This window comes from Salvia hispanica, chromosome 2 (assembly GCF_023119035.1).
Source record: "Salvia hispanica cultivar TCC Black 2014 chromosome 2, UniMelb_Shisp_WGS_1.0, whole genome shotgun sequence".
Taxonomy (NCBI): domain Eukaryota; kingdom Viridiplantae; phylum Streptophyta; class Magnoliopsida; order Lamiales; family Lamiaceae; genus Salvia; species Salvia hispanica.
This window is the reverse complement of record NC_062966.1, coordinates 4,859,225-4,923,186: the sequence shown is the minus strand read 5'-3', so window position 1 is coordinate 4,923,186 and position 63,962 is coordinate 4,859,225. Positions and strand designations below refer to the sequence as shown.

Here is a 63,962-nt window from a genome sequence, read left to right as displayed (position 1 = left end):
ATTTTGGGTTTTTAGGGTTTTTCTAAAAGCATTTAAGTAGAGATATCCTTGTTTTGACAACACTTTTTGGAAGACAAATTTTTTGCACTTCACATTCTTTAGGGGCGAAAAAGATACTTCACTATTTTTGGGCTTTTTTTTTAAATTTCAACTGTTCATTTTTTTCCTTTTGATTTTTTTATGATTTTCTCAGCGCATATAAGTAGAGTTATCTTCGTCTGACAACATTTTGCTGACGACGAATTTTGGCCATTTCACATCGTTTAGGAGTGAAAAACATAATTTACTCTTTTTTTAGCTTATTTTTAATTTATGCTGTTTGTTTTTTTTTTCTTTTGAGTTTTTAGTGTTTTTAAAACGTTTATAAGTAGAGTGATCTTTATTTTGACAACATTTTTTGGACGACGAATTTTGGTCACTTCACATCGTCTAGGGATGAAAAAGACAATTTACTCTTTTTTGGGCTTATTTTTAATTTCTACTGTTTATTTTATCTTTTGAATCGTTAGGGTTTTCTAAACGCATTTATGTAGAGGTATCCTTGTTTTGACAACATTTTTTGGAAGACGAATTTTTACCACTTCAAAACGTGCATGGGCAAAAAAGATGCTTTACTATTTTCAGGCTTTTTTTATTTATAATGTTGGTTTTTTTTTTTTTTTTTTTTTTTTTTTTTTGAGTTTTAGGGATTTCTAAACGCATATATGTAGAGTTACCCATGTTTTGACAATATTTTTTGGACGACGAATTTGGGCCACTTCTCATCATTTAGGTGTGAAAAAGATAATTCCTACTGTTCTTTGTTTTTTCACTTTTGAGTTTGTAGAGTTTTCTAATGTATTTAAAGAGAGTTATCCTGATTTTGATAACATTTTTCAGACGACGAATTTGAGCTACTTCACATAATGTAGGGGCAAAAAAGATAATTTACTCTTTTTTGAGCTTATTTTCAATTTCTACTGTTTTTTTTTTGTTTGAGTTTTTAGACTTTTCCAAATGCATTTAAATAGAGGTATCCTGGTTTTGAAAACATTTTTCGGACGACGAATTTTGGGTGTTTCACATCGTTTAGGGACGAAAAAGATAATTTACAATATTTTTTTTAATTTCTATTGTTCATTTTTTTCCTTCTGAGTTTTTAGAGTTTTCTAAATGTTTATAAGTAGAGTTATCCTCGTTTTGACAACATTTTTCGGACGGCGAATTTCGGCCACATCACATCATTCAGGGCAGAAAAAGATAATATACTCTTTTTTAGTTTTTTTTTTTAATTTCTATTGTTCATTTTTTCCTTTTGAGTTGTTTTTAGGGTTTTCGATATGCATTTAAGTAGATTTATGCTTGTTTTAACAACATTTTTTGGACGATGAATTTTGGCCACGTCACATCATTTAGAGGCGAAAAAGGTAATTTACTATTTTTATGCTATTTTTAATTTATACAGTTCATTTTTTTTTATCATTTTTTGAATTTTAAGGGTTTTCTAAACATTTATAAGTAGAGTTATCCTTTTTTTGACGACATTTTCGGACGACGAATTTTGGCCACTTCAATCTTTCAGGGGCGAAGAAGATAATTTACTCTTTTTTTGGCTTATTTTTAATTTCTACATTTTTTTTCATTTTGGGTTTTTAGGGTTTTTCTAAAAGCATTTAAGTAGAGATATCCTTGTTTTGACAACACTTTTTGGAAGACAAATTTTTTGCACTTCACATTCTTCAGGGGCGAAAAAGATACTTCACTATTTTTGGGCTTTTTTTTTAAATTTCAACTGTTCATTTTTTTCCTTTTGATTTTTTTATGATTTTCTCAGCGCATATAAGTAGAGTTATCTTCGTCTGACAACATTTTGCTGACGACGAATTTTGGCCATTTCACATCGTTTAGGAGTGAAAAACATAATTTACTCTTTTTTTAGCTTATTTTTAATTTCTGCTGTTTGTTTTTTTTTTCTTTTGAGTTTTTAGTGTTTTTAAAACGTTTATAAGTAGAGTGATCTTTATTTTGACAACATTTTTTGGACGACGAATTTTGGTCACTTCACATCGTCTAGGGATGAAAAAGACAATTTACTCTTTTTTGGGCTTATTTTTAATTTCTACTGTTTATTTTATCTTTTGAATCGTTAGGGTTTTCTAAACGCATTTATGTAGAGGTATCCTTGTTTTGACAACATTTTTTGGAAGACGAATTTTTACCACTTCAAAACGTGCATGGGCAAAAAAGATGCTTTACTATTTTCAGGCTTTTTTTATTTATAATGTTGGTTTTTTTTTTTTTTTGAGTTTTAGGGATTTCTAAACGCATATATGTAGAGTTACCCATGTTTTGACAATATTTTTTGGACGACGAATTTGGGCCACTTCTCATCATTTAGGTGTGAAAAAGATAATTTACTTTTTTGGCTTATTTTTAATTCCTACTGTTCTTTGTTTTTTCACTTTTGAGTTTGTAGAGTTTTCTAATGTATTTAAAGAGAGTTATCCTGATTTTGATAACATTTTTCAGACGACGAATTTGAGCTACTTCACATAATGTAGGGGCAAAAAAGATAATTTACTCTTTTTTGAGCTTATTTTCAATTTCTACTGTTTTTTTTTTTTTTTTGTTTGAGTTTTTAGACTTTTCTAAATGCATTTAAATAGAGGTATCCTGGTTTTGAAAACATTTTTCGGACGACGAATTTTGGGTGTTTCACATCGGTTAGGGACGAAAAAGATAATTTACAATTTTTTTTTTAATTTCTATTGTTCATTTTTTTCCTTCTGAGTTTTTAGAGTTTTCTAAATGTTTATAAGTAGAGTTATCCTCGTTTTGACAACATTTTTCGGACGGCGAATTTCGGCCACATCACATCGTTCAGGGCAGAAAAAGATAATATACTCTTTTTTAGTTTTTTTTTTAATTTCTATTGTTCATTTTTTCCTTTTGAGTTGTTTTTAGGGTTTTCGATATGCATTTAAGTAGATTTATGCTTGTTTTAACAACATTTTTTGGACGATGAATTTTGGCCACGTCACATCATTTAGAGGCGAAAAAGGTAATTTACTATTTTTATGCTATTTTTAATTTATACAGTTCATTTTTTTTTATCATTTTTTGAATTTTAAGGGTTTTCTAAACATTTATAAGTAGAGTTATCCTTTTTTTGACGACATTTTCGGACGACGAATTTTGGCCACTTCAATCTTTCAGGGGCGAAGAAGATAATTTACTCTTTTTTTGGCTTATTTTTAATTTCTACATTTTTTTTTCATTTTGGGTTTTTAGGGTTTTTCTAAAAGCATTTAAGTAGAGATATCCTTGTTTTGACAACACTTTTTGGAAGACAAATTTTTTGCACTTCACATTCTTTAGGGGCGAAAAAGATACTTCACTATTTTTGGGCTTTTTTTTTAAATTTCAACTGTTCATTTTTTTCCTTTTGATTTTTTTATGATTTTCTCAGCGCATATAAGTAGAGTTATCATCGTCTGACAGTGTTAGAACAATGGATAAAAGAGTTGGTCGTCAAATTTTTGGGAGAGGAATGGTGGCTATTATGGTACAAATTATCTTGTGTGTTGTCCCTACTTTCACTTTGATTTGCTTTAATGAAATGACTAACACATAGTCTATTCTTGTAGATTCTGAGAGAATAGGGTGGTCGAGAGTGGTTCAGGATGAACATGGGCGTGAACGGGGTGTGAGGGCGAGTGTGGGACTGCCTAGCTCGGCAGTGGTAAGCCCCCGCCGCGAGTGCATGTGACTACATCTAAATATTTTTCCCGCTTTGTCTTAGCATAGGACTCAGATAATTACGAGCATTACTTATTATTCGCATTTCATTCCAATTATAAAAATTTAAATACGTTAGAAAAAAATATGATCCTCCTTTTTATATTTCCATCACTCACGTTTAGATCTACTTAAATCAGAAAGTGAGGCAAACTTATAAGATGCTCAAAGATACTAACAAGTTCTTTAACGATCGACTGAGTATTAAATGGGTGCACGTTACATTATATTTTTGTTACTTTAAAGTTTAATTATTGCTATGCGTAACCACCAAATTACCATTTCTATAAATAAATAATTTAGTCAACCTTTCAAACAATTAATTCATAATTATAAAAAATGTCATAAGGACAATAAAATTGATCAACATGTGTGTATGCTTTAGTTAATTTCTTCTTCTTCTTCTTCTTCTCCTCCACGAGCCGCGCCTCTCCATATTTTTTGATTTTTTTTTTTTTAAATTCTATAAGTATACACATTTTTTTACCTCATTCCTACACAAATTCTATAAATATACCCGTTTTTAATTAAAATATACACAAAATGAAAAAAATAAATTATTTGGTGACTTGGGCATGTCCACTATAGTGTAAAACATGGGCGTTGGTGGCCCGGCCACGATTTTATGGCTTGGCCACATTTTGTGGCTTGGCCCGGCCAACTATAGTGGACACCCTTAGAGGGTTGTATTATTTAATGTTTTTAGTTGTGTATTCACAATTATAAAAACTGCCAGACAGTAAAATGGATCAACATGTGTACGCTCTAGTTGATTTCAAAACTTCTTTATTTTATGTTTTTATTTGTATAATCAATTGTTATAAAGGTGTGACTAATTTCTCAAGGCAACACGCTTCCATAACACAACTCAACTCAATCAAGAACTCATATAATGATTATGTCACACTCTTGTCCATCCAAATGCATGATAAAAAGTACTTCCTCCGCCTATTCTAGAAAAATATACACTATTTCCTTTCTAGTCCGTCGCACAATACTCCAATTACTTTTTCTTTCTATTTCTCTCTTTATCAATTGTGTATTAAAACCCGTGTCTAACCAAAAGTTCATGCTCTTATGGTACGGAGGGAAGGAGTAGGTCCAAAACGAGTAATCTCATTCCTGACTCTGAATACTCAAATTGTCACACCCTTTAAAGGAATGACAATATCCTGTTGGAGAGAGAGAGATAAAAGGTTCTGATTTAACTGTTAAGATAACATACAGAATCTACAACCCAAGTCAAGAACTTCAGATGCATAAAACAATATAGTATATCAAAACAATGCTCCCAACACCAACTACAGAGTCATAAATATAAATTGCCAGTTTTCACAACTATGCTTCATAACTTAATTAGAACGCTTTCTCTTCTTTGCAAGATTCTCAAAAAGCTGCTGGACATCTGCAGTCGTGACAGGCTTCGAGGGGTCTGACGATTCCTGTTATGGAAAATACAAAACCAAATTATTGGCACCAAAAAGCAATGCCTTTAGCTTTCAAAACATATCGACATACCAGGAAAGAAAATATCTCATTCTTCATGTCAGCAATTCCGCTTAGTATTTCCATCTTCTCAACATGGCCCAGATTGTTCATAAAGTTCAACTCAGCACCCTCTAGTTTCTGAATATTCTCATTCCTTTTCTGCTCTCCCATTTTCTCATACTCAGCGATCGAGTCCTCTTTGTCGAGCAAGAAGCTAATTCGCCTCTGGGCATACAAGTCCGAACATTTTCCACACCTACACAGAAACTCTCTCCAACCTTTTGAAAGAAACAAGGGTTTGCTATTCCCAGTATCTGGGAGATTCTCGATTGTGCCTCCAATAATACAGTTGGTGCTCGGCCCAGCAACTTCACTGCATCCTTTAATTACAGCTTCTGCATCACCTTCTCCAGGAACAGTAAGAGATTTTGTATTGCTTAAACAAGAGACAGTGGAGCTACTGTCATCATCAAGTGTGTCTGAAGATATCAAAACAGTGTTTTCAACGGCCTTTTCCTTCCCAGTATCCGAAGGATCCGGTGCTGAAATGATTTGAGGATAGCAAGTAAGAAAAGAACAGATGACTGAACACCCTTGGCAGATGAAATCCTCATAAAGTGGCTCGCCTTCCTCGTCTCTAGGGATCTATTTGACAATAGAAAGATGGCCAAACTCAAATACATACTACGCAATAGCGAAAGGAGAAAATAACAGTAACAATATTATAATAATTAGAAAAGACAAAGAAAACCAATATTTCTAGAGTTCAACAAATTTATTGTTAGCGCTTAATAACTACTCCCTCCGTCCCGGATAATTCGAGTCACTTTGACCGGGAACGAGTTTTAAGAATTGTAATGAAAAGTGGGTTGAAAACGTTAGTGGAATGTGGGTCCTACCTTTATATATTAGTTTTATAATAAAATGTGAGTAGGAATGAGTTAGTGGAATATGGGGTCCAATACCAAAAATGGTAAAAGGAAATGGGACAAATTATTTGGGACGGACCGAAATGGAAAACTGGGTCGAATTATCCGGGACGGAGGGAGTACATAAGTATCTCATGTAGACAATAAGATAATACTATAAGTACATATTTTCAACAAAAGACAATAGTTGTACCATACCACAAAGCACTAACACAAGACAGTTCAATGTCTACCATACCATGCCAGTGGTAAAGGGGATAGAGATTTAATATTACAGACCAAACTACTAGTCTACTAGCGTCCGTAATTTGTGAGGAACCAATCAGATTCATATATTAGAATCTACATTTGAATTCATATATTAGAATCTACATTTGAACGTGAATGAATGTGTCGTCCCATTAAATATGAAACGTTTACTTTTCGGTACGGGATTTTATGTAGTGTTGTTTTGTGAGTTAATGAAAAGAGAATAAAGTATGCGAGATGGAAAAAGTAGAGATGGTGGTATCACAATTTTAGGAAACATTTAATTTTTAATGAGAAAACCCAAAAAGGGAAATGTTTCATTTTCAATGGGACAGAGGGAGCATGACTCAATGCTGTAATAAAAAGGGTTAACCAGCAACAAAACAAGCATAAGTACAGATGTGTTTGTTCCATTATTAACCATTTCAGTTCTCACTTTCCAGACTAAAGATTATTATTATTAACCAATAAATACATATACAGCCTTCCACAAAAATATGCAAACACCATAAAGAATGTTTTAGCAGTCATTATGCGAGCTTTTTGTCTTTTCAAGGACATGTGAAGTATAAGAGAAGCCAAAAGGTAACAATATAGATGCTAACCTTGTCACCAGACTGAAGACCGATATGCTCCTCATGAAACCAGTCCTCACAAATACAACACTGAATCATCTCAACTTGTTCTTCAACATTAGGATCGGGGTAAGGCAGATCACATGTGCAGTAAGTACCTTTGAAATTGTGGTTGTACATGTTCTCTGTATTCTCCACATCTTTGCTGGCTAAAAGCTTGCAGTAAACCTCACCGAATTTTGAATTTCCACAATCACATCTGAAATTTCTTTTGGTCCATAGTTCCAGTATCTAGTTAGAGCAGCACATAGTATCAGTTAGAAACCGTAGTGCAAGTTATTCATTCCTCCCCATATTAAAACCATTTCTTTTAACACATATCTTAAAATGTATGGGAGCTAAGAAGGTAAAGTACACATCCAAATATAACAAACTTGTCACTACATGCCAAATAAACATACACATCATTATCATAAGTATATATACCGTGAATGAGCAAAGAAATTAATAATGAAAACCCAAAACTTATTACAGAACTCAAATATACCTCATGGCCATCATGGCAAACCAAAGAACATGCTGTGCAGACCCCAGCATTCCCATCAGGTGTGCAGGTCAAACATGAGAAAATTGCCTGTCTTTTAACATACCCTTTTCCGTAGGTACACTCCTTGCCCTCATCACCTCCCAGAATTAAATCTGCTTCCTTTAAAGTGTATGAAAGAAAGAAAAGATTCAGCCAGTAAAAGGTACCATATCTGTAAAATGGCATGGGATGAAAATACTAACATATCAACAGCATGACTGATACATCATAATACACAAATAGTAATGCATATTCTGTGTCTCACTTTCTCCTATCTATTTCCACTTTAATAAATGGTTGGTTATCTCTCATGTCAAAGTTATTAGCATGGGCAAGTAACATAAAGGATCTTGTTTTTAAAGATTAATTTCAATAGGGATATCAAAATTGGAAAGGAAAGTAAGATCGATGCTCAAAGAAAGAGAGATAGAAAAACAACATTTTTGCCAACAAGAGTTGCTGCCTCCATAGTACTAGATGTTTGGGTATTGCGCAAAACAATATCTTAGCAACAAGAGTTAGTTCCTCCACTATTTAATAAGCAGATTGATTACCAGTAACTCCAATCACGGCCAAAATGCATACATTCACATCATCAAACTCAGTGTCTCGAATGATTTTGAAAATAAAATCTTTACCACATATTTTGTCTAATAGAAAGACCAACTGTAAGAATCAGATTTTAAACATGTTCTTAATCTACAGAAAGAAAAACAAATTAGGCTTTCTACCAACTGCAATCATAAGAAATGAGATTCTATTTAATGAATCAGTAAAAAATACGGTGTTGGATTACTGGGGATAACCGTCATATCCTAGAGCTGCACTTTAATTGCAGCATTTAAAACCTCTTTTCCACAAAATTCCCACCCTGAATTTCGAGTTGGTAACTTTTCTAGTTTATCCAAAAACATCAATAATTAGATAAGCTCGTAGTAATACATAATAAATCACTCACCAACTCCTCTTCTTCGACAGATTTCAGGTAATCCCCAATTGAAATCGTGGGCTCAGCATCAACTTCATCGTCAAAAACGTCAGACATATTTCCCTAGTCCCTTCAAGCAAAGTTACGCAAAAAGATTATAAAAGGAGAGAATAGCGAAACCCTATCAATTGTGCAATCGAAAATCTCACGATACTTGAGCCAAAAAAAAATTTGGGAAATAATACATGAACACAAAAAAAGCACATTTTGTTATAGAGTGAGATGGAATCCGAGGATGCGAATAGAATGAAAGAGAAAAAAAGAAACGTGACTAGAACAATAAAAATGATCGATTCTAGGGGTTTAATCAGAAGATTAAGCAGCCACGATTGAGGAAAGGAATTTTAACAGAGAAAGAGAATTGGGCTCCGAAATTTTCTTAGGGTTCTTTCTACTTTTGTCAATTGAGTATCCTAGGGATGTAAACATATTTCCCACCAAATCGATCCCCAATTTTATTTCTATCCGGTTTATAAGTACTCCCTTCGTCTGCAAAAAAATGTCATATTTTGCAATTTTAAGATGTCCGTGATTTAAAGTCTCATTTATCTTCTTTTTTTTTTTTAGGAAAAATTGACCATATCATTCAGCTAACACATCAACCCCACATTTCATACAAAGTTATCAAAGCTTCCTTCATCACAAGCAAGAGAGAAATGAGAGAAACGGAGGGAGTACACAGCTATCTCATTTTTTTTCATTCCAAACTCAAAGGTAATTGCAATTCACAATTTCACATACCAAACCCTCAACTGTGAAATTAAGTTCAAAAAATTCCTTTTGGCAGTGACTGAGAATTCCAACTTATTCCCCTCCTCCATCAACCAATTCGAGCACGGTAACGTTTTCTCCATTCCCTTTCACTCCAAACATCAAGCATGTCCTTTTGCATCAATCGAAAGTCGAAATTAAATCAACAACGAACCCAATCGAACATCACAAATAGAACACCCTCACGGCACACACGAGAAACATATCTTGTATAAGAAACTTACCTTGTGGGTTGTTTCGGAGCTGTTTCAAATGTTTCGGGTGAATCGAGCTTCTGCCGGACAGCAACTTGGCACGACGGGGTACGGGTGTTGGCTACGACGGCGGGTCTGGACCCCGAACAGCGTTGGTGGTGAGCTGCGAACGGCTGGGTGTAGACTGCGGCGACTCCGGAAAGATGGAGGCGGCTAACTGCGACGTGAATCCAGCGAAGCGGCGAAGAGGCAGCAGCGCTCTCCCTCCCTGAGACCGGTGGCTGTTCGAACCCGAGCACAGCAGTAAGACAGTGTCGCGATTAGAGCCGCGGTGGTGCGTCGGCGTGCTTGAATGGAAGGGAGTGAGAGGGAGGCGAAGGCAGCGGTGCTGCGTCACTCGCAAGGGATTTAATTTGGGGATTTCTCCTGTGTGAAATTTCAAACTGAGGAGATGGGGGAGACCGATTAAATGCAGGTCTGAGAATAGGGGGGGAGAACGGAGACGGTGGTGGTGCGTCGGCGGAAGAAAGAAAAGAGAGTTAGGGATTTCCTCTCATTTTGGGGATTTTGGGGAGATGGTGTGAGAGAGATGAGGCAGATGGAATGAGGAGGGGCCGATCCCTCTACTTATTTGGACTAGCTCAATTTGTCGTTGGGCTAATTTAATTGGAGTCTTGGTTCAAAGTAAATAATTTTGTTGGGCTTGTTTTTAAATGTAGGGAAAGTATTTAATTAATTTGCCGGATGAATAATTATTTTAAGCCCGGAATAAAGTAATTCGAGGAAAAATAATTGCGAGATTTTGAATTACGCGCTTAACTAAATCTTGGGATTTATTCTACATCGCCGAGGAAAATACGAGGAGTCAAGGAAGGAGTTTGTGGGCGCAAGCAACCGACTAGTGTCGTGATACGCTCGGATTTTGCACTATTTCAAGGTCATTTTGTGGTCCGTTTTGAGTGTTAAAGTTGCATTTTTTTTTTTGAACGCCTTCCTGGCGGAGGGTTAGGCGGACCCTCAACCCGTTCATTTAACGCGAGAAAATTACAAGGTGCCCAAAAGTGGCAGGAAATTACATGGTTCAAGAGACATAAAAGAGAGGGACCCTAAGAGTACAAAGGGGACCACCTCTAAGATGCGGCAGACAACCGTGTACTCTCTAGTTGGTTTAAATTGACATCAAGGAGGTTGAAACCAGAATGATGGAAATCCCAGCTGATTCATATGTACCAGAGCTTTGATCATAGGAGGGGCGGATTGTTTGTCATAATTGTTACTGTACTGCTCTTGATATCCAAGAGAAGCTAATTTGTCCGCCACCTTATTTCCTTCCCTATGGATATGGGAAATCTTCCAATTCTGGTCTCGGATGGAATTTATGATTCTTGCCATAACGTGACTATGTGTTGAAGCTCCGAGGCACCCTTCGCGGATGTTATCTACCACGATCTCAGCGTCCATTTCAATCCAGATATTACCTCTCACTTCTTTCGCCATTTCCAAGCCTTGGGCTAGAGCAAGTAGTTCGGCTTCGATGCTCGAGTCTGCGATCAGCGGCTGGTAGAAGCCCACGATGATATCGCCATGTTCATCTCTGATAATTCCTCCTCCTCCTGATCTCTCGGCAGAGGGAGTGAAGGTACCATCCGTGTTGAGCTTGCACCAGGAAGGTTGCGGACGTTTCCAAAGCACCGGTCTTGGTCTCTTTACCGGGTGAGGGCCGGGCATATTCAGCAGGGGCGAAGGAGACGGAGAACAACCCACCCACTGTTTCGTCATCAAGATCCCTGCTTTAGTGGCATTCTGGAGATGTAGCACCACCCTGTGTTCAACCTGAGCAATACGCGAAGAGGGGAAATAAGGGAGTTGGTGCACACAATCACAACAAAACACAGAAACAATATAATCAAACAAGAAAACTTCTCACACTTAGACCGGACAACGGGCTAAGTGGGAGAAGACAAAGATACAAAACAGGAAATAACATGTTGAGTATACACATAAACTTCTCACACTTAGACTAAGAATTGGGCTAAGTGGGAGAAAACAGAATTATAACCGAAAAACAACATGCTCAACTTAACAAAAACTTCTCACACTTAGACCAAGGATTGGGCTAAGTGGGAGAATGCACATAACAACAATTACACATGCTCAGCACAAATAAAACATAAACATATAAAAGAAAAATAAAACAATTGAAAAATAAAATTTACTTGGTCAATGGGGGGTTTCAATTCTGAGTCTGGCCCCCTCGGGAGCCAGACTTGGATGGTACGTTGGGGCGGTTCAATTTCAACTTCTTCTTAGCCGGCGACGCCAGCGCTTCCTCTTCAGTTATCACAGGGGTCTTAGGCAGGGGCTTCTTCATAGAGACGGACGCAAGAGCTTGAGATGCACGAGGGGCTACCAACGGCTTGGACGGGGGAGGGAGTTTCTGGAGTGACGAGCTTCCCTGACCGGGCTGCCTGACCACTTTACTGGGTCCAGGGGGCAGCTTCTGCTGGGTCTGGGAGAACTTCCTCCACTCTGTCATTTTCTTCATAATTCGACCGCATCGGCCATCATATCATTTTGGGCAGATGACCTTGTTGGGACTACCGCAGCGGAAGACACGGAAACCAAACAGGTCCTAGAACGGATCTATTTAGGTGATTATGCATTCGACTCCAATTTCATGCAATAAACATAGATCTATAGATATAACATCAAATAAACACATAATCATGCATATTCGATGTAGATTCGATTGTTACCTCATAATCCATCATTGGATTGACGTTGCTAGCTGCACCACCCGGAGATCCTTGGTTTATCGACCACGAATCTTCCAACCTATTCCCTTGTCCTTGATTCTCCATCCGTGTGGGCGGATCTCGAAGAACCAAATAAAAGTGATATGAGATCTAGGGAAAACCAACACAAACACGAAATTGTCTTGATCTAATCCTATGAATTAGGATAGAACAAGAACAAAAACCAAAACCCTAATCTCCCTCGTGCAAAGGCACGAAAACCGAGGCAAGAGGGGAGAGAGAGAGCGCCGGTTATGGCGGCTAGGGTTAGGGTTTGTGATGTGTGGAGTGCTTACTAGGGTTTCCCATCTCTACACTATTTATAAGCATGGACTTGTTGGGCTAGGATGGGGATCCATGGAATGACTTAAGTGTTGGGCTCACCCATTAGATAAATTACTAATTAAATCAAATGACCCATGATTTAATATATTATCAATGGAATATTATTTTGTTCCACTAAAGAATAATATTGCACTCCCACTTAAATCACCAAATTACAAATAACTTGGGTCCATTTTATTTTATAATATTTCCCGCGTTTAAGATTATCTTGATCCATCAATTTAATTCTTTTGTCTGCTATGTGACTAGAATTAAATTAATTCTCCAAAGAGTTTTTCTAGTTTGAAACTTTATTTATTATTCGTGGAATAAATTCCAACTGCGCAGATTTCTGAATAATAAATTCTTCTTTCAAACACCTCATTGGGGATCACCCTTTTAGGGATTTAATCATACCACACTGGGCACGCGAATTCTATGAAATAATATTCCAATACCTTCATGTTATTCAATTACTACCACCCAAGATATCATGAACTTGAGTTACGTACAAACTCTCACATATTGATAAGTCAAAGTGGCGTTTGATTGAATAAACAATATTGATATTAATATCATAGACTAGAAAATACTAAACTTTCTGAAATATATTCTTTCAGTAGATAGCAATAAAGAATACATTTCGGATTAGATCCTTTCAGTGCTTTACCACACCGGTGTTACTAATCTCTTCTTAGGTAAGAGAGAATTATCACAAACACCGCAACCGTACCAATAGGTAGCCAAAGCCTATCTAGGTTGTGAATACGTTTTTCTTCTTACTAGATCTGGCCAAGTCCCCTACTGGAAAACTCATGAGGAGATTCATCGAATTTCCCTACTTGACCTTCTTAGTAAAAAGCCTTAGACTTGTTTATCATATTTCAATAATAAACCATTATATTATATTATTTATTCTCATAATTAGGTAAACAAGTGGACGTGGCGTTTCTCGTATACATGCACAAGCTGACTGTACAAAGGCATGTACGCTCGAAGCATCTTTTAGTATACAAACACCAACAGACCTTTCGGCCAGAACATCCAGACTCCCTTTGATTTCCTGCAGCCCCATTTTTACTCCCCCGAGCTCCTCTTTCATCACAGCCATCTCTTTCCGCAGCTCTTCCACGTCCGTAGTCATCACATCCTCCACCAGGTCCGGTTCGCGTTTCACCTTGTCCACACTTGCACCCATATCGTAGAAGCAGACCTTTTCTCCCTCCATGTACAGCAGCCCCTTGTTGAAAAAATAATCCAGACTAAACACTTCCGGTGGCTCACACATCGTCACATCCGGTTCTGTCTTCCCGAACTTCATTATATAGTTAAGTTTGATGTAGGCACCCAGTAAATGACAAGTGAACATGTGGCGAGAGGGATTTGCGGCCATCTGATGGCAGGCTTGTGCTAACCAATACCCCAGGTGGACTTTAATTCGTTTAGACATACACCATGTGAAGTATAACTCAGTAGTGGTAAGGGCAGAGCTCGCGGTTCCCATCAGATTGTATCCGATAAACTCCTGCGCGAATCTTAAGAGATGGTTTGTGATGTGCAGGCCCTTCAAGACACTCGTCTTGAACTTTCCACTCCTTCCATGCGTGATAGACTCCCATGCGGTCTGCGGCGTAAATCCTGGGGTGTGCTTTGGTGGTCCGAACATCCGCTCATCCTAGATTCCTTCGTCATCCTCAGCATTTGTAAAAAGCCCCATCCGCAGAGACCATTCTCTAATGCTCATCTCGTGCTCTATGTTGAAGAGGCGGAAGGAAATCGAATCTGCATCTTGATCAGTGGTTGCCTTGAGCTTGAAAGTCGAGAAGAATTCCCTCGCTGCTACGAGCGGTACCACCTGGTCACTATGGTTCAGCAACCATTCGAAGCCAATGTCCTTAATAAAGGACAAGAATTCTTCTTCTGACTCAATGAATTCCAGAGCCTTCAGATCAAAGCGTTTCCCGAATTTAGCAACTTGCCCACTGCACTCCTGTCTTTGTATGTTTGGGCTCGCTTGGGGTCATCAAATTTCGCCATGGACGTTAGCAGTTTCTTCGTGACCCAGATCTCTGTCCGCTCATAATTTGGCACCCATTCTTCCTCAGATTCTTCCTCTGACTCGTGTTCCACTGCCGGACTGCCAGGTCCAGGGAATTTAGATGGTGCACGGGGCGGCGTCAGTGCTTCCTCCCTGACTGAAGAGATTCGATACGACTTCCTGGGCTTAGGAGTGGCCACCTTCTTGCCCTTTCTTTTGCGTTCCATAGCCACGTGGTGCTCTTCCGCAGTGTCCACCTCTTCTTCTAACCCAGGCATCTCTTCTTCCTGCACACTCTTTGCCCCTGGGGCAAAGGATCCTGATCCCCTGGACTGGTTGCATCATCTACTTCATCCAGCATGCTCCTTCGCGCCATCCTTCTTGACTCCCTCAGATTCACTGGCGAGTCGTCTCCCTCTGGCACATCGTCCAGATCCACAACGGGGACCTCATCCCCAACAAATTTCTTAGGGATCTCTCCCTCAGCAAACATAGATGGGGTTTCCCCCTTAGATGGTTTCAGAGTCTCCTCCTCAGTGTGTTTCGGGGTTTCCCCCTCAGATTCAAACAGGGTCCCCCCTCAACATACAGATTTAGGGTTTCCCTCTCCACAGGCTTTAAAATAGGGGTTGCCCCCTCAACAGACTCTTCAATAGGGTTTTCCCCTTCAACAGACTTTATAACAGAAGTATTACCTTTCCTCGCGGCCTCATTCCCAGAATCGTCCACCTCCATTCTGTCAAGCTCGTCCGCAAAACCGCTAACGCCCTCCTGTTCCTCCTCAAGTCCGCCAACCCCTTCTTGTCCTCCGATGTTTGGGCTCGGCCCAGTTTCTGCATGTGGTCGATCTTGGGTTTGGGCTATCGATTCGTCAGGTCTTTTTGGTGGTTGCGGCGCTATGGCTGTGGTTCCGGCAGATCTCCCTTGATGCATCGCCGAAAACAGGCCAAAGATTCTCTGGGCTTCTTCCCTGCTGCCAAACTTTTCCTCCAACTCCTTCAAGAATGCAGCTTCTTCAGAGTTTTCGGCGGCAGTGGGCTCTGGAATTGCGAAAGCACGCCACTCAGAGCGTATCTCAAGAACTGGAAAAGTCGCCAGAACCGGCGGTTGTTTGGACGAATCGCCGGACGGTGGCTTGGTGGTGGGGTTTTCCTTCCTTGCAGCAACATCTTGTGCCTTCTCCATGGTTTTTTTCTGCAAAGACTCACAAAAGCTAGGGTAAAATTCGGGGTTAGGGTTTGAGAGAAATTTGGGGGAGATTAGAGAGAGAATCGCGAGATTAGAGAGAGAAAGGTTGGTTGAAATTTTTGATTTGAAAGGGAAGGAATAAAGTTATTTTGCTTTTTAGGATAGGTTGGCGAATGGTTGCAAGGTGATGTAAGCAACCGTACGCCTCCTAGAAAGGTGGATTTTGAATTTCAAAAAAAACAATCGACTTCCCTCCAAAATCTTGTTCTGAAAATCCTTCCTCCCCTAGCAATTCACGATTCCATACAAAACTAAAGGTGAAACACCAAGTTCCTAGGTTGAGGAGTATGAGTGACAAAACAATTTCCCTGAAGAGTTTGGTGTTTCGAAAATATTTTTGAAGATTAACTTTTTCTTTGTTTGGACTTTTTTTGTATTTGAAAGCAATTAAACTATTTACACTTGCAAACAAGTGTTCAAGATTCCGTTTAATTTGGCTTCCAAAGAAAAGGCTTAAAGGCTCAAAATTGGCTCCACATGGAATTTTGAAAATTTTGAGAGGGTCGAAAATTTTGGGTATAAAAGTAGGCTAGAAAAGATGGCCTAACATCCTCCTAAATCAACTTAAACACTATGTAAATTTAGGCAAGACTAGGAGCAAGTTCTAGAAACATATACATGAATGCACATAAATCACACAAGAAAGAAATTTAAAGCTCAAATCTCACAAGGTATAAAGCATGATTCAAGGCGAACAAGCAATTCACTAATTTTGCACCTTTTCACCAAACCATCAAATCAAAACGTTAAGCCATACTTAAACATAGATGGAATGTAATATCATCGTCAACTCGATCTAAAGTGTGTCCCTAAGCATGCGTGTTTCTAAGTTCTTCATGTTATGCTCACGACATGTTTCAAGGTTTTCACAAGGATTCATCTTCAGGTTTTATTTCAAAACAAAGCAAAAAAAAAAAAAAGCAAAAACAGAAACCCTAAACTCACGGTCCACCACTTCATCCCCCCAAACTTATTTACAACAAAGTGTAAAATAAGTTTGTAGAGTTGGTAGGGACGTGAGTAAACTAGAAAGCAATAAAAATACCTTGAAATTTTCTCGTGGGGTCCGGACGGGGCGAAAATTCGAAAAAGATCAAAAAATCGTGCTGGAACTGTCATTGGGCAGCGGTCGCTGCAGATGAGTCAGACCTATCAAGTGCATGGCCAGCGGGCCGCTGCAACACATGCAGCGGTCGCTGGCGGGAGTCCAGAACCTGCGAAAAAATTTCAAGGCTTTAAAACGAAAATTCAAAATAAAAATAACCAAAAACTTAATAAAAAATTGTCAAAACATCAAAAACAAATTGTCTTATGACAAAGTAATGATACAAATGCTCATTTAAAGTCATGATCTTGACTTCATCATTCTTGAGGAGGAGGGAAACGAGCACTATGGTCCTCGAAGGCTCCGATGAGATTGGTGATGTCCTCCCTCATGGTTTGACGCTCCTCTTGAGCCTCCGTGGCCATTTGGCGAAGCTCGGCAAGTTGTTGTCGTTGATGAACGTCTTCGAGCCTTTGAGCCTCCCAAAAGTTCGTCTCGGGCGCCCGCCAATCGCCTTGAGCATTCCAACCTTGTTGGTTGAAAGCGTTGACTTGTTGTTGCTCCACCCAACGGTTGGCCCAAGTGTTGGACATGTTTTGCAAGTAGGAGAACATCTCTCCTATTTCGGCGGAGGAACCGGCTTGGAATTCCTCTTGAGGATCCGGTCGACCTCGGCGGCGGTTCCTCCTGTTGCGGCGGCGGTGGCCTTCTACTTCTTCCTCCTCTTCCTCTTCATGCCGAGGCGGCGGCGGCGGTGGCGGTGCCCCACTTCCTTGAGCATACGAATGCTCTCCACCCTCCACATTCATCAATGGTGGCGTAGGTGGAATCAACTTCCGGTTCGAAGTTGGGGAAGTGCAGCGGCATGTTCCGCCTCCTAAACTCCCCATCAATGGGGTTAGCTTCGATTACACTCCGGTGGGCAGCGGTGTCGAGCCTCCAATTTGCCTTATTGTCCCACGTATCAACCTTGGTCAATTGTGGGAGTGGAACGGGAAAGTAATCCTGCGCCGACTGTAGGAAGAAGGCTTGGCCACTCAAGTCGGTCTTCAAAAGACCTACTGCAAAAAGGACCTCATAGCTGATGAACATCTCACCCATATCCGGAGTGAAGTCCACCGTTGGGATGCCAACATATTCGGCAATCGCCGTGATCAACTCACGTCCTTCTTGGAGATGCGGTCGACGTAGATGGTGGAGAGGATTCCAAAGTTGATCCCCTTCTTGTTGAGCAAGCTCCAATCACGTCCATCTCGGTTTGGGAGACACTCCCACCGTCAATCCGGGCAAACATTAGCTGCGTCATCGCCCGGTGGAGGTATCGAAGGACGGGGTTGCGGATGGAAGAATACTTGGCGTAGGCCGTCAAAAAGTCCTCCCCTTCGATGGTCATAGCTCTCCACATGTCGAAGTAGTTACACTCCACTTCCTCGTCGGGGTTGGGGTTGGGGTTGTGGTACTGGAACACCTCGCACAAATCCGCCATGGTGAATGTGTGGTTGTGGTTGCCGAAGCGGAAGTCAATGGACTCGGGGATGCGGGTGCGGCGGTCCTTGTTGACCTTAAGTTTACTTAGAAACTCAAGAGTGAGTCTGCAGTAGGATGGCCACCTCCCACGAAACATATGGCCAAGGCCATTACCCTCACTGATGTCATACAACGCCAAAAAGTCCTCTATAATCCCCAAAGTGGCGAGGGGAAGATCATGTGGGTATCTTGAAGGCATGGTGTCTCTCACCGAGACTTTCTTCCACATTGCCTTGTGTGCTTCCAACGGAAGGCTAATGCCATAGCTCTTCGCGTTTTCGGGCTTTCCTCTTGTTGTCATGGTCCTACAAAGAAACACAAAACTCATAAAAAGAGCATCATCAAGTGACAAACAAGGGCTTCCCCCTAAACTTGCAATCAACCAAGCAATGATCAACAAAAATAGACCATGTTGTGCAAGCTTGTACTTAGCATGTATTCTAGAGTGACTCATGAAGACATAAAACAACATCAGCACAAAAGAACACCAATAATCCATCCCCCAACGTGAATTAATCCCCATGCAGAGACGCATCATCATAAACAACAAAACCAACAATCTCTATTATCTACTCGTGCATTGCAATTCATGGGAATAATAATAGCCTCACAATGCTATGAACATGATTGCAATGTATAACAACAAAGAGCAAGGAGGGATTTCACTATCAAAACTCACAATTCATCACCCAATTCTCAAATATAACCAAAAAAATCATGAAATAACAACATCAAACTCATCCCCCATGTTGAAACAAACTTCTCAACCGAACAATTCATCAAATAAAGCAAAATCCATGGAAAAATTCAAGCAAAAGCTCAGAAATTGAAGTGGGGATTCCATACCTTGATTTGGAGTGATTTGAAAAGAGAGAATGGAGAGAAAAGATGAAGAAAAGAGAAAGAAAAACTAACTCTAAAGCAGTTTTCGCGTCACTGCCTCTCGCGCAGCAACCGCTGCAGGTCTCTCCTGACGGCGGTCTCCTACGGGCCGCTGCGGCACACACAGCGACCGCTACGGCCCGACCCTATTCCTACGCACGTGTCAAAATGGCAGCGACCGTTGTGGGTTACGTAGCGGTTGCCGTTAAATTTTTATTTTTATTTTTAATTTTATTTTTATTTTTATTTTTATTTTATTTTTTTGGAAAACGGAGATACGATAATCAAGAGAAAATAAAAGAAAATAAAATATTGGGTTGCCTCCCAACAAGCGCCTTTGTTTTGAAGTCGTTGGCTCGACTTAAAGTTACCCAACTAGCTAGGCGGGTTGATGACCCTTGTGCTAAAACCGTGAATTGGATCAAGTCCAGTGGCTACGGGATTCTCTTGAGCGGTCGCTGCACATGTCCCAGCGACTGCGTCTTCAGACTTTTCAGCACAACTTTTCCGGAGCGGACCGCTTCAAGCATAGCGGTCGCTGTGGGCCAACGATCGCTGCGGCACACCCTCAGCGAGCCACTGGGCGTCTTGAACGCGTCGGAATTCCATCTTCAACTTTTTCCTATCTTTTTGGCTCAAATATGCACAATTCTCACAAAACATGTCAAAATACCAAAATAGATAAAATACGTGAAATATGGACATGAATTGTGATTTAGACACTAAAAACAAACAAATTAAGGGCCCTAAAGTAGTGCAAAATCCGAGCGTATCAGTGCATCACAAGAAGAAGACATATTGAATTTGAAGTATGAGAATGAGAATAGAAAATAGAGATTGAGAAGAGAAATCCTTGTCACACGAGAATGGGGTGAGTAGAAATGATAGGGAAGGGAGTATTTATAGGAGAAAAATTGGAAAAACCCAATTTTTTTAAAAAAAATAACTGAAATTTGAAATTTCAGTCGGTTTATCGCCGGAACCGGCGGTTTAGGGCTGAACCGGTGGTTCAGTCCACGGTTTCTGACGGAAAACTGATGGTTTTTGCCCACTTTTTTGCAACACTGCACCTGAAAAGCCTAGGACCTAGCCGGAAAACCTACTTGAACCGTTGAACCGCCGGTTTGACGGCGAACCAACAGTTCCGATTTCTCAAATTCTTGAACCTGAACCGAACTGTCCGGTGGTTCGAACCGGCGGTTAACAGCTGATTTGGATCAGTTTGTGCATGTCTAATTCTATATTATTAAAGATTTTCATTTATATCTGAACTTACATTTATTCTATTTGCAATTAATATTCCACATATATTTTTTTAAATGTACTACCATTTAAATTTGATTTTACCAACTCACATTCAGAGACTAAATAAAAGAAGAAAACACATAAATATATATTTTAGTAGAGCTCCCCAAATCTCGCACTTAGCATTGCGGTATGTGCCAAAACCCAGGAACGACGTCAAGAATTTATAACCGGGGGATGGGGTTGGAGGGGGCATAATAAAACATATGCAAAATTAAGGGTTTTTAAAAGGGGCAATTAATGAGAAATTAAAATAAATAAATTTTATAGTACATAAATTATATATAAGTGATGAAAATGGAGGAGGGCAATTTGCCCCTTCTTGATACTAGATTCTTGATACGAGCCAGCTCTGTTCCTGCCAAAACCAGCAGTGCTGGCAAGAAACGGAGAGCTCAAACGAGGAGAAGGAGTATTGCTCTTTGATATATTAGACTTGCTACCAACACTATGGCCGGTGTTTATCCTCGCCATTCTATCTTTATATTTTTATACTCCCTCCGTCCCATGTTACTTGCACTTTTACTTTTCGGCACATCACAAACTCCTTACACTATTTATAGTTTAAGTTAGAATTAATGCATTTAATTAATATGTTAGATTAAGTTAAGAGGTCCTTTATTAAGTGATGTCTTATTACACTTAAAATTTTAATTTAATTACATTAAAAAATCAATCTCAAATTTACGGCCTAAAATAAAAAGTGCGAGTAGCTTGAGACGGAGGGAGTATTATACTTATGTGCTCCTTTATAAATTAACACATACTACTACATCACAATTTTTTTTTTAAATTACGATGCATCACTAATTTTTTCTATCCATTACATTTCTTAAAACTTGAACGGAAACTATAAACATTGGAAAGCGGAAGAATTTTACAATTGGGTCCAATGTTGTCAATCTGGAATTTGAACTCTAGTCGGTCGCCAAACGCTTCTAAAATCCGACAAATTTCTCGCATTCTCTATTTTTGGATCCTCGTTTCAAACCCAGAGCTTTTACTCTTTGCCATATTGCATTCTCATGAGTAAATATTTTACTACTACAGGAAGGCACAGAGAGAAAAGGGGAAAGTGATTTTCTCGCATCTAAATTTGCGTAAATGCGACGATTAATTCAAAAACTCACTGTGAAGAGGATGAGAAACTGATTTTTCTCTTGTTTCCGATTGAATTTCGCTCCGGACCTTGGCCTGTAAAGGAGCCCCGACTATCTTTTCTGGGTCCGGAGATTTAGGGTTTTTTCATTGCATGTTACAATTCAAAGCTCGGATACATTCGATATGCATAATTTCTTTAGGGTTTAGATTTCTCTGTAAAAAGTGCCATGGACGGGCGGAGAATAACGGCAAGCCCCAGGCCGTGCTGTGGCCGGCGAGTGGTCGCGAAGAAGCGGCCGCGCGGTGGTTTAGATGGTTTTGTTAATAGCGTGAAGAAGCTGCAGAGAAGGGAGATTTCCTCGAAGCGTGATCGTGCTTTTAGCATGAGCGATGCTCAGGAGCGATTCCGCAACATTAGCTTGCAGGTTTAGTTGATTTTCACCATCTTTTCGACTTCTTCAACCTTTTCAGGTTTTGGCCCATTTCAAGGGTTTGTAGGTAGTTGCCTCTAAAGATTTGAACTTTGATGAACTATATTTGCCTATAACGAAGATTTTGACGCACAGAAAAATTAGGGCTTTTGGGTGCTTGCTTGATGAAGTGTTTGCCGAGATTTGGAGGGCATTTTTTCACCTCAATTTCCCCTTTTTTTGCTTCTCACTTGAATTAGCATGTTTGTAGATCTGTATACCAGAAGGTGTATTATTTATCTTTTTGTGTGGAGAATGTGCTACAATATTTTTAGTTGTTATAACAGTGTTTTACATGGATAGGTGTTTCAGTCTATACCTAAAGCCGATATTATAATTCGCCTTTTATGCTAACATGCCACGACTTATAAAGGAAGCTGAGAGACATATTAGATAGTAGTAGTGGGTTATGACCTTCTCCATGATTCTTTCGTCAACTCAACTGACACATATAGATGTTATAGATGTTATGAAATGGTTCTTTAGAGTGCGATATCCATGAATCTACTTACATGGTCAACAAATTATGCACCTAAGTCTTCTCTAGTACAGTGATTTACTCTTCTTTAACACTTTTAGGTCAAATAATAGGGTTTTCTAATGAACAAGATTTTGTACAAATAAGGTGTTATAGGTTTGTTAGCCATTAAATCTTTTGGCTTTGTCTGGTTTCACATTATATTAAACCCTTCTATTTTTTGAAAAATGTCGATTGCTACTTTTCTGAATTGCTCTTCTCGTCATCCATATTGGTTGCTACATTGTCTAGTTTTTGTTAGTGTTCTAGAATGTCCTCAAGGTAGCTTCCTAGAGACTCATCAACTCAGGCAGCCCTTGTGCATCCCTATCTTTGTCCCCAGTCTGCCCCTCCCAGGCGCGGGCCGAGTAATGACTTGCTATGATACATGGAGTGAAGATGATGGCCCGATTAAACAAGTTTTGGAGGGGTCGTCCATGCTTATGCTTAGTAATGTAAAAAAGATTATAATTCCAAGCCGTTTGTGAAAAATGTATTATACTTTTGCACCCCACTATTGAAGAAGCTGGTATAGGAATTTAATGTTCTGTAGCACTAGTATGAGTTTGAAGATACAATTTGTAATTGTTTATTGAATGAGCAAGTTTCTTTCTTTTATTTGTTTTAAGTACATAAACTTTCTTCTCATATACTTTAGTATATTGATAAATTTGATTTTAATTGAGTTCAAATAGTTTCTTCACTTATCATGTATGATAGTGATATGCGGCATGAAAATTCTTGCTCATGAAAATTCTCTAGTTTTGGTGTAGAGGATGAGCAAGTTCTTGTCATTTTTTCTGTTCATTATCAGCTAAATTTTAATTCCTAAAATCTGATGGAGGTGTTATAACATTTATGTCAAACTGATCACATTATAAGCATCAACTCATTTGAAAGAAGTCTTTTTCTCTAGAACTCATTATTTTTGGCTGTTTATATTGTATTCAACTGTCATGAGGAGAATGGATATAATGTTGCCTATGTGCATGATGGACTAATACCGACCTTGATCTTTTGGTTCAGGAGGAGTATGATACTCATGATCCCAAGGGATATTGTTCTTTGTCATTACCGTTTCTTAAGAAGAGGTCAAAAATTATTGAGATAGTTGCTGCCCGTGATATTGTCTTTGCACTTGCCCAATCTGGTGTGTGTGCAGCATTTAGTCGAGGTACAAAACTACTGAAATTTAAGCTCCTTGTGCATTTTCTCTTGGCTATTTAAAGGGCTTATATATGTCACCTATTTGATGCAGAGACTAACGAGAGGATATGCTTCTTGAATGTTTGTCCTGATGAAGTCATTCGGAGCTTATTCTACAACAAAAATAATGATTCACTAATTACTGTTTCTGTCTATGCTTCGGATAATTTTAGTTCCTTAAAATGCAGAACAACACGGATAGAGTAATTTCATCTTACCATTTGCTTGCTGTTTCTTTTTGTTCTCATTTTGTTTTATTACTCCTCATTACATCTGTGGCCCATCTTTTAGATACATACGAAGGGGCAAACCTGATGCTGGTTTCCCTCTTTTTGAGTCCGAGTCATTGAAGTGGCCTGGTTTTGTCGAGTTTGATGATGTGAATGGAAAGGTTCTTACCTACTCTGCACAAGACAGGTAATCTTAGCTGATAAGTGGATCATCTATTATATTTGACACGTATATTTTTCTGATATCTACAACTGTCTTCTTTCAGCATATACAAGGTTTTTGACTTGAAAAACTACACGATGTTGTACTCGATTTCAGATAAAAATGTTCAGGAGATCAAGATCAGGTAATGTTACAGGGGGGATGCTTCTTTTAATCTTGAAACTATAGTTTTACCTTTGGGATTATATTGAAAACTGTGGTTTGGGTATGCCAGTTGTGCTATTATGATTTTATGCATGCTTGAGTAATCGACTATTAGCTGAATTACTTGCAATGATAATTGGAGGTTGTAAATTTGTTTCCCTCCCTCTGATTGTGTTCTGCTGGCATTTTGTTTAATATTTTTTGCATATGTTTTGTACAATAGTCCAGGAATCATGCTTTTGATATTCACAAAAACCCAAGGCGCCGTCCCCTTGAAGATTCTCTCAATTGAAGATGGGACTGTTTTGAAATCGTTTAACCATCTTCTTCATAGAAACAAGAAGGTTGATTTCATCGAGCAGTTCAATGAGAAGCTTCTAGTCAAGCAAGAGAATGAGAATCTCCAGATTGTTGATGTAAGTTTCTATATATTGCAATTGTGATGTTCTTGTCCTTCCGAAATCTGACGTCCTGTCTATTTAGGTTCGCAATGTTGAGATAACAGAAGTTAGCCGGACCGAGTTCATGACCCCTTCTGCATTCATATTTCTGTATGAGAACCAATTATTCCTGACTTTCAGAAACCGAACAGTTGCTGTCTGGAACTTCAGAGGGGAACTTGTGACCTCATTTGAGGATCACCTTTTATGGCATCCTGATTGCAACACTAACAACATATATATCACAAGTGATCAGGATCTCATCATTTCGTATTGCAAAGCAGATTCTGATGAACCATTGTCTGATGGCATAGGTATGTTCCGGAAGCACATAGTCATTCCTTAAGTTCTCTATATCTATTACATGGTGTATATTTCATTAGGGAAAACAGATACTCCCTCCGTCCCGTAGAAACAGGCCCTTTAGGGTTGGCACGGGTTTTAATGTATAATTGGTAAAATAAGAGAGGAGGAGAAAAAGTAGTTGAAAGTACAAGTGGGTGGTGGGACCATAAATGATAAAGTAAAAGAGAAGAAGAACAAAGGTTACTATATATGGATATTATGGGACGGACGAAAAAAGAAATATGGCCTATTTCTATGAGACGGAGGGAGTATGTTGTTTCTATACTTTTAAAGCAGGTGGTGGGTCCATTGAGACCCTTCACTTTTATTTGTATTAATATTAGTATTAATGTTCATCTGTGCACTTTTGTCCATGTCAAAATTTTAACCTTTCACTTTTACTTGTAAAGATTGGGTTCTTTATATGAATTTTTCTTTTACACTAGGCACTACATTTTCGTTTAACCTCTGTGGAATACAATAGGAACTATGTTAACATGACAATCTCTATTAATGGGCCTAATGTTTGTCTTGTTCCTCATGTATTTCTTGTTGATGCAGCGGGTTCTATCAACATCAGCAATATCTTAACTGGTAAGTGCTTGGCAAAAATAAAAGCAAGCAACAGTCTTCCGATGAACGAATGCAACTGCAGTGCAGGTTGTGGGGGGAAGAAGTGCAACTCAAGGAAGCGCATCCAAGCTTCTAGAATCAGCACCGTTGCTGAGGCCTTGGAAGATATCACTGCCCTCTTCTATGATGAGGACCGCAACGAAATATACACTGGAAATAGGCATGGTCTTGTTCATGTGTGGTCCAACTAAAGGGGTGGCAAGTTGGCCCCCATTTCTTATGGAATGCTAAATGATTAGTCTTCCCAATAACTTGTTTTGAGTTTGTGCTTTTCTGACCTCCATGAAGGGGGGTTGTCCATGTGAACTATCATGATCATGATGCTCTTTTAATATGTGGACGCATGTATTTGTCAATTTACTCAATGGCGTTTTGGACCTAACTAAAGTTTGAGTAGCATTTTGTGTGTAGATGTAAGAGTCAGGGTAAGAACAGTGCTTGTTCTGCAAGATAATCTGGTTTCTCGGTAAATTGCCTGTCTTTGTTTCTGAATTAATGATTCTTCTTTTGTTCTTCTTGGTTACTGTTTTTATTTAAGGCGCTTTGGGTTTTACTCAAGAACCAGAACTGTGTATGAATGATGAAGGCAATCGTAGTGTGAATTGTAGTAGTACTAATTTACTCCAATTGTCAAGCTGCATATATTATTACTTCCTCCGGTCCACAAGAATATGCACTCTAGATTAAGCACGTGTTTTAATGCATAATTGGTAAAGTAAGATAGAGATAGAAAAGAAAAGTAATTCAAATATTGATAGCGGAAAATGGGTTTTATCTCATTAGAAAAAAGACTTTTTAAAATTAGAAAATGCATATTGTGAGACGAATAGAAAAGGAGAGAGTACATATTCTTATAAGACGGAGGGTGGAATACATTCTTGATTAATCTGCAAGTTACAAAATTATTGGAAAATCATGTGCTGATATATTCACAAGGAATCAAAATAAAGTTGGCAGCATTAAATTGAATTATGATAAGCAACAAATAAAGAAAAGGTGAACATTAAAATTGGTACCTGATCTTTCAGTTTACGAAAATAATTCTTGATCTTTTTCTATAGCATTTCTAGTACTTGAAAATCTCATTTTTGGTATCTGAAGCTAATTTTCGCTTCAAAATGTTCTTCGAATATACATTTTCACATTTTAGCCATAGAGGACATTTTTGGGCTTCTACGAAAAATGACCTAATATGATAGTATTATAAAAATCTTCTCTCGTTCTCCTTTTCTTCCATTATTCATTTCTCTTTCTCTCTTCTAATTAAAACATACTACTATGTGTTATCCTACATCGAACTACATTTGGCCACTTGCCATGTGTTTTAGGATCTGCTAAGGCTTCAAATTTGTGACAATTAAAAATTCGTCAAATGGGATGTGGTTATTGAGGGTCTAAAAGTTGATATATGAATAATATATTGATTTTTACAAATCAATTCAATCACTTGTGCTTTGCACTATCCTAACCTTGTGAAAGAGCAGGTTAATGCAGGGTCGTACGTCAACTAGTCAGGAGGTGACCTGGACTTAGCAGTGTACTTGACACGAGACCTAAAACATGTTATCAAAATCTCAACCCACTTATACTGGCTAGTATAGTGGTGTAAGGGTCAAATCCCACAGAGACGGATAGTTGCGTGATATGATTGTGACAACACTTTGGAAGGGTTGGTTCGCTACTACACTTCGGGTTGAGTTTACCTAGACGTAAATTAAAAAGAGGAACTTATACTATCCTAACCAGTAAGTAACTGTTACTTCGGCATGTGACTGAGTGTGTGAATATGTAAGACTATACTACTCTGTTGCATGTAAAAAGCAAAAAAATTACTATAAATGACTAGACAAAGTAACAGAGGATTCCAAGGGTACTGGGCGACTAACTGCCAGATCTACAGAAAAGCTGGAAAAGGTGAAAGGACAAAACGCAAAAGGTGGCTAAAAGCAATAAGTGGTCCCCAAATTAGATAGAGATGTCTTGATCACCAAGAAATGCGAAGATGTGAATCGAAAACTCCATTGACAAACTCAAGTTAATCATGCAACAAACTCAGATATGAAACTTAAACTTGAAAATTGGAGATGACTAACATACAACCCTACGAATTACGTAAACAAACTAGCATGCAAGGTGGCAGAAATTTAACAACTACGAGATCTTGACATTTTCTTAGAATTGAACAGATCAGAATACTTGAAATATTGCACAAAAACCAAATCTAATCTAACAAGGGAAATCCATGCAGGTAAATATCGAAATCGACGCTAAACTACTAGATCTAACTAATCTAGGCAGAAAGAGAATATTCATAACCGAAATGAGAAAAGGAAACAAACTTCGGTTTCATTATCACTATATCCAAGCAAGTGATACACTCGGATTCTGCACTATTTTAAGGCCATTATTTGGTCTGTTTTTAATGTCAAAATCACATTTCATGTCTATTATTTGAATTTCATAGATTTTGGTTTTTTGACGTGTTTTGTGAGATATGTGCATATTTGAGCCGAAAAAGGGAGTCAAAACGCAAAGTCTGAAAATTTGGAGTTCAGACGGCGACCGGCGGCCGACGCAACATGTACTGCGGCGGTTAGTTGCTTGCAGCGGCCCGCCTCAAAAATCTATGCTAGAAAAGGAGTCTCATCCGGCGACCGCCAGAGGACGTGTGGCTGCCCGCCACCAAGGAGACAGAGACTCTGGAATACAAGGCGGCGACCCGCCGTAAAAAGCGGTGAATCCGAATTGACCTAGATTTCTCTCCAAGATTTACAATATTTTGAAGATCTTTTCCTTCTAAGATGAGGAATGACTTTCCCCTGTAAATAGGCCCTCAAGCTTCATCAAATTAGAGCTTCTTTTTGCAACATAATTCCCAGAGATTAAAAGTTAGAGTACGTCATTGTGCAAGGAGTTGAAGAAGGATTCAAGAACATCAAGAACGACAACGACTCAACCTACGGGTTTTATTAGCTTTAGTTTTATGTTCCAATTGTTTTTCCTTCAATCTATGTGTTTAAATTATTACATCATATGTAACTAAATTCATAGGATTCTAGGGATGTGTTAATAACGACTTTGGTTATACAATTCTTATTTTCTATTTAATATCCGTTTTGTTTTTACTTTGTTTCTTCCCTAAGTTAATCTTGACGCTTCACGTCTGAGTGAAACATTCTGTGTTGATCCAACATAATTTGCTTCATAACTGTGAGAGAGTTCTAGCGAATTAGGTTCACTTAGTAGACACTACAATTAGCTTCCTTTAAAACCACACTGTTAATTGAGAGAGGGGACTTTTTAAGGGTCTTAGGAGCTTTTCAGAGTTACGTGTTAGGATTGACAACCTTAATGTTAGTAATCAACGTTTGCATTGCATGAGCATAAGTTAGGTGACTCGTTCTATCAAAGTAATAACTGTGCTAGGGTATTGTAGTTTGGAATTTGTATAACCATAACTGTGAACGCACATCCCTGGAATTCCCTTATCTCTATACTTTTATATATGTGTTTTATCTGCATCAAGTTGTTTATTGCTTTCTATTGCTTTCAATTTTCAAAAGTTTTCAAAATCTTTCGGTTCTTCATATAGTAATTGAGTTTTAGTAAAGGATAGACATTCACCTATAGCTATACTGTTGCTACTCTGTATACTTGCAGGTATTAATAGTGCTAAAAAATAGTGCATCAAGTTTTTGGCGCCGTTGCCGGGGAAGACAATTCACTTTGGAGTGATATCTTCAAGCGGAAAATTTTACTACTTTGTATTTTAATTGCTTTCTGTTTTTGTTTTTAGTTTTAATTTGTTAATATTTTTTATTCTTTCAGGTTTTGTATGCGAACGCGTTCTGGGAAGGACAACCTAAAACCGCTCGATCTAGAACTCGAAAAAACTCGTAGGAAAATAAGAAGTGAAAATGGATCAGGTTCAATGGGTGACAAAACAAACCTCGAGAAGTTGCAAGAGATGGTGCAGCTATTGTTGGATGAGAGAGACGCGGAAAGGGCAGCCCGCGAAGCACTGGAGAAGAAGAACAGAGAGATAGTACCTATGATGAACATGTTCAATCACGGGAATATGGTTGCTTTTCCCGAAGGGCCTCGTATAAATGCTAACAATTTTGAGTTACGCATGACCCTTATCCAAAGGGTCGAGCAGACTCCCTTTGTAGGTAGGGCCGCAAAAGATGCCAACCGCCATCTCTCCAAATTTGTGGAGATCGCCAACTCTCCGAAATTGAATGGTGTCGACGACGATGCCATAAGGGTAAAAATCTTTCCCTTTTCTTTAATTGATTCTGATAAAGAGTGGTTTGAGTGAATGCCCACAGAGAAGGTCTCCACATGGAAGGACATAATAGCTGCCTTCCTTGAAAAGTACTACCCGCCGGGCACTATCTTGAAGCATAAAAGCGAGATCTTCCAATTTATTCAGGGCCCTGATGAGCCCCTCTATGAGGCGTTTGCTCGTTTCAAAGCTCTTCTCCGCAAGTGCCCAACCACGGTTTTACCGTGGACCATCAGGTAGGAATCCTTTATAATGGATTTAAAGAAAGAATTTGTGCTATGTTGGATTCGGGGGCAAACGGTGGTTTCTTGAGGAAGACAGGCACGGATGCCATGGCGGTGATCGAGGAATTCGCCACCAACAGTAGAGGGTGGTTGAAAGAAAGGCACAACTCAAGGAGAGTAGCTGCTATAGAAGAGGCCGAAGAAAGCTCCTGTGCTAAGGAATTGGCCGAGCTCAGAGTTAGGGTGGACCAAATGAACACATCGAGGAAGGAGGATCCGATTCCACCAACCTCCATCATTGCGGTCTCTAAACCGGAAAGTCTTGCCCCGATAGTGGAAGAGACCAACTACATGCAAGAAGGCGGTCCCAACAGAAATTACAACAACAATTATCGCCCTAACCAAGGGGGCGGTAATTTCAATAATTATAATAGGAACCGTCCACATCCTAATCTGTCGTATTCTAACAATAATTTCTTGCAACCCCCTGCAGGATTTAATGTTAGCAAAGGAGGAGTAGTTGAACCCGTCAAGAAGGAGGAGAAGTATGACCAAGGAATCACGAAAATCCTGGAGGTAATTGCACAAGATAGAAAAATCAATGATACCAAGATCGGAGTTGTGGAGGCTAGAATTAACAATCTCGAGCAAGGGATAAACACAATCTCGACTGCCATCTCGAACATCAATTCTCAAACGGAGCAGGTCCAAAAGAAACTTGATAAGGACAAGGCAAAGGCAGCAACACGAGTGAACAATATAAACAAGAAGTGGGTGGCAAAGCAAAAATCTGGGGACCGCCCCGCGCCTGGCGGAGCCGCTGCAACCACCGCAGCGGGCCGCCGCTGACCCACCGACTGCAGTCTGCCCAACCGCCGGCGGACCGCCGCGCACCCCGCGGCGGACCGCCATTGAGTCGGCAAAATCGTCCACAAAGCAGGAGCTCGTGCGGCACAACGGGATTGTATTCCATTTTCAGCCAAAGAGGAAGTTCAAGCTTGAAGAGACTGTCCAAGCAATTCCTTAATATGTTTTGTAAGGTCCATAATAACATCCCTCTTGTTGAATCATTGCAGGAGATACCAAAGTATGCAAAGCTATTAAGGGAGACGGTGATGAGGAAGAAGAAGCCGACTAAAGCCAACCTTAAGCTACCAAATCATTGCAGTGAGATCATCCAAAAGGTTAGGGCAGTGAAGCAGGGAGATCCGGGCCAATTCATCATTTACAGTCCGGGAACCAGACAGAAGATCCGTGGTTTTGTACTAAAGATCTTCACGTGGAGAAGGCGCTAGCTATCTTCGATTCTTTGGAGAATCATCAAGGTATAATGGCTAAACCGTAGAAATGCATGTTTTAGGTTTCAATTAATTTAAATCATGTTTTATTTGAGTTATGAGAATGATACATGTGATAATTACGCGAATAGAATTTGTCTAAATAATCTGCTAAATAGATCAGAATTATTATGTAATTGATTTATGTGACAGTTCCTTCACCTTCTTTCAGCTACGCCATTCTGCTGGGGTGCCCCCGGCGCAGTCAGTTGGGATTAAATTCCCTCTAGTGATAAGTAGTCCAAAAAACTCGGCACTAAGGTACTCGCGTCCGCGATCAGATCGCATGCTTTTGATACGTTTTCCATGATGTGTCTCCGCATAAGCCTTAAACTCTTTGAACTTGTCAAAAGATTCAGACCTGAAACGCATCAAATAAACATATCCAACTTTCGAGTAATCATCAATACAAGTGATGAAATAGCCAAAGCCGCCTCTTGCCTCGGTTGACATTGGTCCACACACATCATTATGAATGAGTTCTAGTACTTCATTGGCCCTATTGCCTTTCACCCTAAAAGGTCTCTTAGTCATCTTGCCTTCTAAGCAGGATTCACACGTGGAGAACGACTCAGTATCTAGACCTTTAAGAAGGTCTTGGTCCACGAGAGTTTGAATCCTTCTTCGGTTGGCATGACCAAGTCTAAGGTTCCATAAGTACGTTCCATTCATTGAACTTGAAGGTTCCTTTCTTTTCCTAGAAATTTTCGATGCATTATTGAGTTCTAATTTGCGATTATTAAATTGTGTAGATATGATTGCGTACAAATTGTTTTCCATGATACCACGAAAGATATAAGAACCATCTTTCTTAATAACACTTCATTAAAAGATATCGAATATCCATCAAAAATCAATTTAGAAACTGAAATTAAATTTCTTCTAAAAGAAGGTACCAACAAAACATTCTTCAAAACCAAAAATCTATCACTACTAAAACGCAAATAAACGTCTCTCACTACTACGGCCGCCACTTTAGTAGCATCACCCAGCTGGACCTCGATCTCACTATAATATAGCTGTCTTCTCACCTTCATTAAGTCAGGATCAAAACAAATATGATCAGTGGCTCCAATGTCAATAACCTAAGTATGAGATGAAGTCGAAGCCAAACATGACTCGACAACTAGAGCTTGGTGCATACGTGTAGCCTTACCCTTTTTGGGGCAGTCTGGCTTCCAATGCATCTTCTCATTTTCCTGTTTGCTTCTTGCCTAACCTCGTCTTCCTCTTTCCCTTAGCTTCCTTAGCTACGACCTGGTTCACAATTTCTTCCTTCCTGCGCCAGGCCTAGGGCCAGAGGAACGATGTGTCGAACTAACCATCGCAGCCTTAGCTTGGTTCATGAGATCTTCTGCCAATCGAAGTTCAGTCAACAACTCAGCCAAGGTGTAGTTTCTTTTGTTCATCTCAAAGTTGAGCTTGAACTGCTGAAAGCTAGGGGGCAGACTCTGAAGGATGATAGTAACTTGGGACTCGACATCAATGACGCCTCCCAAAACCTCAATTTGATTGAGGTGGCTCATCATCTCGAGGACATGGTCCCGCACAGAAAAGCCTTCCTTCATAGTCTTTGCCATGATACTCCGAAAGGCTTAAGAATTAGCCGTTCGATTCTGAGTACCAAAGAGGTTTGTGAGATTTTGCATAATATAGGCGGCAGTGGCCATGGCAGCATGCTGATGTCTAAGAACTGTTGACATGGAGGCCAACATATAACACTTAGCCATCTCATTCACCTTATGCCACCGTTTATGTGCATCTATAACTATCTGTGCGGCATTAGCCGCCGGCACGGTGGAGTAGTGAGCACAAACTTGTACTCTTCAGCCGTGAGAACGATGTCCAAATTTTGTTTCCATTCAATGTAATTTTGGCCCTCGAGTTTGTTTTCTTTAAGAATTGCAGATAGAGGATTGAGTGACATTCTGACGATTTTGTTTGCAATGCAAAACATAATATTTACTATTTGTCATAAACTTATGTAATGAAGTTGAAGAGATTAACCATAAAACTTTTCAAATTCTTATAACTGTAAAATTAAAATTTTTAACTCTCAAGTAGAGGTCAATACGCATTAAAATTTTAACATTTTTACTGGTCACAACACCGACGAATAGTCCAGAGACCGCAGCACGGCATGGCCGCCAAATGTTTCCTAAGTAAGACCATCAGATTTAGCATTACAGTATCTTGTTTCTACAACACACTCCCATAACAATGCTCATGAGTTGATAACAAGACCAAGCTATCTCGTGGATTCTCTTTGGACTTCTGAAACTCGGAATTTCTTAGGATTATTGTCCTCACAGCATGAGTGGCGATAATATTGGAAACTACTTTCTAGTCCATACTATTCACATGTGAGACGTCGACCTATACGAACTCGCTATTTCTTAGGATTATTGTCCCCACAGCATGGGTGGCGATAAGATTCAGAAAGTAGCTTCGTAAGTTGTGGACCAATTGATGGAGACCATATACAAACATAGTTCGTAATTATCGCTTAGATATTTGAGTTATGGTTTTTCATTAATTATCCTTAGCCTTAGTGCAGATTAAAGGCTAAATTAAATTATGTTGGCATTTAATTGACTGGATAATTAAAACTTTTATTATCTTTTAAACATCTTATTAAAGGATAATATATTAATTACTAAAATAATTAAATTATTTATATCTTGAACTGACATGAATAAATAAACTTAAATTAATTCCTTATTAAGATTGGGAACATAATAATATTATATTATTTAATGAAATTCTACACATCTATCCTTATTATGATTCAAAATATATAATAATTAGGAAACTATTAAATTATTCTTGTCCATATCATCTAGGAATAAAATAAAAATATTTATTTCCATAGATATAGTCAATTATCCAAATATTCCTAAAATCTAGGGAAATCTTTCCAAAATATTTTATTTCCATTAAATAATACTCCCTCGGTCCCCTATTAGGAGTCACACTTCCGTTTCTGCACTCGTTTTATAAAAATGATAATAAATAGTTAAAGTTTTCTCTACATTATTCTCTCTCTTACTTTACCATTTCTCCACTTTAACTATTTATTATCATTTTTATAAAACGAGTGCAGAAACGGAAGTGTGACTCCTAATGCGAGTCGGAGGGAGTAATATTTTTAATGATATCTTTTAATTTAGGAATTAAATAATCATTAAAATAATAATCCATCGTTATCTCGTGATCGAGTTTAGCACGATCAACGACGACGAATATCTGCCGGGATTCGCTCGCCGGAACGGCGATTTGGTCTTCCAGCTATTGCCGGCAGCCCGCGTGAAACGCGGCTTCTTCCTTTCTCCTTCTCCGACGCGAATGCGACGAATTCTCCCTCCGTCGACGTCAGCCTTTGCTCGGCGATAGTCGCGCTTCTCCGGCGAACTCCCTTTGTCGCCGTTCGTCCTCGCCAGAACCAGCAGCCGCCGCGAGCGGCGTCGCAGCTCTCGGTTCAGCGACGATCGGACGAGTAGCGGCTTCCGACAACCACCTCCACCGTCGTCCGCCGTCAAATCTGGGGAAGGCAGGGGCCGCGCTCTTGCCGGTGGCGTGGACGAGCCCTCGCTCGTTTTCACGTCGCCTATGATCGCTCCACACTCCCACTCGATTGGCGCGATTTCCGAAGCTACTCTGGGACTGGTAGTCTCGCCGGCGGCGTGCATGAGTCCACCCTCGTCTGCACGCGCTTCGCCGGTTGATCACCTCCCTAGCTCCCACTCCTCGACAACCCTACTTCGATCGCATGTAGCGTGATTTTCTCGACGCAAGCGCCGATGAATCGCACGTCTCGTGCGTTCGAAATATTTGAGTTCTTTGTTTCGAATGTTCTTAAGTTCGTCATAACAAGAAGGATAAAGAACATGCTTTGAAAAAAAAACGCATGAATACATGAATTTCGCGAAATTTAAATTCAAATAATCAGAGCCAAAGACTTGCTCTGATACCAATTAAAGGGACAGGCAGCAGAAGCGTGCGTTAATTTCAATTCAAATAAATCAGATAATCAAGATCTATTTAGTCGATTATTTAGACAAATTCTATTCGCGCAATATCACATGTATCATGCTCATAACTCAAATAAATCATGCTTTAAATTAACTAAAATCTAAAACATGCTTTTCTACGGTTTAGCTATTTTACCTTGATGATTCTCCAAAGACTCGAAGATAGCTAGCGCCTTCTATACGTGAAGATCTTTAATACTAAACCACGTATCTTTTATCTGGTTCTCGAACTGTAAACTGAGTGATGTGAATTTGGAGTGTGGGTGGATGAATAATGTGGAGAAATAGAATTTAAAGAAAGGGGAAGAAGTGGATGCTAGAGTTAGAAAGAAAAAGAATGAAAGAATGAAAAGAGGAATCATATGTTATGTAGAATATTGTGTCTGACTCGCCTCAGCGGTCGCTGACTGCAATACAGGGTCTGAGGATGGTTTGTCCTCACTGTTCTTCTTTCGGTGGGCCGCTGAGTTCGATGCAGCGGACCGCTAGCCCTGCTCCAGAAAGTTTTTTTTTTTCAAAACGAAAATAAAAAACGAAGGGTACTAAAAAAAAACTATTACTAGCTTTAGTTCTACGGAGGAAAACTTCAGCTCTACGGAGGAAAAACAAACTAATCGAGAAAATTAACAAAAACTAGAAAGCAATCAACATGGAACATTATATCTCACCCACGCTCTACGGAGCTTATCAAGTGTTGCAGTAGAAGATTTTGCAAACACAGAATGTGACAATGGACACATAATATTGAACCCACACAAATTGTACCTCAGATATTTTGGTCAACTTCTTAGCTTGAACTTGGATTTTTCGGTTTTGCTCCAGCTTTTCCTCCATGCATGACTTAATTGTGAATCCTCACCAAAATCAGATTTGTTAGCAATAAAAGGAATTAACATTATAGACAGAGAGGGTTAGAAAGAATTAACTACAACTTTGTTTGTCTCATCTTCTTCATCTTCATGGGGAGGCATGGTCATGGTGTCAGTGCTAGGAAACTGCGATTCTGGGAACTGACTTTCAGGCAGCGGACCGCTGCAAAGTGGTGCAACGGCCGCTGGTGGCTGCCCTTCATCTGTGTCCGAGTAAGGCTCGGCTGGCTGTGAAGTTCCCGGCGGACCACTGTGAAGATGCGGGACGCTGAGGACGATCAACGGCTGGCGATGAATAAGTTTGTTTCTTCTCTGTCACTATTGTAGTGGCCAAAATCCTCATATTGTATTCCAAGTCTCCCACTTGTGCGACAAAACTTGCCACTCCTTGCTCTAAAAGGTCGGTGTGTCTTTCCAAATTCATCAACCTCTGATTAGTCACCTTCATATTTTCTTGTACCTCGATGAAGCAAATTTCTAATAGTTCCTCCCAATTGGTGTGGGGCTGTTCCTCTTTCTCTTCTTCAATAATTAATTTTTCTTCAAAATATAGAAGTATCGCCTTAGTCATCATCTTGCTAATATTTTCGAGTCCTTCATTGATCTCTTTGCATTTCTTCTCCATGGACTTCATTGTGTTTTCCATTCTAATTTCTCTCCCTTGTTGTAGACTCTCCTCTCTGTGTCTTTCAAGTTCTTGTAATATGAATTCATGTCCATGGCATTTTTGCTCGGATTCATCATTGGTATATGCCCATGTCGGTTGTCTCCAATATTGAAATGCATCCATTGTTGCGCTTCTTGCTCTCCTCATGTACCTCGAAAAAAAATCAAAAGAAAAATAAAATTAAATAATATTATACTCTAAATTAGTATAATCAACCTTTCTAAAATATTAGCTTAAAGCAAGAATATTCCACGGCAACGGCGCCAAAAACTTGATGCACTTTTTATTAGCACTAAAAATACCTGCAAGTATACAGAGTAGATCTAGTATTGCCAAAAGTCAGTACCGAGTTGTCGAACACGGGGAATATAATTGCAACTGGCTATTATGTACTAAGCGTCAAATACTATCTAGAGAAACAAGAGAATTTTTGGACAAAAACAATTAAAAGAAAATAAACAACTAAATGCTATTAAATCACAAAGATAAAGTATGAGAGATATGAGAATTCTAAGGATGTGCGTTCACAATTATGGTTATACAAATTTGATAAGGCTAATTTCATGCATTGGTTATGGGGTTATATTCAAGAAATCGCCAGATCCAAGAAGGAAGGAAGAAAATCACCTGGTGAAGGAGTTTGGCGAGAAAGTGAGCAGAAAAGGAAAAAATTACCAGACGGGAGAGATTGCTAGATGGAGGGAAAAGAAGGGAATTCAAGAAGATTCCAGAAGATCACCTCCACGTCTATAAATAGAGAGCACGCAACACACATGAAAGGATCTCTCACATTTTGCTCTTAGCTCACTTTCACACACTTCTACACACACTTGGGGGTTATCGGAAATTCATGGGGTTGGGGTTCGTCTTTTGAGTTGCTGTTGTGAACCACCGTCTCCACGTGAGGCGAAGAAACAATCTACTGCTTTCGTTTTAATTTCTGTTCTGAATTTCCCCGAGTCTTCGTTGTTCGAAGCTCGGCGTTGTTTTGTTGTTGAATCCTTGTTGAATTCTGAATCGTTTAGCTATGAAATTTCATGTTCTGTTTTCGTTTTATATTTGCGTTGCTTGTTGCTTTACCTTGGATGTTTTTTGCACTTGATTTGTATTGTTGAATTTGGATTGTGTTGGAATTGTAGTTGATCGGATGAATTTGGTTAGATCGGAGTGATCGGAGATGGAATATGCCGTGATTTGTTGTGGATGGCTTGGATCCGGGGCGGATGAAGCATCCGATGTTTAGATCTGTTGAATTCTGCATGGTTATTTGTATTTTTTCGACGTTCGAATCGTCATGTTCTGTTTGAATCTGGGTTGTTGCTCTGTTTCATTCATGTTTATGCTTGAACCGGTTGAAAATATGAAGATGGATGTTAGTTAAATTCACAGTTAGTTATTTGCAGCCTTTCATTTGTACCTTTGCTGTTTTTGGAAATGGTCCCCATAGTCTGTTCTTTGTCTGTCTAGCTGTTAGAGTAGATCATGTGCACTTCCCGAGTCTGGTAGTTAAGTTCTAAATCCAAGTTTGCGTGGTAGTAGCCAAACCAGTCCAAAGTCCTCTTAACTCTCACTCGCGTCCTATCTATCTCAGTGGGTTCGACCCTTGCTTCTCTATGCTAGTTACAGTGTAGTGGGTTGAGGTATTATTTTCTTTGACAGCAGGCTGAAGGTGAGTCCAACGACCATAATCTTCCTAGTTATCGAGTTCCTAGATCTTGCAGTCTAGTAAATTTCCTTGACCTGAGGATTATGAATTAATTGATATGTGCTGTGCTCTCAACCCGACCTCTCAAATGGCGCCGTTGCCGGGGATGGATGGCGTAGTTTGTGTGAGTGTTCAGAGATTTTGGCGTATATAGTTTTGATTTTCTTTTTTGTTTTTCTTTCTTTTCAGTTTATGAGCAGAGGCTCACGGTTTGGAAACTGGAGTAACTCGTCTGGGTCAAGGAACGTTCAGTTCAGGTGGCAGGTCAAGGAGTCAACATCTACGGTCACCACCAGATCGGGGTTAACGACAGGAAATCCATTTCCATTTGGTTCAGACAGTGACGAAGATTGGAATTCGTCAGGCAGAGAGGACCCTATGTCATCAAAACAGAGTACTCAGAAACAGAGGAGGAAGCAGAGTTGATCCTGATCCTGAGATCGGTTCGCTCACTGCACATCTAGATGGCGAACCAGCTAATGCTATTGTTTCAAATCAGCGGTCCATCGACATAAAGACAAACGTGCTAGGCTTTCTACTTACTTTTGCAGCGCGAAGGAATGAGTGTCCATATGAGTTCCTGAACGAGTTCAGCAAGCTGTGAAGCATCCAGAAGAGGCCAAATGATGCGACGGAGGAGGACTATCGCTTACGCTCAATCTCGTTTGCTTTGAAGGGAGAAGCCAACACATGGCTGTTAAGGCTGCCACCGGACTCAATTCATACCTAGAAAGATTTCAAGTTGGAATTCCTGGATTACTTCTTCCCTTCGAACAAACAAAGTACCCTTAAGAAGGAGATTCAGGAGTGCAAGCAAGACTACGATGAGACTTTGAGTAAGTATTGGTCTTGATTTAAGGGATTACTTAATGCTTGCCCCAACCACAGGATGATGGGAGCTGAAACTTATTACCTGTTTTATGATGGAGCCAACCTCGAGTCAAAGGATTTGATGAATTCCTCGAGTGATGGGAATTTCACCAAAAATAAAGCAAGTGAAGCACGAGAAACCCTTGGGAGGTTGATCGATGCAAAGAAGACCTATGATAACCCGCGTAATCTTGTTAGAAGGAGCTCAGCAAATGCAGTGCAAGAGAAGGAAGGAGAAGGAGTGGGGGCCAGAATAGATCGATTGGAAAGGGCACTTCTCAGCGCAATTGAAAAGATGAATTCCTTTGTCTCACAGGAGAAAGAAGAAGTTTTCAGGTCAAGAAGAAAATCAACTCCAACTCTATTATGGTCTGTCAACCGATGGAGAATACCAAGCCCAGGCGAACGCTATGGGAAATTGGAATCAGAATAACCAGAATATAGGCTGGAACCAATGGAAGATTAAAGAAGCCCCATGGAGAGACAACCCTGTTTCAAATGGACTGACGGGAACCAACAACCTCAACTTCAGTATCATGGTCCAGCTGAGAACCAACAGAATTGGCCTAACCGGAATCAAGAAGGGCCGCATCACAACTGGAACTGGTTAGGGAGGAGTCAAGAAGGGCAGAATAACTGGGGCTACCAAACTCAAGGAGACCAGCCTAATTGGGGCAATAGGAACCAGAACAACCAAGGAAGCTCCTATGTGCCACCACACCAGAGAAACACCACTGGGAATTATCAGAATTTCCAGCCTAACTACCAAGAAAATCAAGGGTCAGGAAACCAGCACAACAACAATCAGGGAGGCCAAGGGAACTTCCGCCAGAATCAGGGGTGGACCAAACCATGGTCAAGGATATGGTTCATGACCTAGTCAACCCAACTTTAAACCCCAGAGGAGTCTCGACGATATGGTGCATGACCTAGTCAGCTCTCATATGCAGAACAACATGCAATCCAACAATGACGTGGTGCATAAACTTCAGGATACACAGCAGGAGCAGAAAGCTGCAATGGACATGTTGGCTAAGCAAATGTCCCAGATCGCTACTTCGTTGAGTGAGATGTGAGGGAATGAAGGAAGGATACCAGCCTCAGTGAAACCACCTGACAAGGCAAACATCAGTCAGATTACTCTGAGATCAGGGCGTGGCTATGAAGGTCCAGTGATGAAGGATGATAAAGATGTACCCCCCATGGTAAGCAAGGAGAAGGAGAGTTTAGTCCCTGACCAAAGAAGCACGGAGATAAGGAGCACCAGAGTTGAGGACGGTCTTCAGGAAGGTGATTTGGAAAGACCACTACCCCGTGTGGCTGATCCATTTTTCCTAAACCCAGAACCAGAGGTGGAGATTGAAGAAGGAAGGAAACTGGAGAGCCTTCAGTTGGAGGTTCCACAAGTGTATTAAAACGAATGAAGTCGTTTCCTTACGAGGGGAAGCTAAGAAGTAGAAGGAGGATACTGAGGACTTCATGGAGATTTTTGGTAAGCTGGAAATCAACCTGCCATTTCTGCAGGCTCTGAAGCTGCCGACCTTTAGCAAGTAAGAGAGAGGTAGAGAGAAAAGTAATTAAAGTATTGTTAGTAGTGAGTGAACCCCACCTTTATTAGAGAGAAAAGAGTTTCCAGAAAGTACATAATCTAAGAGAGAAAAAAAGTTTCCAAACTTGACACCGGCTTCCTTAAAATTATAGTACCTAGTGATCATATTCTAAAGAAAATATCTTTATTATGGATCATTTTACACAAAGTTAAATCCAATTTTTAGTATTTTCGTTAATATATAGATGTTTTAATTTGTGTATATCTTCTTGAATGAATGAGATATTGGAACTTAGGTATAAGAAGGATAATGAAAATAAAATTCAGTAGAGAATAATATAATATTGAAAAACTTGATGAAAAAGTATTTCCTCCGTCCGTTAATAAAAATCTCATATTTTACTGATTTTGAGTTTTAAATGGTTCCAATTTGTGAAATAAAGTGATAGAAAAAGTTAATGGAGTGTGAGTCTTACTTTTATATATCGATTTTATAATAAAATGTGAGTGAAGTGAGTTAATGAAATGTGAGGTCCACTTACAAAAAAATAGTACTTCATCCGTCCCTACGCAAGTGATCAAGTTCTTTTCAACACAAAATTTAAGAAAATGATGCTATCTTAAATTAAGTGGAGAGAAAATAAAGTATGAGACAAAAAAAATAAAACGAGAGATAAAGAAAAAATAAACTAATAAAGAGTTGTTTTTTGCTAAAAAAAATGATATTAATCACTTAATTTGAGACACTTATTGACGGACAAATAAAAAAAATGTTAAATGAGATATTTATTGGCTAACGAATAGAGTATATATTTTACAAAATTAAAATAATGCATAACTTAAACATCTGAGCACAAAAATCTGATAATTTTATAATTTTACTCTTCCATATTCTGGGCTTCCTTGCAAGCTTTTCGGTTCAGTCAGTACAAGCCGTTCGGGCTACGGGGCTTGTACAAATAAATATCCAAGATATGATTTCTAGTTATAAGAGCATCCCCAATCATGTCCTCAATTCAGGTCCCAAGTCCCCTCCACATCATCATTCCCCTAAATTTGAATCTCAGACTACAACTCCTCCTAGCCCTTCAGGCCCCATCCCGGACCACAACTATTAAATTACAGTATTCACAACTCTAACCTATTTTACTTGTAAAAATTGAAAATATTGAGTAATTATAATACGAAAATATCATTTTTAATTCAAAAATTGTAAATTATAATCTAGAAATTAAAAAAATTTGATCAGAGAAAATTATAAACTAGAAATTATAAATTTCATTTTTAATTCTACCACTCCCCAATTCCCAATATAAAATCTATACATATATAAAAGACGAGTTTTGGTATTCATTTAAAATATTTATAAGTTTTGGTGTTATTATGCAATATTTAAGTTATGGAATGAATATGGATATTTATGAAGTAAGGGGAGTGTTATGGAGAAATTATTCCATGGACTAGACATACGAAGGTGGATATATGATGTGGTATGTTCTACTAATAATATTTGAACAAATGGAATTCATACTTCAGCCGGAAGAAATACAGTCCCACGCAGTTAACAGCACAAATTCTTGAAGTTAAATCTCTCAATCATTTTTCAAATCAATCAAAAAAAGAGTTTTCATTACCACCAATGAAGTTAAAAGATTCGCCACTTTTTTTTATTTTCTTTGTTTTGTAATTGTTCTTTTATAATTAAATATTTTGAATTCTACATGTAGGTTTGCTAAAGTTTTATCTTGTTGGTTTTATGATCATTTTTTAACCTAGTATAATATCATTTTAATGGCATAAAAATAAGATTGTGACTTTTTAATTTAAACCTAACAATAGTAGTATTTTAATTGGCTGAGTTCATATTAAACTAAACCTAATTCAAATCTAATATAATAAATGGTACTAGTATTTTAGTAGTATTGCATTATTTCAATTAATTTGGAAGATAATTAATGGGTGATTTAAGTCGTAAAAATTGGATCTTTAATGCGTATATATACTACGCTATTGTTAGTGGCGGAGCCAGGAATTTTTCGATGGGGAGCCCAAATTTCTAATTGATAATTGTCCAGAGCCGATGAGGAATAGCAACATAAGCAATAAGGAATTGTTGAGAGGAACAAATAGATAGTGAAAATAATTGAAATATGGACAATAAAAACTATATAAACATATTTGAAGACAAAGTCAATGTGAATTAATTTACTAAATATTTTCTTAAATTATGAATATATTAGTATCTGAAATTCATTTTATAAAATTACTAGTTGTGGGAAAATCAACAAAACCTATAAATGAAAATTAAAGATGCTAGTGTTATATGTATTTACATATTCATGGAATAATAAACTAATTTTTATTCATAGACTAAAATCACAAAATGAAAGAAAATAATGATAGGGTATGTTATTTCACATATTTTTGAGGTCAAGGAATAATTTTTATATTTAAATATGTATTAGTTTAAATTTTGAAATTATAGAGAATAAATATAAATATACTAGAACGTAGTATTAAACATAAAAGAGGAATATAAAGAGGTATATTATAAAAAGCATAAAAATATGCCAATGAGGTCAGGGAATAAAAAGCATAAAGAGGTATACTATAAAAGGCATAAAAATTACAAAATGAAAGAGAATAATGATAGGGTATGTTATTTCACATATTTTTGAGGTCAAGGAATAATTTTTATATTTAAATATGTATTAGTTTAAATTTTGAAATTATAGAGAATAAATATAAATATACTAAAACATAATATGGTGGTATTAAACATAAAAGAAAATAATGATAGGGTATGTTATTTCACATATTTTTGAGGTCAAGGAATAGTTTTTATATTTAAATATGTATTAGTTTAAATTTTGAAATTATAGAGAATAAATATAAATATACTAGAACATAATATGGTAGTATTAAACATAAAAGAGGAATATAAAGAGGTACTCCCTCCGTCCCATTAAAGATGACCCACTTTTTTTTTTTGTCCCAATCAAGATGACTCATTACTTAAAATAAAAATTCTTTTATCTCTACTTTATTCCCTCTCTCTTACATTACTCTTTCCACTTAACACACAAAATAAAGTTGCATAAAATCCCGTGCCGCCCAAGAAAGGGGTCATCTTCCTTGGGACGGAGGGAGTATATTATAAAAAGCATAAAAATATGCCTTCGAGGGTCCTCGAACTCAACTCTTTCCACTTAACACACAAAATAAAGTTACATAAAATCTCGTGCCGCCCAAGAAAGGGGTCATCTTCCTTGGGACGGAGGAAGTATATTATAAAAAGCATAAAAATATGCTTTCGAGGGTCCTCGAACTCAGGTTCTGTCGGATAGAAGGCTAACCATGAAGCCAACTGAGCTAGAAACACATATGAAATAGGCTGTTTACATATATAATATATAGGGAAAGTTGAAATGGCTGAGGGGCCCAAAGGCTCCCCAGCCACAGCGTGGCTCCGCCACTGGCCATTGTATATATTATAAACAAAGAAAATAAAAAAAAGTAGCGAATCTTTGAACTCCATTGATAGCTATGAAAACTATTTTTAATTGATTTGAAAAATGACGAGAGATTTAAGTTATGTATGATTTATATATGGGAATCCAAAGTTTCCATATTCAAGAATTTGTGCTGTTAACTGCGTGGGAGTGGATTTAGTCCAGCTGGAGTGTGAATTCCATTCGTTCAAATATTATTAGTGGAGCATACCACATCATACATCCACCTTGGTAATGCCTAGTCCATGGAATATTTTCTCGAGTGTTATATTGTTAACTCAATACTTAATTGCTAAGACCATCTCCAAGGGTACACTAAAACCTAAAATGGGATAGGTATTTTGCTCCAATAGTACTCAAAAACCTATCCTATTTTTGGTTTTTGAGAAAAAATACCTATCTTTAGGTTTACACTAAACCAATACCTAAAAGTTTTTAAAATTTTGTGAGTAAAAAAGGCATAATATAGAGAATATTTTTTTAAGTTTGAGTTTAGTGTAAATGGTTGGAGTAAAATCAATATTTAGTGTGTGATTTACACTAAAATGAGTTTGAGTTTAGTGGAATGGTTGGAGATGCTCTAATTACAATTAAATAATAGTAGCCATTAGATATTCAAATTAAGGTCCTAGATCATCAACCCCAAAATGTCAATATGATCAACAAAAATCGTCAATAAGGGTATTAAGGTCAATTTACAACAAATTAGTTGTAACTAACTTTTGAAAAATATCCCATAACTTTAAAACGCATATTTCTCGATTTAAATTATTTTTTCGCACAACATATATCAAATTAAAGATAATTTCATAAGGATTCTAACAAGATTTCACTTGCATATGTTCCGAAGTCAAAATTTGAAAAGATTTAAAAAAAAATTTATTTTTTCGTACAGCGCAAATGTCAACATAGTATATAAAATATGTCAATATAGTACATGTAGAATGTCAATATAAGCAATGTGTTAACATTCTCAAAGCATTGTGTTGATATTTTCGAAATACTATATTGACATTTTCATCCAAAACCCTAATTTGGTAGTTTTTTTTTATCTTTTACGATTTAATTAATAAAAACGAAAATTACACGTGGCAAATTGTAGACCACAAATTTTCTAAAATCCTATAATCTTAACTTAGTTGTAGTTAGCAATTAAATGATTAGTTAGCAATTGATCACTCCATAAGGGAATAATTGGTATAAATTGAGCTGTTACATGCGTTTTTGGAGTTATTGGTATAAATTAAGCCGTTATCCATTGCAAAATTATTTATGATGAATGGATATCTAAATTTTGCGGATATTATATTCAAATGTCAAATAAATTATGAAACATACTAAGCAATAAGTTATGCGTATTTTAATGACTATATTGTTAACTATATTAAATGCTATTTATAATTATTTATATTCTATTGTTATAAATTAATTTAAAAAAATTGATTGGTGGAATGTAATTTTTAATTTTTTTTTCTTTTATTTCTATAGACAATGCCTTTAGAAGTATTAATATCTTTGTTCAAGGATAAGTAACGATAAAAATAATTACGTACATTAGTTCTTGGTATCAAATTGGGTGCTGCAAGAAAAAACGTTTCTTATAAAGCCTTAGACTCCATTAATCAATTTTTAAATTAATTATTCAGTTTTTAACTTTTCTTTTACTTATTTATCATAATTCATGCGTGAATTTTTAAGTTTTTCTAAAGAATAGTAAACTACAAAATGAAGGTTTTAATATGAATATTTACTTATATAAACATAAATTAACGGTCAAATAATTTATGGCTACTAATAGGTGGGTTTCAAATATTTTGTTTTATATTTTTTGTCTATAAATATATGTCATTTGCATTTCCTTCTTGCTTTCTCCCATTGCATAAAAGATCGGTAGGATTCTTACTCTTTTGTTAATAATAGCATATTTTTGTTCATCTATTCTATCCACTTTTTGTATGATTATTATGTTACTAATATTGTGGTCTTACTATAGGAAGAAAACCGAAAACCATTGAATTCAGCATAACTTTGTCAACGGAGACGGAGTAACAAAGACGGTGGATATATAATCCTGTGAGAGAGAGTGAAAGGCGAAGACCTGAAGCCCGAGACATAAGCTGTGGAGAGATAGTCATGTGAGAGAAGGTGAAATAAAAACAACACTTGTAAATCCAATTTTGATGATCATTCTCTGTTTGAGTGATGTTAGTTCATATATATAAGCTTTTTCTCAATATTAGTTTGTTTTATTTTTGTTAGTTTTGTTTTAATTTTTTTGTTTTAGTTATAATAGATATTTTTTTATAATAGAAATAGCAGAAGTTGTATGATAATGGTTTTCATATTCGTTGTCAATTTCGCCACTTTCATAGTTTTAAAGTAAGAAAACACCCAAAGTTAACGAAATGTCGAGAGAAAGCAAATTAAGAAGATGAAGAGCACAAATTAAGGTGGAATATAAGGTCAACAATAGATTAGGAGAGAAATAAGCATGAGAGAAAAGTTGCAGCGCTCTGATGGTGTATTTGGTTGGATTTGTACTTACTATTTCTTTTTCTTCATTTTACTATTTGTATCATTGTAATTAAGGATGTTTATCTTTTTTCTTTTTATGGCGATTTCATTGTCCTCCTAATATTTTTTTAGTTGTATATAATAAATATTTTATATCTATTTCATATTAATAGTATTTTAGTATTGAAGTGTGTATGTTGTTAAGGACATGATTTTTTATTTTTTAATTTTATGTAATTATATTGTTTCATATTTTATTTAGTTTATTTACAATCCAAAATTAATAGAATGAATATTTTAGGTCGCGCATGGCGCGGGGTTAACACTAGTTATAATTATACTCTACTTCCCAATTCCCGATATAAAATTATAATCAAAATTTATACTCCCAATTCCCAACATTAAAAGTAATGCTTCTCTCCCTCTTCCTCTCCCTAGGGCTGGCAAATCGTGCGGATTGAGTTGCTATCGGATCAACCCAATATCAACCCAACCTTATCGGGTCCCAATCCAACCCAAATCATCGTATTCTTATCGGGTTCAACCCAAACAGATTCGTGTCGGATTCGTGCGGATTTCGTGTCATCCAAAAAAATATCGGTCATCTTTTAATGATAGTAAGTTACAACAAAATATAAACTCTATACGATAATGACAGACATATGATATTATATATTTAAAATTTTATATTACACGATAAAATAAATATTAAAAAATTAAAATAATTAATTTAAATAATTTTTAAATGTAAATAATAAAATTAAAGTATATTAAAATTAAATCTAACTAATAAAGTTAAAATAATTATTTTTTAATAAAATTTAAGTATGTAGTACTCCCTCCGTCCCAAGGAAGATGACCCCTTCCTTGGGCGGCACGGGATTTTATGCAGTTATATTTTGTGTGGTAAGAGGAGAGAGTAAAGTAAGAGAGAGGGAATAAAGTAGAGATAAAGGTGTTTCCATTTTAAGTAATGGGTCATCTTGATTGGGACAAACCAAAAAGGAAAGTGAGTCATTTTCAATGGGACGGAGGGAGTAATATTTTTTATCATAAAAAATAGTAATAATAGTATTAATCATATTTTTACTAATAAAATTATAATTATAATATTTTTTTAATTAATAAAAATAATTAAAATTTAATATATTATTTTAATTAATAGAAATAATCAAAATAATCATTTTTTTTCTTAACGGATAACCCAACCCGACCCAACCCAACCCAAAATTTTCGGGTTCTTATTGGGTCGACCATATAAAGACCCAAATCCTAAACGTGTGTGTTCGTGTCGGGTTAACTTCTTGCGGATTCATGTCAGATTATTGTGTCGGATAAAAAATTGTCAGCCCTACCTCTCCATCTTCTTCCTCTCCATTTCCTCTTCCATTTCTTCAAGGAATTTAATTCCAACTGCAAAAAATAAAAATTAGGGGACTTGCGGCCCGGCCCGAAGACATCCAACGCCGGGCCGAGACTCGCATCTGCGTCACGGGCATGGCTAACCCTGAGCCGGGCCGGACCCTGGGCGCAGCCCCGGGACGCGACTGCATCACCGAGACCGTCCCAATCCAGAAAATCATGACGTTTAACGCTGGGCCACGGGCCGGGACCCAAGTGCGGTTCGGCCGGCAGCTTGGGGATGCTCTAACAATTCACTAGCAGCTCTCATTTTTTTATAATTTATTTGGACCAACCCATAAATTTGAATTTGAATTTGAATTAGAATTAGGATTAATATTATAAAAAAACATATATTGGGTTATTAACAATTAGGTGATTATAAAGGCTCTTCGTTTCTGGTCTCGCACCACTGGAAATTCAAGAACGTCCTATTTGAAATGCCTTCTATATCTCAAGACATGACAATTTTTTTGGTAGAGTAGATAACTTATCTTGAGATCAAATTCTATGAACAAAAATATTAAGCGCATGTTTGGTAGGATAGTTAATGAAATTCTATGCAAAAATGACTTTATTGATAAAATACGATCCCTAGATGAGTTATTAAGCATACCAAACATGATTTTTACATCTCTTACTAATGTAGTTTTTGAAGTTGGATGTCATATAAATCTATGAATGCATATAGTTTTGCAAACAAGGAGTTTTGATCAACATTCTAGTGTATTCATTGACCACAAAATAGAAAAGCTCCATCATAAACTCACATAGTTAAAAATACAAGACCTTAAAATGAGACCATCCAATTGTAAATTTGTTTTCTGGCTACAACCACCAGATCACAAGTTAAGGGAAATGCATCAAAGCCAGTATTTATTTCATAAAACCCTATAAAGAAAACTCAAGAGATCTAAAAGTTCGATCAACAAGCATAAGGCCTTGAAAAAAGGGGGACAAAAAGAATCCACAGAAGCAGAAATAAATCAATTCCGGGGTAACTTTAACCTGTAAGGGCAGCATTGAGAGCGCTGTGTACGTCTATGCCAATTTGTGCTTCAGCTTTCTCCACATCGGTTGATGCTGTGTTTAGCTTTTGTTGAAAATCTGCGAGGCCTTTCTGAACCAGATTTGGGTCTAGGCGGTCTACAGGTGTGGCCTCAATAGCAATTATATCTGCAACAGAGTTTGCATGGACAAAAGCAAACCCGCTGCTGAGGAAATATTTGGTCACATCATTGCCTTCATGAACTGATAATATCCCAGGTTTTAGCTCTGCAATTGTAGCCACATGACCAGGTAAAACACCCATTTGTCCCGTAGTTGCTGGTACTATGACCATATCAACCTGTATAAAAGCAGAGACACATTCATCACTTTACATGTTCGCTTCTAGGCTATATCAACACTCAAATCACACCAGTGAACGGAACAATGAATAAGTGTAATTTATAATACATTGATTATATTATTCCAATAAATTTAAAGGATCCAGGAATTGATAGCTATAAGTTCAACTAAGGTCTATTAAGCAACATAGTAGCATTTGCAGATAATATAAAACACAGAAATTTTCCATCTTGGCAAACAAATTAACCATTAACTGTTCTACAGTATTTCCGTGATTGAAAATGAGTGATGAGATGTTAGCTGCATTGACTTGAAGGTAATAGTCATTAGCATGGAATAGAGAATGAATGTTGGATTAAATAGTATGAGTATATCGTTCACAGTGATTGTAGGTATCTCAAATGAATGAGAACAGACAATTCAACAAGTAACTTTTACTAGAGCTCCTAATGATTGGCAGAATAACACCTAAGACATCTTAGCTCCTAAAATAATGTAATCATCGAAGAGTGGAAATTAGATTTGGACATAAATATAGAATTCACTTAGCAAGAAAACGAATAAGAATCAAAATTTCACAACTCTTCCCTAAGACAGAGCAGGGGCACAATTGAGAACACAGCACAAACACAGGTAACCCATAAGATTGACTGAAATAAGTAAGGAGAAAATCTCTAATTTGCTTATTAAAAATACAAATGTACGTAGTTGACAATGGAGAAAGAAATCAAAGATCATAGTTCAGAAAAATAGGTCCTAATATTCAGTGGCAACGTGAGCTCTAGGAGGGGCAATTTTGCATAAACTTATACTCCCTCCGTCCCTAAAAAATAGACTAGTTAATCCATTTTGGGTCGTCCCCCAAAATTAGATTAAGTCTCAATAAGGAAAATTTTGAACAAAAACACACTACTAATAATGTGGACCCCACAATCCACTAACACTACTTCCATTGCCTTTTTCTACCTCTCTCTTATTTTTTCCTATCTTTCTCTTACTTTACCAATTCCAAATTAAAATCCGTGCCATATAAAACTTTGTCAAATTTTGGGGGACCGAGGGAGTATTACTTTGTTCTTCAATTCTGCAAATTTATCTAAATTTCGACATATATGCCCCTTCAAAACTCCTCAAAATATCCTCACATGTTTTTACCCCTCCTAAGTTGAATTCCTAGCTCTGCACCTGCTAATAGCGAATAAAATTTCACCAAAATTTTTGTAAAAGGTCCAACATAAAACCCTAAACCTATATGCCAACTGTCCATAGGAAGAGTCTGACAAAATTAGGTTGTAAGAACCAAGCATCTTTAAGGAAATATGAACAATCCATCCTAAAAAGGTTAATGAAAAAACAAGCAATAGAAACACCTATTTCCACTTAAAAACATAAAATTGCATATCCTGGAGCTTTGGATCCAAATTTAAATAAATTAGCTAGAGATTCCGATTTTAAAATGCAGCATACAACCATAGTCACAGTAAAAGAGAAAAAAGCAATAATCATGAATAAATTAGAGACAAGAGTCAAAACCTATAATCTATCAATACCAATTCACATCAAAATATGATCACCAATAAATAAATGTACCTCTTTGGAAGATAAGACAGAATCATAAGGAAGCACCAAATTGAGAGTGAGCTTGGATGGAATGTTGGCCGGGGTGGGTGGTCGAGGCTTCATGTAGGCCGATGGGGTTTTCGGCGGGTCCATATTCGGATTCATTTTCTTCCATGATTCCACAAACTTGGTGTCTTCGGCAGTCTCCGCCGGTAGATCGGTAGAAAACAGACGGCGCCACCTCATGGATGAGGCGGAAGCTCGGTTGAAGAGGGATCGTGAACCATGTCGCAGCATTTTGGGGGAGAGAGAGAGGAAAGGAATGACAAAATGAGATTTGCGATTTGAGAATTTTGGAGATGATATACCATCACTTCAGGCCCATTAACACGAGAGCTAGTGTAAATAATCTCATGACCCGATAAAAAGTTAAAACCTCACTCCCGTATACCTCTATCTATGTATTTATATTAGAATGCTCATTTCTCCCTTGTACACTATCCATGTTGGAGAAAAGCCCACTAGTATAAACAATTTGAAGATTAAGAACAATCTTGTTTGTTTAAATTGACGTTTACAGATGTCCATGCTTTAAGGTTAAAACACTAAAAAACAATCATGTTTTAAAATCATACTCCCTCCGTCTCCAAGAATATGCTCAGATTCAGCACGAGTTTTATTGTAAAATTGGTAAAGTAAGAGAGACAAAGTAATTAAAATATTGTTAGTGGAGAATAGATCTCACCTCATTAGAGATAAAAGACTTTCAAAATTAGAAAGTGCATATTCTTATAGGACGGACTAAAAAGAAAAAAAATTCATATTATTGTAGGATGGAGGGAGTATTATACTCCCTCCATTCCTTCATAGTTGAATTATTTTTCCATTTCAGGAAGTTCCCTCATAGTTGAGTCATTTCCATATATAGTAACTTATTTCTCTTTCTTACTTTACTCTCTCTTACTTTATTCTCTCTACTTTATTAACTTTTTACTTTATTCTCTCTACCTTTTTCTCTTTCTTACTTTTTTATCTATTTATTTAACACACTCAATATTCATTTCTTAAACTCCGTGCCGAAAAGTTCCGCCTCAACTATGAGGGAACGGAGGGAGTACTACTATATGAAATCCGGCACTATTAGCAGCAAAATGATGATGGAATTTTCAACACGATACGATAACAACACGTATTGAAAAATGAGATTGTAAGAGTCATTTAATAAGTATTGAAAAATGAAAATAATAAGAATTAATAATATTAAAATATTATTTGTTAACGGATAACACGAATCCGACACGAACACGACACGAAATTTCCGTGTCCTTAATGGGTTGACCCGATAAGGACACGAACCTAATAAGCTCTGACCCAAACCCATTAATTTCGTGCCAGTTCGTGTCGTGTCAAAAATTGTCAGCCCTAAAATTAGCAGTGGACCTCTTACTAATTTTGGCGTCTTGATCACGTGCCATAATTACTAGTGGAGTTAGTAGGCGATCAGTGAGCAGATTCCTCCGCTAGCAACAAATCGATGCCCACTAGTAATTAATAGCTGAAAATTTCTCGTAATAATAAATTCTAAATAAAAATAGAGATAAAAAAAAACACAATGATAGCGGCTTTTAATTAGGTCATTAATTAGAAGTATACTCACGCTTTCACCAGCTATTGACACTTTATAACAAACTCATCCATCACCCACGTCGTTGTGTCCTCCCCCTTGTTATTATCAGTCTCTCTTGTCGATTGATACGCTCGGATTTGACACTATTTTAAGGCCATTTTATGGACCGTTTGGAGTGTCAAAGTTGTATTACATGTCCATTAATTGTATATTTTATTTATTTTGGTATTTTGACGTGTTTTGTGAGAAATGTGCAAAATAGAGCTAAAAAGGGCATAAAAACGTCAAAGTTCGAAAACTGGAGCAGAAGGCAACCCAGCGGACCGCTGCCGCACTTCAGCGGTCATTGAAAATCACTCCAGAATGTTCTGACTCTCTCCAGCGCCCGCTGGGCCCTTGCCAGCGGCCCGCTGGGCCCAGTCGCGCATGACAACCTGTGTTCAAACTCAATTTTCTGGCGATCTTGAAGTCCGATTAGGGCGTTCTATATGTCATTCTCTTCTTCTTTGAAAGAGCTTCACGTTGGTACCTTGATCATCTCAGTCGGAGTTTTGTGGAGAAAGTTATGGCTGTTCTACCAAAGTCGCGCAAAACTGTCAAGTGCAGAGTTGGTGGCGGAAATTGAAATAAGGAAAGAAGACATTACCTTGTCAAGCCAAATCTTTTCCTTAACCTATGGGGCACGGAAATTTCATATTTACTATTACTTGGAGGAGACTTTTTACCAAGTTTAAATCATTTTCAAGCCTATATATACCCCATAACCTAATTCATAATATTCACCAATTCATAGCCCCCAAAAGGGGAGCCTTCATGGCTCCTCCCTCCATTCTCCAACCCTAAACCTTCATCTAGATCTTTTTTTTTGCCAAATAGTTCCAGAGCTTAAATTTGAGAGTTCTTCGTTGTGCAAGGGGTTGAAGAAGGAAGCAAGAGATCATCAAAGAGCTACAAGGATTCAACCTTTGCTTTTTATTTGCTTTAGCACTTATGTTCATTTTGTCTTCCCTTCAATCTATCTATGTTTTTAGCTTATTCAATTATGTATAACTAAATTCATAGGATTTTAGGGATGCGTTAGTAACTACTTTGGTTATACAATTCCGTTTTGCTATTTAATATCCGTTTTATTTTTACTTCGTTTCTTTCCTAAGTTGTTGGATAAGCTTCACGTTTGAGTGACACATTCTGTGATGATTTAATATAACTTGCTACATAATCGTGAGAGGAGGTTGGCGAGTTAGGTCTACCTAGTAGACACTACAATTAGCTTCTCTTAAAATGACACTGTTAATTGAGAGTGAGGACTTTTCAAGGGTCTTAGGAGCTTTTAGGGGTTACGGATCTAGGATTGACAACCCCAGTATTCGTAATCTACGCTTGATTCACGGGTTGGGGGTCAGCCTGAACCCCCCGCCCACTATGGGCGTTTTTGATAAATAAATAAAAATAAAAAATAAAATCTACGCTTGTGCTGCATGGGGAAAACTTAAATGACTCTTTTTATCGAAGTATAAACTGTGTTGGGGTATTGTAGTTGGAATTTGTATAACTGATAAGTCGTATTCTAAGCCTTGGTTACTGGTCGGTATGTCGTGAAATGCATGTATTATCTGCAAAACAGTTGCTCAAGTGTGCAGGATTAAGAGATCCAAGTCGGTAGGAGACGATTCGGGTGACGCAAGTGAAAAGAGCGCTAGAAGGGTGCAATACTGACCAGGATGCATGCCAGAGAAAAGGTTCGAGATGGAGAAGAAGGATAGCTGGGATGATCATTAACAAGGGCAGACAAGTCAAATTGTGAAGGAAGTCTACCCTAAAAGCAAGGGCAAGCCTCCCTATAAAAGAAGCCACTTGGAGAGAGAAAGAGAGTTCGTTCTTGGGAGTTCGCAAGTTCGGTCTCATACACACTTAGTAGAATTCTCTCTAGAAGATCAATCTTTCAGCATTGTCCAATCTCTCGTTCCTCGCCACAGCTATGGTCACTTGACGTCCAAGAGTCTGCCGGTGAAGTCATCGATCTACCGTTCCAGCCAGTTTTCGTAGTAGTATAGCAGTATCACCGCCCGGAGTGGAAAAACAATCGTTATTTGCTTTCTAGTTTAATTTTACCTGTTTACTTCGTTGGATCTGTTGCAAAAATTTATCTTTGTTGCCTTTTGAAGTACTTGGTGAATATCCAAACGTTTAAGTTATGAAATTTCTATTTCGAATGTCTCTTTGGTTTGAGTTTGCTTCATTCTGCCTAGGAAAGTTAGATTTTGTTATCGCCTTTAACTTTTAAGTGCGTGCATGTATTTTCCTTCGAGTAGGCTAGATCTGTAGTTGTTGATCGAAAATTGTAGTTACGTCTCAGTTTGAGTTTTCGTGCATGAGTTTCCTGTTCTGCACTGTGATCACCACTTGCATGTTAGTCAGTAGAGGTAGTCTGTAGTTTCAGCTGTTCATCTTGAGTTAAGCATTTTAATCAATGGATCTTGAGTTCGAAGTCATGAATCTGAGTTTAGTCATGGTTTTTGTGTTCATATGATTTCTGTTAATGCTTGGTGAAGAAGAAAACGTCAAAATCAACTTTAGTTTGGACCACTTTACTTTTAAGTTACTTTTCCTTTTGTCCCCTACTTTACAGTTGTACCTTCCAGATCTGTCAGAGAGCCAACCAGCCACCAGATATACCTTGTTGTCTAAATTTCCTCTTTTAGTAACTGTCTACTTTTCATATACCTCTGAGACACCTTGTCCCCTAATTTCACGAACACAACCACATGCTTGTTATTTTCACGCCTACTAGTCAGTAGAGTACCACCTTTATTTCTTGCCTAGGTAAACTCTTAACCCAAGCGTGGTAGCTAACCAAAAACACCCAGGAATGTCACCGCAGTATCCGAACGTGTCCATCCTTGTGGGATTCGACCCTTCTCCATTATACTAATCAGTAGAAGTGGGTTAAGGAATATTTATTTGATAACAGTTTCCGGTTATCGTGCCAACGACTCAGCTAGGTCGGGAATCTCATCCTGATCAGTTGAATACAATCTTGCAGTTACATACGTTGACCGAGAGAAAACCTGCGCTTTCAATAACCATAACTATGAATGCACATCCTAACTGAGAGAATCATGAGATCTTTTTTCACGTTGAGTAGGTGCGATTTTCACATAGTGAGTGCAACCTGATTTTCTTGCTGATTTCCTTCGTTTTTGCTCTGATTCGTCCTGTTTTTTCCTTTTTCTGTGAGTTTTCCTGTTTTGCTTCTTCTGCTGGCGCCTGGGGAAGGTGGATTTGGAGGATTCCCGGTTTTTGTGGTGGTGGGGTTTTCATCCTTCGTTTGTTAGGGTTCGGCGATGGTGGATTTGAGGGCTCTAGGAGATTCGGCGAATGAATTTGATAGCTCAGTAATTCCGATTATGGAAGTCCCGATGAGGGAGAATTTGGAGGGGCTGGTGTCTGGAGTTTCTATAGAGGGAGCCCTCCCTCTGGATAGTGGCGAAATGAGGCCTTTGGCAATGAATGAAGCTGGTGTTGTGGAATCGCCTATTTCCAGGCAATCAGAGAGGAAAATGGAGCTTCGTCTAGTGGCTTCTCACAGCTGCGGGGCAATTCCAAAACCTAAATCTCCGCTGCTGAGAATGGCTGAGATGAGAAGAAGTGGTCTTCGAGGTAGGGCTCTGAGACAAGTGAGTAAAACGGGTAGTGATGCTTTGGAGATGCGAGGTAACAAGGGAAAAAAGGGTCTAGGGGGAGAAGGTCACGGAAGCTTGAGTCTATCCCAGAGGTTGCTGAGGTGGGTGCTGGAGGTTCGAAAGGTATAAGGTCGTCTGTTTATGTGGATGAGCAGCTTGGTGGTGAGATTCTGGAGGTTCAGATGGGGGATAGTCCTTCCCTTAGAACTGAAGAAACTCTCTCCAATCATGTTTGGCAGAAGGAACAACTTCCACCTGGAGGTGTAAATGATTGTGTTCTAGATCTTATCTCTGCACAACCACTCCAAATGATGGAGTTCTTGACTGAGCAGGTGCTGTCATCTGGTTCCGTGGGGCCTGTTGGAAGTTGGAGTTTGTTGGGAGAGGCAAGCCGTCCGGTTGTAATGGAGAAGGAGAGAGAGGAGGTTCCAGTGGAGCACTCTGTAAAAGAAAATGGAACTGATGGGAAGTTCCCCCCATTGAGCAAAGAGGGTCTGAGAATGGCGAGAGAGAAAGGCAAAAACAACACTGCTGGTGGGAATGATAGTTATATCAAAGAGAGGCAAAGTGGAGTTCATTCTACTTCTGCTGATGGGAACATGCGTGTAGGGGGGAAAAATTACAAGGCGACTCTGACAAGTGGAGTCAACTGGAGGGGTAAACTCCCGGTCAGCTTTGAACCGGAGAAGATTGTGAAGATTGGCAAACCTGGAGAAACTTCAGGGCTCCCCTCAATCCAATTTTCTGCAGCAGAAACTTCCTATCTGGCGGAGAAACTGGGCTATGCTGTTGTGAGTAAATTTTCTCACTCTTTTCCGTCCTCTTTCCAGATCCAGAGAGCTTGAAGACACGAGAGTTGCTGTGTGCACAGAAAAGAATAACAAGTTTCCTAGGTCCAGCAAATCCACTAGATCACAAGGTCTAGGAACTCACTGGTCGTTAGAAAATCTCGGTCGTCGGACACACAGAGCACTTCTTCAAAAACCCTCAACCACTTATACTAAAACTTAGCACAGGGAAGTAGGGATCGATCCCACAGAGATGGATGCGTAATGAACATGCTCAAGGATTTGGAAATTATTTTTGGGGTTGGCTGCTGCCACGCATTTTTGGGTTGAGGAAAATAAACTAGACTTGGTATTGAAATCTGCTACGCTAACAGCTAGATCTAGGCGAAACAGAAAACATGCACGCAAACTAGAACCGAGACAATCGCTAAATCTAAGAAACTATTCTAAATCACCTAGATCTGGGAAATAAACTGACGGTGGGGACCATGACTGAAAAAGCAAGTACGGACGAAAAGCTGAGAAAACAACTAACTAAAGTACTAACTAATAGCGACATCATCTTCTTCAAATCAAATTTCACAAAAACTCAGAAGAAACAGGTATGAAACGTAATCGGAAAACAGAGCAGATTGGATTTTAACGATTAAACGAAGAACAATTAAGAACTAAACAGATCTACGGCTGCTAGACGAAGCAAAACAGAAAGTAAACAGAAAACTCAGAATCCATGCACAACTCAACTTCCCCTGTTCAGATCCAACCTCGGATGCTAAATCCACTCCGGATCCAAGCATCCGACACAAACTCCAGCCAAAAAAACATTCCATAACTTCATATTCAACAAACAACCTCCGATCAACAACAACACCGCAGATCTACAGCCAAATTCCCCAGATCAAGCACCAAAGTGACAAAAACAGAGATCAACATGCAACTTGCCGAAATAAAAACTTCAAACAACAGGATCAACGTAGATCAACACGAGATAACACAAATATAACAAAAACTAAGAAATGCATAGATAATCAGTAACATCAATAACCAAATCGACTTCCAAAAGTGAAGTTCGAACGAAATAAAGTGCAAAAGAACCGTAAGTAAATTGATTGTATCTTCGCCCTCACGCAGACGGTGTTACGACGGACTTCCTCCGAAGATTGGACCCCTTAAAAACTAAACTACCCCAGAACTCCCATTACCCAAGTATGTGTGTGTTGTGTGTGAGCTAAGAGCGAAAAGATTGTATATGTTGTGTGTTGCATGCTCCTCTATTTATAGGCGTTGAAATGGGGCCCAACGAGGTATAGATAGACTTTGTTGCCCTCAGCTATTGACTCCCTTCTTCTAGCCTTCTTTTCTTTAAATTTTGCTCACTTGTCCTTCATTCCTTCGCTAGTCCATTTCCTCCAGCATCTCCTGGATCTAGCGATTCTGTCACACACCTGGCTTAAAAATTGTGTTAGATCCAGCAGAATATAGTGCTTTTCACCACATAACCGATGCATGAAATTAGCCTTATCAAACTGCTCACACTTAAACCATACTTGTCCTCAAGTATAAAGACAAGAAAGAGAGTAAGGCAAATTTCAAGCAAGGTTATCCCTTGACCGACTCTTTAGACTCTAGATAGACTCCTAGACCTAGACACAACTTGAAACTAAAACACTTTAAGAAAAACACATAAACACATAAACACATATGCATGAGCTAGCTTCAACTTTTAGGCAACCGTCCCCACAAGATTAAGGTTAATCCAACAGGCTGCACTCCTCCAAATAGGCCCTTTCCCTTCCTCTACCTAGCCAATCTGTCGGTTCGTCAAGATAGCCTCTACTTACCCAATTATTGGATTCACTCGGTCACTCATTCCTCACCAGGGATGTTAGGATCGATTCTCTCTTAAGTTATTGCCACACCACTGAAGCGTCGGGTTATGAGAGTTTCCTCCTCTTTTCCTAGGTCAGGTTATTATTGTTCCTGCCCTTTAAACAACTTCTCCCTGGACTTCGTCCAGCCTTATACCTCCTTCTTTTTTATTATTATTATTATTATTATTATTATTATTATTATTATTATTATTATTATTATTTTTTTTTTTTTTTTTTTTTTTTTTTTTCATTTTCTCCTTTTTTCCCTTCTTTTTTCCTTCTTTTTTTTCCTTTTTCCTCTGGACTTCGTCCAGCTTATTCCTCCATTTTCCTCTTCTCTCCTCTGGACTTCGTCCAGCTTATAACACCTTGCCCTGGACTTCGTCCAGCTTATACCTTCATAACCCAATTCCCCTATTTTTCTCCTTCGTGACTCTTCTCCCTAAGCATTCAGTGGCGGCCCCTTTACATATGGTAGCTCGAAGTTATTTAAGGCTTATAACTCGCTTTTATAGTATGGCTTCACAACTAAGTAAGTAAAGGCGTCCTCTATCGTTCTTGCTTCATTCAGATTGACTTGGCTTATTAGAAGAAAAGGCTTCTAAGTTGAAATACCTCTTATTTTCAATTACTTTCACTAAGGAGATCATGCCGTATTATATTCACTGGCTCATGCAACACAAACAAAAGACTAGACCTAAAGACTCTTATCATGCTGACAATACTTGCATTGACTCCTCTCCCCCTCCCACTTCACTCAAGCTTGTCCCCACATTATCCACCATCGGGGTTGCCCCCTCAATATAAACGGGGGTTTCCCCCTGACATCAGTTGGGGTTGCCCCCTCTTCCATGGGTTCAGGGGTCGCACCCCTAAAATCCGTAGGGGTTTCCTCCTCAGCCACCGATTTTTGAACAGGGGTTTCCCCCTCAGCCACTTCTACACCAATAGGGGTTTCCCCCTCAAGAGTACTTTCCACAACAGGGGTTTCCCCCTTCGCAACGTCTTCTATCGCAGGGGTTTCCCCCTCACCATCTTTCTTACCCTCAGAATCAGGGTTTCCGTCACCTTGCCTTTCGGTTTCCACCTCCGCTCCGCTGTTCGTCTGTCCACCATCCTCCGGACGTTCGTGCACCGCCTCTTCTTTATCCGCCTCCCATGAAGCGGTTTCTGCATGTTGAGATCCAGAGTCTCGAGGCCCTTCTTTATGGAGAACTGCCAGTTGTGCCGCCGAATTTCGCCGGAACTGTCAGTGATGGTATGGCCGCCGCGGATGTCATTAGGCGAGCGGAGAACAGGGTGTATACTTCCTTTGGTTTCTCGACGCTCCCCAACTTCTGCGTCAACTCCGCTAACAGGGTTGCGTCATACACCGTTTGCTGTGATCTTCCGGTAGTTTGGGTTGAATCCATCACCGTAGATCTGAAATTTGGAAAAAAAAACTTGGTCGAATTTGGTTAGGGTTTGTGTTCTAGAGAGAGAACGAAAGTAGAGAGAAGGAAGAGTAAATTCGGTTTTTCGTCGAGTTGGATTATTGGAGAGAAGCGACGGTTGCCTTTTCTGATGAAAAGATGGTGCGGTTGCAGGTGTGATGTAAGCAACCGTACAACTCCCATAAATATCGGCCAGATTTTGAAATTCAAATTATCTCCATCCCTCCTTGACCTCTTCCTCCAGGCTCTCCTTGACTTCTTCCTCCAAGCTTCTCTCCTCTAGCTGATTTCCCTGACCATGACCCTATACTTAAAAAAATGAAGGCGCCAGACTCCTAGGTCAAGGTTAGAATATAAGGCATCGGTTACCTTTGGAGTCTGGTGCTTCGAAAATATTTTTTGGAAGATTTAAATTGTATATACTTTTTACTTCTTTTTTTTTTTTAATTTTCTTTAATTTGAAAAACAATTAAACTATTTACACATTCCTTTTGAGTATCCCCGAGATTCCCTGGTTCAGTACATATTTTCGAAAATGTCAGCCTATTTACCTGACCCAGGAATTCATCGAGAATACCTCCTAGTCTGTCTAGGCGATAGTAAAGAGTGCGCGTAGTGGAACTTCTTCCACTACACAAAGCTCAGAATTATCCCTGTAGACTTTCACTCTATGACCATTAACAAGAAAATGGACCGAGTTAGAGGCACTTCACTGGATTTCCACTGCTCCGTTTGCACGGAGGCCGACGATGGTATATGGACCGATCCACTTTGACTTCAACTTCCCTGGCATCAGCTTGAGCCGGGATTGGAAAAGGAGCACCTTCTGTCCCACATGGAGTTCCTTGACCCGGAGATTTTTGTCATGCCACAACTTCGTCCTTTCCTTGTACCACATGGCAGACTCATACGACTCCAACCTCAGTTCATCCAGTTCTTGCAACTGTAATTTTCTTTCTTCTTCACAAGCCAAAGGCTTCATGTTCAACTCTTTCACTGCCCAGTACGCCTTGTGCTCAATACCCACAGGTAAGTGGCAGATCTTGCCAAACACAAGCTTGTAAGGCGACATTCCAATAGGCGTTTTAAAAGCAGTTCTGTAGGCCCACAATGCGTCACCGAGCCTCTTGCTCCAGTCCTTCCTTGACGGATTAACTGTCTTCTCCAATATCGCCTTGATCTCGCGATTAGAAATCTCTGCTTGGCCATTAGACTGAGGGTGGTACGGGATAGATACTCTATGGTGAACACCATATTTCATCATCAGAGCCACGATGGTGCGATTACAGAAATGTGTTCCTTGATCTAAGACGATGGCTCTAGGAACTCCATATCTGTTGAAAATATTGGTCTTCAGAAATTTTGCCACCTCCTTGGATTCACATGTTGTGGTGGCCCTAGCTTCTATCCACTTAGACACATAGTCTACTGCAACCAATATGTAAGTGTTCCCACAGGATGATGGAAATGGTCCCATGAACTCCATCCCCCATACGTCGAAAATTTCGCACACAATCACCGGGACTTGAGGCATCTCGTCCCTCCTTGAAATTCCCCCTGTCTGCTGGCATCTCTCGCAACACTAACAATATTCAAATGCATCTTTATTGAGTGTCGGCCAGTAAAAACCGCTGTCCAGAACCTTCCTCGCTGTCTTCCTTGGTCCAAAGTGACCTCCACATGCCAAAGTGTGGCAATGAATCAGCACATCTTTTTGTTCCCACTCGGGAATGCAACGCCTAATCACTTGATCTGAACACATCTTCCACGGGTAAGGGTCGTCCCAAAAGTAATATTTGGCTTCGCTTTTAATTTTCATCTTCTGGGCCCGGGAAACTTCGTCTGAGCTTGGCACTTCTCCCGTGACCAAGTAGTTGGCTAAGTCAGCAAACCACGGTTCTGCGTTAAGTGTGCGTTTCCCTTTATCAGATTCCCCTAGACCGGTTAAAACCAAAACTGCTTCCCAGCTAATTGGTCTAAGAAATTTCTCCAGAAAATACAAATGCTCTTCAGGGAAAGCATCGGGTATGGCCTCTTCTGTTTCCCCTTGATATATTCTGCTCAAGTGATCAGCTACTCTATTCTACGTTCCTTTCTTGTCTCTCACTTCCCAATAACTCCTGCAAGAGCAACACCTAACGGATTAACCTCGGCTTACACTCCTTCTTAGCCAGTAAGTACTTTATTGCTGCGTGATCCGTGAAGACTATAACCCTCGATCCAAGAAGGTAGGGTCAGAATTTTTCAAAAGAGTACACGACAGCCAACATTTCCTTCTCCGTGGTGTCATAATTCTTCTGAGCCTGATTCAGAGTCTTAGAAGCATAACTTTTTGCATCACATAACTTTTTCCGTCGATCTTTCTGTCCTAGGACAACTCCCACAGCAAAATCACTCGCGTCGCACATTATCTCAAAAGGGTGATTCCAATCTGGTGCCCTGATAATTGGTGCTGACACGAGTCTGTCCTTGAGCAACTGAAATTCCTTCTTGCATCCTTCGTCAAAGAAGAATTCCACATCGTTGTGCAACAAATGAGTGAGTGGTTGCGCGATTTTTGCGAAATCCTTGATAAACCTCCTATAAAAACCTGCGTGACCTAGTGAGAGCACTAGAGCTTTAACGAGTGCAGTGCAGGTGCGGTATGATATCA

At 38.6% G+C, this 63,962-nt stretch overlaps 3 protein-coding genes across 8 annotated transcripts; 1 reads left to right on the top strand and 2 right to left on the bottom strand.

The window, feature by feature from the left end:
- Positions 1-4,965: 4,965 nt before the first annotated feature.
- On the bottom strand, positions 4,966-10,166 carry LOC125205406 (putative E3 ubiquitin-protein ligase UBR7). 4 transcript variants are annotated; one of them, XM_048104311.1, is made up of 7 exons: positions 9,588-10,166; positions 9,334-9,475; positions 8,563-8,662; positions 7,566-7,724; positions 7,049-7,309; positions 5,296-5,910; positions 4,966-5,219 (listed from the first exon to the last, which is right to left on the bottom strand). In XM_048104311.1, the coding sequence occupies exons 3-7, from the start codon at positions 8,647-8,649 to the stop codon at positions 5,130-5,132; spliced, it is 1,212 nt and encodes a 403-aa protein (XP_047960268.1). In that variant the 5' UTR covers positions 8,650-8,662; positions 9,334-9,475; positions 9,588-10,166; the 3' UTR covers positions 4,966-5,129. The 4 variants fall into 4 exon arrangements, with proteins under 4 accessions (XP_047960268.1, XP_047960270.1, XP_047960269.1 ...); XM_048104313.1 differs by having other exon boundaries at positions 8,563-8,655; XM_048104312.1 differs by lacking the exon at positions 9,334-9,475.
- Positions 10,167-21,629: 11,463 nt separating this feature from the next.
- LOC125206013 lies at positions 21,630-26,522 on the top strand. 3 transcript variants are annotated; one of them, XM_048105272.1, is made up of 9 exons: positions 21,630-22,247; positions 23,836-23,983; positions 24,068-24,218; positions 24,307-24,432; positions 24,512-24,592; positions 24,836-25,028; positions 25,096-25,366; positions 25,959-25,991; positions 26,058-26,522. In XM_048105272.1, exons 1-9 carry the CDS (start codon positions 22,050-22,052, stop codon positions 26,219-26,221), a joined length of 1,365 nt encoding a protein of 454 aa, XP_047961229.1. In that variant the 5' UTR covers positions 21,630-22,049; the 3' UTR covers positions 26,222-26,522. The 3 variants fall into 3 exon arrangements, with proteins under 3 accessions (XP_047961229.1, XP_047961228.1, XP_047961227.1); XM_048105271.1 differs by having other exon boundaries at positions 21,631-22,247; positions 26,053-26,522; XM_048105270.1 differs by having other exon boundaries at positions 21,634-22,247; positions 25,959-26,522.
- A 23,208-nt stretch (positions 26,523-49,730) lies between these two features.
- On the bottom strand, positions 49,731-52,312 carry LOC125203919 (ATP synthase subunit delta', mitochondrial-like). Its single transcript, XM_048102435.1, has 2 exons — positions 51,938-52,312; positions 49,731-50,345 (listed from the first exon to the last, which is right to left on the bottom strand). The coding sequence occupies exons 1-2, from the start codon at positions 52,202-52,204 to the stop codon at positions 50,001-50,003; spliced, it is 612 nt and encodes a 203-aa protein (XP_047958392.1). The 5' UTR covers positions 52,205-52,312; the 3' UTR covers positions 49,731-50,000.
- Between the last annotated feature and the right edge of the window lie 11,650 nt (positions 52,313-63,962).

Bases quoted from the DNA above. Each gene is read 5' to 3' on its own strand.
- LOC125206013 (XM_048105270.1), top strand. From the start codon at position 22,050: ATGGACGGGCGGAGAATAACGGCAAGCCCCAGGCCGTGCTGTGGCCGG. The intron at 24,593-24,835 runs GTAATGTTACAG...TTTGTACAATAG, and splicing joins GTTCAGGAGATCAAGATCAG to TCCAGGAATCATGCTTTTGA. The intron at 25,367-25,958 runs GTATGTTCCGGA...TTGTTGATGCAG, and splicing joins ACCATTGTCTGATGGCATAG to CGGGTTCTATCAACATCAGC.
- LOC125203919 (XM_048102435.1), bottom strand. From the start codon at position 52,204: ATGCTGCGACATGGTTCACGATCCCTCTTCAACCGAGCTTCCGCCTCA. The intron at 50,346-51,937 runs GTACATTTATTT...GCTTTTATACAG, and splicing joins CTGTCTTATCTTCCAAAGAG to GTTGATATGGTCATAGTACC.
- LOC125205406 (XM_048104311.1), bottom strand. From the start codon at position 8,649: ATGTCTGACGTTTTTGACGATGAAGTTGATGCTGAGCCCACGATTTCA. The intron at 7,725-8,562 runs GTGAGTGATTTA...TACACTTTAAAG, and splicing joins CTGTCGAAGAAGAGGAGTTG to GAAGCAGATTTAATTCTGGG. The intron at 5,220-5,295 runs GTATGTCGATAT...TTTCCATAACAG, and splicing joins ATGAGATATTTTCTTTCCTG to GAATCGTCAGACCCCTCGAA.